Here is a 72,089-nt window from a genome sequence, read left to right as displayed (position 1 = left end):
TGTGACTGAGATTGAATTTCTCACCACTGTGGAGAGTTATTGAACTTAGATTTATTTGAGTTAGAAAAATGAAGTGAAATGGAATTCTTGCTCCTAAGCGTGGTGGTGTTTTTTTTTTATAAATTTATTTATTTAATTCATTTATTTTGGGCTGCGTTGGGTCTTCGTTGCTGTGCGCGGACTTTCTCTAGTTGTGGCGAGTGGGGGCTACTCTCCATTGCGGTGCGCGGGCTTCTCATTGCAGTGGCTTCCCTTGTTGTGGAGCACGGGCTGTAGGCACATGGGCCCAGTAGTTGTGGCTCACAGGCTCTAGAGTGCAGGCTCAGTAGTTGTGGTACACGGACTTAGTTGCTCTGCAGCATGTGGGATCTTCCCAGACCAAGGCTTGAACCCGTGTCCCCTGCTTTGGCAGGCGGATTCTTAACCACTGGGCCACGAGGGAAGCCCCTAAGTGTGGTGTTTTAAAGACCAGCTTTAAGAGTAGGATATCACAATCACAGGGTTAGGGAGCACCCGCCCCCCCCCCCCCCCCGCAATATTGCTTGAGGACAATGTTTCTAGCTTAAGAAAATAAAATGGACATTGATCTAAGAGTGCATAGGTAGTGTTCCACTGCGCAGTGCATATTACATATTCACTCACTTACTCAATCATTTTTTCAACCAGTGCACATTTATTGAGCATCACTGTTTGCTTGACATTGTTCTAGAATCTAGATAAGGGCTGGGAATACTGAAGTGATTTAGACAAAGCTCCTGTCCTAAGAAGCGCTCAGAGTGTTGGGGGAGATAGAGATATATGGAGTCACTTTTGTAAGACTGTTGATGGGTACACAGAGTGTCATGGGGGCTGTGTACAGTGGGTAATAGCATGGGTATTATGGAAGCATCCAGAGTTGCTCCTAACACACTCCAAATAGTTGCTTAGGTTGAGTCTTAAAGTGTGAGTAGGACTTAGCCAGAGATGAAGTTGAGAAAAGACTGTTGTGGGAAGAGAAGCACGGAAAAAGGGAGAAAACAGCATAGTATATGTATAGAGGTCCTTGTTCCCAGAGCATTGGGTGTGAGGCAGAGAGTGGCATGTACTCCATAAATAAGCTTTTTTTGTGGTTAATTTTTTTATGATGGTTAATTTTATGCATCCACTTTACTGTGTCACGGGATGCCCAGATATCTTTTTAAACATTGTTTCTGGGTGTGTCTGTGAGGGTGTTTCAGGAAGAGATTAGCATTTGAATTTGGTGGACTGGGTAAAGCAGTTTGCCCTCCCCAAAGTGGATGGTCATCATCCAACCTGTTCAAGGCCCTTATAGGACAAAAAGATGGAGAAAGGTTGAATTTTCTCTTTCTGACTGACTGCTGAGCTAAGATGTCAGTCTTCTCCTGCCCTTGAACTAAGACTTAGAACATCCGTGCTCCTGGTTCTTAGGCCTTTAAACTCAGAGTGGAATTTCCTGGGTCTCCAGGTTGCAGATGACAGATCATGGAACTTCTCAGCCTCCATAACTGTGTGAACCAATTCCTTATAATAAATTTCATCCTATTCTGTTTCTCTGGAGAATCCTGACATACAGTTTATGTTCAGAATCTTACTTGATGTTCTCCCTCACCCTATCTTGAACTCATTGTGTTTTTTTTTCACTTCCATTTTAGGATCTTTCTTTCCCTGCTCAAATGGCAATTAGAAAAGTTAGTTTCTTCTTTGAAGGAATAGTGTCCCATGTAGAATCAGAATAGAAGCAGCAGCACATTCCTGGTCTCACTTTCAAAGTTCTTAGCTTAAGAAGAGTTTTCAAGCATTGTGTGAGCACATTTCCAACCCTTCAGATTGGATATAACTTCTTCCATGGCTTTGGGGAGAACAGCTGGAGTAGAAATGCCAGGAACAGACCTGGGGAGTTTATCTTTTACAGCTCAGTTTCTCTGTTCCCGGAGTCCTGAGGGAGCCAGTTTTCATGAGCAAGTCTAGTTGCCTACTGAGTCAGGCCAGTGAAGAGGGCCCATCAGTGGCAGTTGGCTGAGGGATTCCTCTCTGTTCCCCCAAACTTGTCTCAGCTCTCCACCAATTCACATGGATGCCCCACTTTCCATGGCCCAGAATACTAGTAGGCCCATCATATAATAGGTGCTGGGGCTGTAGATACCCAGGAGTGAGGTGGTATGGAAGTGAGAACTCCTGAACCTGGGCAAGATGGGAGGAGAAAGAACTGGCAGACATTATCCTGAAGTTGAAAGAAGTAGACTTGCTTCTTTAATGACAGCTATCAATCAATCAATGTCTAATACATAGGAGGGTGCTGAGTGTTTCACAAGTGTTCAGGAGGAGGTGGCAAGAGAGAAAGGAAGCTGTGCCTTTGAGCATGGGAGTTTAGCAGGTTGGAGAACATAGATCATCCAAGTATCAGATGTGGTTATGTCAAATTGACTCCTTAGGTTCTGTATCAGTTAGGAATTGAGTATATCTATGTACTAGTTATCTATTGCTGTGTAACAAATTTAGTATCTTAAAACAATAGCAAACATTTGTTATCTCATAGTTATGTGGGTCAGAAATTCAGGAGCAGCTTATGTTGTGGTTCTGGCTTGAGATCTCCATGGTGATTGCAGTCAGGATGTCAACTGGGGCTTCAGGCTTCTGAAGACTTGTTGAGGTAGAGAATCTGCTTCTAAGAGTTCATTCACATGGCTGCAAGTTGATGCTGGCTGTTGGTGGGGGGTCTCAGTTCTTTGCCACATGGACTTCTCCATAGGGCTGTTTGAATGCCCTCAACACATAGCTGTTGACTTCCCAAAGAGTGAATGATCTAGGAGAAAGTAAGGCAGAATCCACCATGTCTTTTAGGACCTAGCCTCAGAGGTCACACACCATCATTTCCTCAATATCCTGTTGGTTACACAGGTCAGCTCTATCCAGTGTGGGAAAGGACTAGACAAAAACACTAATACCAGGAGGTGAGGATCATTGGGAGCCAACTTGGAAGCTGGCTACCACACTGTCATAGTAACAGAGGCCTGAAATAACAAGTGATAGGGTTTTATTTTTCTCCCACATAAAGTAAGCCTGTAGGTGGACATCATCATCCCAGACATCTTTTATCTTTCTGTACTCTCATTCTCAGGTTTGCCGCATGGTCCCAAGAGGGTCTCTGAAGCTCCTGTCATCATGTCTGAGTTCCAGTTAGTGAGAAGGAAGGTGGAAATGCCAAAGGGCATTTCCCAGTTGAGTCAGCTGCTCTTTCAAGGAGTTTCCCCAAATGTCTCATTCAGTAACTTATGTCTATATACCATTGGCCAGAGTTTAGTTATGTGGTCATCCTTATCTGCAGGGTAGGCTGGGAAACAGTTTTTTATTTGGGCACATTGCCACCCACCACAAAATCAGTCTAATAGGAAGAAAGTTAGATTGGAAGTGAGGAAAGCTTCCATTCTGCTGTCATACTACTCCCACCCCTTGCCTAGGGTTTATGACCTCATGGGTCCTCTCCTGTTGCCCTCCCTCCCCACCCTTAGGGTCCCTTCTACAGATTTGTAGTCCAGCACACTTATTCAGCTCCTTAAGTTCATTAGGCTGACTTTGGTTTGGTTGTCATTTGGCAGGGAGGTTGGCTTGGCAGCTAAACTGTAGAACCTGGGGTCCAGAAGTTACCTCACTTAATCCTCATGACATCGCCATGATGTGGGTACCTTATCTTTATTCTCAAAATAAGGAGAGAAACCCACAGCTGCGTGAGCATGAGGCAGGGCTTGAAGCTGGTCCTTTCCTCCTCCAGAACGAGTGCTCTTTCCATGACAGCAAGTCCAAGGACATTGGTCATTTCAAGTGGGGTCCGTGGCAGTAACAGGGAGGCACTAACAAGCAGTTTGTAAAGGGTTTGGTTTCCTTGGCTGGAGTGGAGTAAATGTATTAAGTAGATTTTACAATAGTCTATTTTCTTAGGATATAACATTTATCCTGAGCTGTTGCTAAAGATTTTCTCTTGTGCTTTCATTAAGGGAAATCTGCTGGTCAGACCTGATTGTGCCATAGGCTTATAGAAAAAGGCAGAGACTCATGAAATGGACTGAACGCTGACCATGATGACACAGTCATGATGATGTGATTGATGGATTTGGGAGGCAGCCTTGCTCTTGTTGGGCAGTGGCTTCTGGGCAAGAGCCAGCACTGCTTTATTTACTAAGATGTGGAATTTGCTGTGTGTGTTGTGTGCATTGGATGTGGAGGAAAAGGTGTTAGGATGGGAGAGAAATGAAGTTGTATTTCTGAAATAAGTGAATGCAAAATTAATGTCTTTTATTTAACTAAAATAAATGAATTATATCTAATTAGAAGTGATTCTAGGCCTCAAGGCATTCACAGTGACCCCTTTCCCACCTCCTGGAGTTCTCTCTAGTAGACCAGGCCCCTGTCTCATTGCTTTCTAGCTCCTGAGGGGTGTATATCAGAATATTCTCTGCTGAAGGATATTTTTCAAAATTTTTTCAGGACCCCCTCCCACCCCACCCTAGTCTGATGCTCTTTGGAGCTCACTGCCATTTGCTGTGTTATGAAAAATTTCCTCAGGTAGGATTGTGACACCAATTCCAATGTGTGGGGATTTTTCCCCTTGCACCAAGCAATTCTCTGACACCAGCTGGGTGTCTTACACTTTAACTCAATTCTGACACTATCTACCTGGAGATAACATCAGATCCCACAGTTTAAGGGCTCAGTTCCACAAGACTGCCCCCACCAGTTTCAGATGCCAATCATGAGTCCAGGTTGTCACTTGTGATTCTGACTAATAGGCAGTAGATCTGAGGTTCTCATGACCCCACCTAAGGTTTGATTGATTTGCTAGAGAGACTCACAAAAATCAGGGAAACATTTTACTTATTAGATTACCAGTTTATGATAAAAGGGTATAATTCGGGAACAGCCAAATGGAAGAGATGCATCGGGCAATGTATGAGGAAAGGGCACAGAGCTTCCATGCTGTCTGAGCTCGCCACTCTCCCCAAATCTCCACGTGTTCACTAACCTTGAGGCTCTCAGAACCAGGTCCTTTTGGGTTTTTGCGGAGGCTTCATTACATAGGCCTGATTGATTAAATAAGTCAATGGCCATTGGCAGCTGAACTCATCTACAGCCCCTCGTCCCTCCCTGAAGGTCAGGGGTGGGACTGAAAGTTCTAATCCTCTTATCACATGGCTGATTCTCCAGGCAACTAGCCCCCATCCTTAGGTGCTTTCCAAAAGGCACCTCATAAACTCAGGTGTGGTTGAAAAGGGTTTGTTATAAATATCATTACACCTTTATTGCTCTTATCACTTAGGAAATTCCACGGGTTTTTGGAACTCTGTGCCACTTTATTATAAATTACAGTATCACACCAGGGTATTCTGCTATGCACCTCTTCATACATCATTTTTAGCCCCACCAAAATCTCTGTTTATTTTACCCCTTTCCTCAAAGAATCCATCCTCTTTGTTTCTGAAGTTTTCTCACTAAGGCACTTTTGGCATTTCCCAGCCATGCATCACTATCCTGTGTATCTGAAAGGTGGAAAGGAAAGTGCTTGATATTATTGAACGAGATTCAGATTAATGCTTTAGAAACATGAGTTATGGAGGTGGGCTTGGGACCAGTTCCCAGGGTGCATTGTATCCTCCATCATGGCTGAGCTCAGGGAGGCCTCGCCTGGCAAGGACACTCCTATGAAATAGAGATGGCTTTGCCTGTGGTCTTTAACCTCTTTTTTCCTCAGAGAGCCTCAGCCTCTATAAAATCTCTTTCTCATGACTTTGCGGTTAATGAAGCATACATGTGTGGGTTTTGCTCCAGGGCTCACAGAGTTCTGTCTGTCAGAGCCTGCCTTTTCCTCTGGCTCCTGTGTCCTTGTCAGGCCAAATGAGCTCTCCCCCTGGGAAGCCCTCTTGATGGCAGCTGGACCTTCTGGTAACTTTCTACATGTTCTCTGCCTGTCCTAACTATCCACCCGGTGCCCAATATGCCATTCTTTCCTTAATGTGATTGATTTCTTAATGTGAAATCCCAGTTGGGTTCTCTCATAGTCATTATTGCTGTCAGATCCACAGTTACAACCATGTTAACAGCCCTAAAAATGACAATTGTGGAAACAGCTGTTATTAGCCCATACTTCCTCACAGTGTTAGAAGCCACAGCCATATTTCCACAGTAGTAATAGGAGTTGCCATTTATAGAGAGCTTATGATGCGTTAGGCACTAACATTTTATATTCTTTTAATCTTCATGTTAAGTATATGAGGTACGAGCTACTATTTTCAGATGGAGAGATGAGGCACAGAGAGGTTAAACAAACTATTGAGTGTCACACAGTTGATAAATGGCAGGGCAGAGAGTGACTGACTATGTGGCCAGTATTCCCCTCCCACTGCCGGGGCCATGATGCTACATAATTTCCACTGCTGCTGTCTGTGACCAGATTCCCTCTTCTGGGCAGATGGGGGAATGCCCTAGACACTTTATATCCAGCATGGCTGTGTGTGGGAGCTGTGAGCCCAGTTAAGATCAGGGAATGTTTAGATTCCTCCTCATAGCACGCAGAGCACCATCCTGACTGGAGCACCTTTTCTCATTGCCATCTTTCTCCTCCCTGTGTTGGCCACTGGGAGAAAGAAAGGCAGGGAAGAAGCAATGACTAGGGCCTACTTGTGAATGAAAGTTGGTCATTCTGCCACCCTTGGCATATTGCTGAAGTTTTTCAACTCCTCCTGGAAGCAAAATTGTGTTGTATATGGTGGTGTGGGAGAGAGAGGGAAAGCAGTTTGGTTCTCATGATTTCTTGAAGGGATGGGAGGGGATGTCTGTCTCAGCCTCAGAAGCAGCTACCATCTCTCTTGCTTTCCTATCCATCTGGCTTTGTAGCCAGACTGTGGCTAAGGATGGTGCTTAGGCATTTGAGAACAAAGCCTGTCAAAATAAGATATGGGCCAACCAGAAGGCATTACTCCAAGAAAAAGTTGCCCGTATTTTATAATTTAATATAAATGGTAGTCCTACCAACTGTTCTTCTGTCTTTACTAGAGGGAAGAAGAAGGAAGGTTTGTCAAACTTTCCCAAGATATAAATTACAGCATGGAATTCTGTTGACCTGTGTTCAGTTCTCTTTTGAAAATTCTAGGCTGTCAAGAGCAGGCAGCTTTTCCAACACAGCTGCATTATTCACAACAGCAGGACCACAATAACTCCCACTGCCCTGACTATATTGCTTGGGGAATTTTGTGTGTGTGCATGTCTTTTATTCTATTTTTCCATCTGGTGACTTTTGTTTTCTTCTAAATGGTGCTGTTTAAATGCTTTCCATAAATGCATTCTTGAAAATAAACACATTGAATGGATAAGAACAAAAGAAGATCCATTCTCAATGCTGATCACTGCTGAGAGGTTCCCTCAGCTGCAGGAAGATGGGGGCTGAGTGGATGAGTCGATCGTCAGAGTGAAACACAACCCAAAGGTGCTTCTGGGTTTGGGATCCAGTCAGAGCACATGAATAGTGTCCTGACACCCATTTGTACTAAAGGCCTCACCAACTGGGCACTCATGCTCAACTGTGGGCCTTGAAAACTTTGGAGGCTCATCTCCCAGTTGGCAATTCCCAAAAGCCTTGGTTTCATGCCTCTAGCACTTCCCAATACAGAGAAGACTGTAGCTAGATTGTCATTTCATCCCTTAGGAACTTCCCTGTTCACCACCTTTCCTACATTCCCCAACGACTGTCCTATGATCACTGCCTTAATTTGGGCTCCCCCAAAAGCAGATGCTGAGGCAAAGATTTGAGCACAGGTAATTGATTTGGGAGGGGTCAAAAACCCCAGTAGGAAAGTGATACAGGGAAGGAAAGCAGTCAAGGAAGGGCCCATTAATACCACAGCTATCACAGCAGGCAAACAGAGTTCAGTCCTGGGGGGAGCTCTGGAAAAGAGTGTCAGACACATCCCTCAGAATGCTTCCACCAAGGGTGAGAGAGCTGGGGCATTGATGTACCAAATTCAAGGAGCATGGGTTGAGGGCTGCTTCCTGAGTGTGTTAATTCCCAGCAATTCTGGGACTTCTTGCATGTGAGCTGAGGGCCTTTCCACAGTTCTGGAAAAAAGGCTCAGGGACAGGAGTACAGAGACTGGCAGTGTGAGGTTGGCTGAAAAGAACTGACAGATCTGGGGGATGTGTCTGGGGTGCTGACAGTGTCTGCTCTCATCTCACACATGGCTTAAGGCAAGCGACCCCCTCAGAGTCAGAGTGATAGAGCCACATCTGAAGGGTATGGGGTAATTTGATGGTGGTAAACAAAATTGCTGTGAAGGGGAGAAAACCCTTCATGGTATTTTTTGTTTACCACCATCAAGTTACCCCACATCAGAACTACTCTCCTTTTCCCCACTGGGTATACCTTCTTGATAATTGCAAAGAACTGATTCCTTACCTTTCTCGATGAAGGTGTTAAGCCTTCCGGTTCAAAGGCTCACAGCAGAAATGGCCACAGGGCCCTGGGCCCCAGCTGCTCTGTGAGAAGCAGCTGTTTGCTGATGGCAGGACCTCAGTTGTCATTGGTGGTGACTTTAGCCCTTGCTTCCTCCCCAGGAGTATGTAGCCCACCAGAGAAGTGGGAGATTAAAGGACCGGTATCAGTTACACTGCCTTCAGCAGCAGTAACAGAAAACCCCAGTTCAAACTGGTTCAACCAGAAAACTTATTTTATTTCACTGAATAGGGAGTTTGAGGTAGAGTGCTCCAGGCTAAATTCAGTGGTTCCGGTTCTTTACATCTCCCTGCTGTGCCATCTTTGGTGTGCTGATCTTGTTTTGGGGTATCTCCCTTCCTTATAAGTTGGCTGCTGTAGGTCTAGGTCTTATGTACAAACATACACGCCATTGTAACCTGCCACCAAGATGTGGAAGCCCAAACCATGCCATAGAGACACACCATAGGGAGAGGCCCTGTGGAGATGTTCTGGCCAACACCCAGCCATCAACCAGCACCAATAGCCAGAATGTGAGTAAGGACACCTCCAGATGATTCCAGTCCCCCTTGTTGAGTTCCCAGCCAACGCTCTAGACACGGTGGGGCAGAGACAAGCCACCCCCTTGTTACCTTGTCTGAGTTATTGACCCACAGAATCCAAGAGCATAATATTGTTTTATGTCACTAAGTTTTGGGGTGGTTTTCAATGCAGTAATAAGAACTGGAACATTGTTCCTGGTGGTGTTTGCGTCAATCGTGAGGGAAATCTAAGGGGAATGAGAGGAGCTTGCACTGCTTATTATCTGATGCCCTCCATATCTTAGAGAGGGGCCCGGAATACACAGGGGAGAGGAAAGGCTGGCACAGTGCCCTGGCACTTGGAAAAGGCCAGGAAGCTTTCTTTCCAAGGGTGATAGGATCTATTATCTTGGCGACACCAAGAGAGGGCTTTCCAAGAAGGGTTTTTGGGATTGGGCCTCATTAGAAGATCCTTAAAGGATGGTCTCAAAGGTTTCTTAAGACTCCCAGGTCTCTCTGGCTTTACGCTTAAAATGTTTCCAGAATCTGACCACCTCTCACCATGTCCAGTGACCAGTCTGTTCCAATCGTTTCTTATCTGAACTACTACAGTTGGCTCCCTGCTTCTCCTCTGCCCCGCTACAATTCATCATCCATGAAGTGGTTCTTTGCAAATATGTCAGGTCATGTAACTGGTCTGCTCAGAACCTTCCCCATCTCCCTGAGTATAAAAGGCTCTATTTAATCTACACCTCCTATCACTCTCCAGCTTCGTCTTTGACATGCTTGTCCTCTGTGCACTCTGGTACAGCCACATGGCCTCCTGTTTTTCCTCAAATATGCAAAGTACCCTCTTACCACAGGGCCTTTGCACTGCTTTTCCCTTCATCTAGAATGTTCTTCCCCCAGATAGCTGCATGGCTTACTACCTCACCTAACTTCAGGTTTTACACAAATGCCCTCTGACTACTTCTCTGACCACAGTAAGTATATTTGCATCACCACCCCCACCCCCCATCCCTAATTCTCCAAATCCTTTTTCTCTTCTTTGATTTACCCTATAAAATTTATGCGTATCTAACATTACTATGTATTTCACTTATGTCTAGTATCTAATTGCCCCCACTGGAATTTTAGCTGTATGAGCATAGTGATTTTTGCCTGTTTTAGTCAGCCTGAAACAGCACCTGACATAACAGACCCACAGTAAATACTTGTTGAATGGATAAATCATCTGACCTCTCCTTAGCATCAGTCCTACATTTTCAACTTCTGGCTGGACAGTACCACCTGGAGGTCCTGCCAGAACCTCAGACCCACCATTCTAGATGCACATCCTCGCAGCCTAGGTCTAAGATCAGGCCCTCCCAGGGTGATCTATGTACAGTGGGGGTGAGTGTCTTAGCGCAGGTCTAAATACCAGCTTTACTTCACTTTCCAACAGAAAGGGCAGATAACCGTTCCCACCTCATGAGGTTGTCTTGAAGGGAGAAAATGCTAAGCCCTAGGGATTATGTTGGGCAGAAAGCAAATGCCAGCCATTATTATCCCCATCCTGAGCTACTCTTTCCTCTTAAAAGAATACCTTAATTCACCTTTGTTCATGTGGTTAAGAATTGTAAAATATTTACTTTTGCTTTGATAAAACAAAAACTTGACCTGCTTTTAGACTGGGTTATATTTCACCTAGTGAAGGTTACAATCCTCTCTTATGTCAAGGGGAAACAACAGTAATAAATAGTGCTCCATTGATCAAAAAACCCAAGAGTCACAAGCATTTCCTCACTGCATCCTCCATCAGGAGCTGCAGGGTCTCCCACTGATGATAACAATAAAATAGCTGCCATTTATCACATGCTAAGGGCAGAGATGGTGCTAAGAGTTCAACATATATCACCTTATTAAATTTTCACATCCTTCTCCCCACTAGAAAGTTAGGTACTTTGGTATTATCCACATTTTAAAGAGGAAGAAATGCAACTTGGGGAATTATAACTCATCAAGAGAAATGGTCAGAGAAAGGAATTAAACCCCAATCCTTCAAGATCTAGTGTTAATATCTCTGGCTTAGAATTTTTTTTTTTTTCCTTTTTGCAGGCCCCTGGGCCACTACGCAGACTGAGAGGGTGCCCACAGCCCTGGCTTTGCTAGAATCCCTCTCTACTCATTAATTGCTTTCTGGCTGGCCAGAGTTCCTTCCAAGGTCCAGCCAGCCTTTGCTGTCCTTGCTAATCCTGGGCAGGAAGCAGAGTACAGGCCAAACCTGGGAATCTGGCCTCATGCCTGCACCATGAGGGCCACCTGGGCTCCTGCCAGCAGATTTCAGTAGAGCAAAGACTAGACCTTCCTCAGGAAACCCCAGGGCCACAGATCTGAACATGTCTTCTTCCCATGTGTTAGGGGATTAAAAAAAAAGTAAAATCATTCTCATGCAAAGATAAAGTGAACACTTGTCAAAGATTTTCTTAACTCACTAATTGAATGAGGGCACTGGTAAGATGATGTAACTGTTTCAAAGGAGAAGTCAAAAGACCACAAGTTTGTATGGGGTAAAGGAATGTTGAAGTAACTTTGTGTATGGATTTGAAACTGGCTTTTAAATTATTTTTAGGGGGTTTCAGAATTTATTTGCATGTCTTTAGACAAGAATTCTTTGTATTGCCATCCCTTATTTACAATTTTCAGAGTTGTAAAATAGCTCAAAGGCCGTGAAAGGCACGGAGCCCTCAGAGAATCAGAGAAGACTCCAGCATCCCACTGAAAGGCTATCCAGTAATCTCCTTTGCTTATTCCAAAGTCTAACATGTTTCCTCGCACTTGAATGATTTTCTTGGTCATCTTCTCTATTTCCTGGTTTCTGGGAGAGAGTTTTCCCTCTTTGTCAGGAAGCCTTAGATTGTGGGCTCTGGAACCAGGCAAACCTGGGGTTCAGATCTCAATTCTGCATTTACTAGGCATGTGGCCTCATTGAAATCACTTCTTCTGAGGCTACCTCTTTAGGTGGATGTGAGGATTAAAGTGCCTGGTACACAGATAGAACAGAACCAAACCCTTACATGCTGCTTGCACTGTGCGGGACATGGATCCAAATCTAATGTAGTCAAACCTACCACCACCCCTATTTTAGAGATGTGGAAACTGAGGCACCAGGTGTTTAAGGCACTGACCCAGGGTCATGCTGTTGGGCTATGCAGTGGAGCTGGAATTCAAACTCAGGCCATCTGGTTCTGCTGCCATACTTAGCCTGCACTCAGGAAATGAAGGTGCCACAGCACTGCTTCATTTCTTTAATCCAACCATGTCTTGACATGAGTGAGTTGGCTGACTACCCTAAGAAGCCAGCTACTGAACTGGTGGTCACACTTCACTCCCTGGTCACTCTCTACCCCTGTTTGGCATTGGGGTGGGTGCTATATGGTGCACTGCTCTCTGGAACCTGCTGTGTCAAGACCCCTGGATCTGCTTGTTTTCTTGTTTTTACTTTTTATTGAAATTTAATATAAAACTTGTAGAAAAATGCACAGCTCAATGAATTTTCACAGAGTGTATATGCATGTAAGCAGCAGATCAAGAAACAACATGGCTGGCCCCCAGAAACCAGCTGGTTGCCTCTGCCAGTCAGTACCCCAAGGGTGACCACCACCCTAACTGCTAACACCATAGTGCCACCTGCCTTTGATCCTTATGTAAAGGCAACCATATTGTCTGCATTTTTTTGTGTCTACCTTCTTTCATTCAACATTCTATTTATGATATTCATCCATGTTGATTGTAGTTATAGTTTGTTTATTCTCATTCCTGTATGAAAATACAATTTATTTTCCATTCTGTGATTGATAAACCTTTCGGTAGTTTCCAATTTATTGTTCCAGCATATATCTTTTGGCACACAGAGGTACACTTTTTGTGGAGTCTGCTCAGTATTTAAAAGAAAAGTTTTGAGTTGTTTGGCCAAGACACTTTCTTAACAGCTGGATCAGCCTGCTTCTCCATTGCCACAATCAGCAAGTTTTCTTTTTTCCTTTTCTTCCTGATTCAGGTCAAGTGTGCTGGCCCATCTGCAGTCCTCTTTCATGTGTGCTGAGCACTGCAGTATTTTAACACATGTGTTGACCAGCTCCTTACATCCATCCTGGTTCAAGGAAGTGTGTGAACATCAGGACTGGAGGCTGGCTGACAATCACAGGGGGACCTGAGATCAGCTGAGCAACCAGTGACCCTGGGAATTTCTCCCTTCAGGTGCTTGGTTAAGTTTCTCCACTCCAGGGCAGTGGTTTCTGCTCCCTGCTCTTCTTTATCCCTTGATGGGAAACCTATTGCTAGTTGTCTTCCCCCTCAACCCCCCACCCCTGAAATGGATACAAAGCATTTCTCCCCTAACCTGTGCCTCCACCACCTCCCCTCCTTTTTCTTCTTGGCCTGCATTGGGGGGTGTCCTGGGCAGGGTCTTTATTTTCACCCACATTTCTCTTTCTCCCCCAGAGCACCAATTGTCTTTCTCAGACCTGTTTTGAATACTATTTCTGCTTCATTCCCCTTCCCCTCAGGCCGTGTTAGTCACTTCCTTACCTGTAAATTCCCCCCCGCCCCCACCCCGGGCTGTAGCCCTCCTTTCCCCAAAGTGCTCCAGTCTCAGACTAGTGCTTCCTGTCAGCAAGGTGGTAACCCATAGCTGTGGACGAGCAGGGCAGGTCAAAGATTTATACAGTGACTTAATAAACTATAAATATCCGTAGAATATGAGAACCAACCAAAAAAGAAGAACAGAAATCTGCTGGCCATAAGGGACCAAAGAGCAGCCAACCTGGGACTTCAGATTTGGTGCTGACATAACAAGGACAGCAAAAGAAACCAGAGATTATAGAGTTACTATTATTAAGATAATAGATAAAAGATAAAAATAGATAAAACATGAAAGATAATAATGGTGATATTTATGAAGAACTATCATATTCATTATTCTGTCTCCTAAACACCTGGCTCAGGGCCTTATACATAGTAGGTGTTCAGTAAATATTTGCTTAAGGGGGATACATTAATAAAGTAAAATCACTGTCAACTGCTAGCTAATACATAGTGAATACTTACTATGGGATAAGCAAATGATAATCTGTGCCCCTCAACAACCCCACAGGTGGGCACTGTGATTCCCTTCACTTTCACATGAGGAAACCAAGTATGAGAATAACTTCCCGAAGTCATAACTCTTCTACCTCCCTGGCAATGATTTAAACTCAAGTGCCGTGTCTGGAGCCAGCCGAGTTCAGCACTAAGGAATCTGAAATGATAAAGCAAATGAGCATCTGTGAGTATTTTCATTTTACTAGACAGTAAAACCAATCATACTGGCTTTTTACTACCAGTCCCTGGCTGGAAACCAAGGCAGGCTGCCCTCCCCTCTGCTGGCAGTGGCCAGACTACACAGCTGATAAACCTCCATGTGTGTTGCCTAGCAGGGAGGATAGCAGGGCTTTCTCCCAGCTTGTTGCAAGAGCATCTTCAAGGAGAGTTAAGTGAGGCCCGGGCCCACTGCTTGGCCCATCTGCCAGTTGAGAGGGTGGTGTACTACCCAAACCTCAGACTGGGACCTGTGCTCTGACAAATCGAAATGTCTTAACAAAGACTGTTTAAATTGGTTGCCGTCCTGGCAAATCTATTCTGTGTGGTCACTTGGCATAGGGTGGAGGCAGCGTAGAGGAACTAGACCTGTTTGAAAAGCACTAGAAGAAAAGTCAGGAGACTTGGGTTCTAGTTCCAGGAGGGCCACCTACCAGAACAGCAAATACCCTCTCTGGATCTCTTTCCTCATTTGCAAAATGAGGTATTAGACTATATGACTCTAATGTTCCTTCAGTCCTAACGCTCCACCTGTAAGTCCTTTAAAGACTTCCCCTCATCAGGTCTCTTCTTCCAATCTCAGGTTCTCACTCCAAACCTTGTCCCTCCCCCGTCCCCCCCCCCCCCCCCCCCCCCCCATTTACCATCTCTGAGCTGCTGACCTGCATCACCCTGTGGCGGGACAACTTGTTCTGCACCAGGTGCAACCTATTCCTCCTGATCCTGAACACAGCCTCAGAACCTTTGTATGAAGTCTCCAGGCTCACAGGAACTGAGACTGGGAATCTTATGGTTCAGAAAGTAAACTGGGCTGTACTTCTTGGCATTCAGGCCAGCTTGCCTCACAGCCCCTGGGAGACCTGACTCAGGATGTAGAAAGAGAGAAGCAGAAACCAAGAGCTTATATGGGGTTTTGTTGGGCACTGAAGATGGAGTCAGATGTAGTAACAAACCTTTGCACAATGTGGTAGTTTACCAAGCATCCTGTCAGTCATATGGCCACAGTATGGTAGGTGCTTAGTTAAGATGTAAAAGACATTAAATTAGTATAAGATATTTTAAGAGAGAGAGGGAAAAGCAGACCATATTCACATAACTCTTATTATAGTATATTATTATGATTGTTCTATTTTATTATTGTTGTTATCTCTTACTGTGCCTAATTTATAAATTAATCTTTACCACACGTATGTATACCTAGGAAAAAAGCATTGCACATATAGGGTTCAGTACTGTCTGAGTTTTCAGGCATCCACTAGGGGTGGTGGATTGTTTCCCCAGGATAAGGGGGGAAGTAGTGTAGTGCACTGTAATTACAACTCCATGGTGACGATGTTTCAGGGGAGTTGTAAAGTCATGCAGGGTTGTGGCTTTGTTCACTTAGTCACCTGGGAAACATTTGAAAAGAATTGTTGATGCCCTGATGGGGTTGATTTTTGTCAAAGAGGAAGTTTCCACACATCCCTTGTGTGTCCTGGACACAGTTGCCCGGCGTTCCCGTCTCTTCCTCCCAGAAGTGATAGCCCCTTGGGCTACACTGAATCACACTCCTACTCAGCTCAGCATTCTGTCTGGCAGGATCACTGAAATTACATGCAGCAAAGACATTTCACACAAATGCGACTGCTCCGTGGTGAGGGATTTGAGGCTGCAGCATAGGATGGAGCAGCACTGGCCCCGGCATCCGTAGATGAGCCTCAGACAGGAACCTTCCTCAGCACAGCATTAGGGGCACCTATTTCTTCATCATAAAGCACCAAATTCACAGATACCAGCCAAGTTTTAAAAGACTAACCACAATAGAGATATAATCTAGGTGCGACATCCAGCACCCTGGGAGGAAGTAATCAGCCTCCTGAAGGATGGAAGACCAGGTAGCTAGTGAGAACCCTTGGTCTTGATAGACATTAATAAATGTTTTCATTATATTGTCTAATAACTTGAGGTATAGGGAAATAATTCAAATGGAATCTTCTAGAAGAGCATAAACTGACTATAATTTTAGGATCACCCTCAAGCTATGTCAATTCATGCAAAAGCAAGAAATTCTCTGGAAAATTATGGGGAGCAAATAATTGGAAAAATATATACTTTTTTCAAAATCTGTCTAAGACCTCTGAGGATAACATGGTTCCCAAATAATTTCATTTGCTGTTTTATGCTCAGGCAGTCTCTATCAGGATGGACAGGGTCAGGGTTGGAATGTCCAAGTGGGCTGAGCCCACCCTCTGCTCCTGGATGCTGGGTCAATAAATTCTTCACCTTCTCATTCCTGATTCTCTGGTCAGTGAATTTCAATTCATTTTAAGGCAGCCTCTGGTCATATTTCTAGGCACTTCTTGGCACTTCCAATGCTAATACCCGTATCCAACTTTTTTATTCCTTGTTCTTAATTAAGAGGTTTAGAAGCATAATAGCTCAGGAAACACCCTCTAGCTGCAATATACAAGTTGTTTTCTAAAGGAAAGCCTCAACCTAAACAGTGATATGTCTAATAATATGTCCGGTGTAGGTGTTTCTCATACTGTGTATAACTTTGATTGGAATTATAGCACCATTTAAAAAATAATTTGTAAGGGCAACATCTAGAAAATAGTTCAAAGAGATGTGGCTGTAGTCTGAAATTTATGCCATTTAAAAGAATACAGGCTTTCATAAAGTAGAAACATTTATGTTTGAATCCAAAGATAGTCTACTTGGGTGTCCATTATAATACTGTATTTATGGCAAAGAGTGAACCTTCCCCAGGAGGCCCTGGGGCACAAATCTGAACCTGTCCTCTTCTCTGTGTTAGAGGATTAAAAAAGAGTAAAATCATGATTCTCATGCAAACATAAAGTTGAACACTTGTCAGAGATTTTATTTAACTCACTGATTGAGTAAGGGCACTGAGAAGACATTGTAACTGGTTCAGAGGAGAAGTCGAAAGACCACAAATTAGTGTGGGGTAAAGGAATGTTGAAGTAACTTTTTATATGGATTTGAAACTTGCTTTTTAATTATTTTTAGGGGGTTCTAGAATTTATTTGCATGTCTTTAGACAAAAATTCTTTGTATTGCCATCCCTTATTTACAATTTTCAGAGTTGTAAAATAGCTCAAAGGCAATGAAAGTCATAGGGCCCTCACAGAATCAGAGAAGACACCAGCATCCCATTGAAAGGCTATCCAGTAATCTCCTTTGCTTATTCCAAAGTCTAACATGTTTCCTCGCACTTAAATGATTTTCTTGGTCATCTTCTCTATTTCCTGATTTCTGGGAGAGAGTTTTCCCTCTTTTTGTCAGTAAGCCTTAGATTGCGGGCTCTGGAACCAGGCATACCTGGGGTTCAGATCTTAATTCTGCATTACTAGGTATGTGGCCTCATTGAAATCACTTTCTTCCCTGAGTCTACCTCTTTCGGTGGATGTGAGGATTAAAGTGCCTGGTACACAGATAGAACAGAACCAAACCCTTACTTGCTATTTATACTGTGTGGGACATGGATCCAAATCTAATGTAGTCAAACCTACCACCACCCCTATTTTAGAGATGTGGAAACTGAGGCACCAGGTGTTTAAGGCACTGACCCAGGGTCATGCTGTTGGGCCATGCAGTGGAGCTGGAATTCAAACTCAGGCCATCTGGTTCTGCTGCCACACTCAGCCTGCACTCAGGAAATGAAGGTGCCACAGCACTGCTTCGTTTCTTTGATCCAACCAAATCTTGACATGAGTGAGTTGGCTGACTACCCTAGGAAGCCAGCTATGGAGTTGGTGGTTACACTTCACTCCCTGGTCACTCTCTACCCCTGTTTGGCATTGGGGTGGGTGCCATATGGTGCACTGCTCTCTCTGGAACTTGCTGTGTCAAGACCCCTGAATCTGCTTGTTTGTTTGTTTTTATTGTTTTTGAAATCTAATATAAAACTTGTAGAAAAATGCACAGCTCAATGAATTTTCACGAAGTGAACATATATGCATGTAAGCAGCAGATTAAGAAACAGAACATGATGGGTACCCACAGAAAACCCCAGAACTTTTTCATTATATCCTCTCGTAACTTGAGATTTAGGGAAATAATTCAGATGGAATCTTCTAGGAAAGCATTAACTGACAATATAATTTTAGGGTCACCCTCAGGCTATGTCAAACCAGGCAGAAGTAAGAGAATCACTTGAAAATTATGTGGAGCAAATAGTTGGAAAAATATATACATTTTAAAGTCTGCCCAGGGTTCTGAGGATAACTGGGTTCCCAAATAATTCCTTTTACTGTTATATACTCGGACAGTCCTGTGGTTTATGGTTTAACTTTCCTGTGCTTGGCCATTTCGTGCAGAAGTTGGGTCAGCACCAGGTCTCAGCACACTCTGCTTCTGAGGGTCCGGGATAACCACCTTCAGCCAGCACCTCCTGGTCCTTCCTCTTTCCCATCCCATGACCCACCCTGGTCCTCTCACCAGCCTCCCCGTACTCAGTGTGTTCTCTAGGTTCTTCATCCCACACTCTCCATCTTCATAGGCTACTTCCTCACCGTGGTCCTTTAACATCTTCTGCCCTGAGGCAAGTATTTAAATCAGACAGGTAAAGCCCTTACTAAGGAAGAAAAGCTGATGTTTGTGTTGGTTTTTCTTGAACTCTGTAGACCAGATACCAGCATTGAGAGAATTCCCCACCTGAGTCCCTTCTCTAGAAGACCAAGTCTCTGAGCAGAGGCAGAAGAAGGAATACAATAGAAGATTATGGATTAAAAGTGGGGTTTCAACCGCCTCAGCTAATTACAATGGCTACTATTAAAAAATGGAAATTAACAAGTGTTGATGAGGACGTGTAGAAATTGGAAACTGGTGCACTGCTGGTGGGAATGTAAAATAGTGCAGCCACTATGGAAAACAGTATGGTTGTCCCTCCAAAAATTAAAAATAGAATTACCATATAATCCAGCTATTCCTCTTCTGGTACATAACCAAAAAAGCATATTCACACTACTCAAAATGTGGAAGCAGCCCAAGTGCCTATGAATAGATGAATAGATAAACAAAATGTGGTATATACATACAGTGGAATATTATTCAGCCTTAAAATGAAGAAAATCCTGACACATGCTACAACTTGAATGAACTTTGAGGATATTATGCTAAGTGAAATAAGCCAGTTGTCGAAGGGCAAATACTGTATGACTCCACTTATATGAGATACCCAGAGTAGTTAAATTCATAGAGTCAGAAAGTAGAATAATGATTGCCAAGGGCTGGAGGGTGGAGGGATTGGGAAGTTATTGTTAAATGGGTATAGAGTTTCAGTTCTGTAAGATGAAAAGTGTTCTGGAGATGTATGTTGGTGATGGTCGTACAACTATGGGAATGTACGTAATATCACTGAACTGTATACTTGAAGATGGTTAAAGTGGTAAATTTTATGTTATGTGTATTTTACCAGAATAAAAAAATTTTATAAAAGAGAAAGGTAAAAAAAGTGAGTTTTCAGTTCACATCTCCCACCTGAGCATCTCATGCCTGTGTTGTTACCATGAGCTTGATGCCAGTCCTTAGAAATGCAAGGATGACCTGAATACTTTATATGTCTATTCATTTCCTCCAATTTCCCCTGTAATCAGTAGGACCAAGGTTCATGGGCACAAGAAAAGCAATTTGAATATGGGCCAAGTAGACCAAGTCTGGCCCACATCCAGATTTTTTTGGAGTGAAGTGTTGAAGCAGTCAGCTGCATTCATCAATGGGCAGAATGTCTTTTGCCATTTCTGCCTCACTTAGCACAGGCTTTCTGAGACACTGCCTTGCTTTATGCTTTGGAAAGGGAGGGCCAGGGTCCGGTCAGGAACAGAGGACAGCCATGTGAGTCCAGGAGGTCAATGCAGTGCTGAAGTGAAATTTCAACCCCATCCCTGGGCTGGTAGTACCACCATCGAGGCAGCGAACAGCCTGACCTACGGGGCTGGGTGTAGCCTGAGCTTTCTGGAGGGGTAAATGAGAGTTGAGTGAGCATGCACTGGCCGAGAAACAGAAGACTGAGTTTCTTCTTTGTTTTGGTGTTCATGAGAGCTGTGTGGCCTTAGGCAGAATTCTTAACATTCTAACCTTCAGGGTTTGTAGATGGTAGACCTTTTTGCTCCAGCAATAACGTTCCATAAATCTATGAAAAGAGTAAAAAACCTGTAAAGAATTTCTCCTGAACCCCTAAGATATGACTAATTCCTAATGAGAAAATATGCAATTGTTTCATCCTAATGAACTTAAGTTACTTTTATTTCCATGGTCTTTAGTTGCAAGGTCTTTTGAAAGGGGTGGGTTGATTAACTTCTCTCTTTTGTTTTCTTGTGATTAAAAAATGAGAGCTTATTTGATTGCCTTTATGGCCACCTTTAAATTACTGGCATTCGTATCATAAACAACTAGAAGCTTTGAGAAAGTATCAGCATTGAGGGTGCATCTTCTTGAGACTGAGTATAAAGCAGGTTGTTTCATAAGAGCTGTTTCTCCCCATGCTGTTGTTAAATGTGTTCCAAGTGGCCTGACAGGAAACATGCTAATAAAGGCCTCAGAGAGTGCTGATCAGAATGCATATCATTGGAAACATGAGTAGCCAACAGGAAAACCGAAAATGACTTGACAGGTTGTGATGAAGGGAATGTAAAAGCTGTGGCAGCATTGGACTCAGAAAGATTAAGATGATCTTGCTTGTAGGTACCTGCATCCAGCAATTCTTTTGGAAATGTCCCATCTCTGGTCATGTAGACCAAGTCACAGATGATTCATCCAAGGAGGCAAACGAGGCCAAGAGGAGCAGGGCAAGGGCTGATCTGTACAAACGAAGCAGCCAAAGTTCAGTCTTAGTGCTCTCCAGGGTAGGAGTAAACAATGTTAATCCTAAATTACAAATTTTTTTTTTAGTTTACAGTTTGCAAACGTTTCCTGCCATTGTTATTTATTGTTGCTCTTACCTGCAGTTAAGAATGGCAGGACAGATTTCTGCATTCATTGTCTCTCAGCCTTTCCATGTAGCAGAAACAACACTGGATAAGGAGCCAGTGTCCCTTGTGCTCTTCCCCTACCCATCTGTCTATCATGGGGAAGCCATTAAGCTTCTTTAGGCCTCAGTTTCCACATTGAATAGAGTTGGTGGTGGAGACAAGGGCTGAGCCATATGCTCTTAAAGGCCCTGACTCTCCGAGGGGCTTTGAGGCTCCGATTTGAGGGTCTCAAACGTAAAGCCTGACCCTAATGGTAATTTTGGGTGCAGAGGAGAGCTGGTCTCTGATTGAAGGTTTAGGAAATTGGGCACCTGAGCAAAAGATTAAAGGAGCAGAGATTCTGTAGGCTCGGGAGGGGACTACTAAGGGCAGTCCTGAGTTGTGACAGTAAAATGATCACTGGACTTTGGGTCATAATATCTGTATTCAAGCCTCTCTTCTTGGGTCCTCTGGCTTCCACTCTCATCCCCCAGGAACCGTTCTCCACACAGCAGCCAGAGTGATTATTTCAAAATATAAATTAGGTCAACTCGTCATCCTGCTTAAACCTTCCGGAGACATCTGATTGAACTTAAATTGCACATGCCGTATTAGTGTGCTGGTAAATATTTGACAATTGGTTCTCTTGGAAGGGGCTTCTGGGAGGAGAGAGAAGAGACTTGATTAGTAGTATTTGCCTATTTCCATGGTGTAAATACTCCCATTATGGATAACTTCTAGCTGCCAAGTTGACAGTTAACAACTCACAAAATTCCTGAAACCTGAACAATTGACTTGTGTGAGCTGCGAAGAGGTGGACTCAGTATAACCCTCTTAAAAGCCAGCTTCTTACTGTGGCCCTTGTGGCCCAGCATGGTCTGCTGTCTTAGGTCAATCTGTCACAACCAAATACTACAGCCTAGGTAGCTTAAACACAAATTAATTTTCTTACAGTTATGGAGACTAGAAGTCTCAGATAAAGGTCTGGCCAGTTCAGATCTTGGTGAGGAATCTCTTCTTGGTTTACAGATGGCTGTCTTCCAACTGTGTTCTCATGTGATTAAAGTACTCTCTAGTATCTCTTCTTGAAAGGACACTAATCCTGTTAGGTCCTACTCTTCCCAAACTTATGGGAAGACTCACTTAACCTTAATTACTTCTGTAAAGATCCTGTCTCCAAATATAGTCACATTGGCGTTTAGGGCTTCAACACATGAATTTAGGAGGAACACAATTCAGTCCATAACATCTTCATTCCTCATCGTTTTCACCTTGTTTCATGCTTCCTTCTGATCATGACACTGCAGCTAGATCACCTGTGAGTCCAGGAATACTTCAAGCTTCATCAAACCCAAGACCTTCTTACTTGCTGTTCCTCTATCTAGAAAATTTTATCTCCAGATGTTAAATTAATCTGTCAATCTGGTGTTATATTCAGTATCTCAGAGTTGCCTTACCTGACCATCTAACATTAAAATAGAGCCTCTAACCCCATCATATCTCATCGCCAGTTTAATTCCTTCACAGCCCTTACCACTATCTGAAATGATATTGCTGATTATCTGTTAGCTTATTTTCTGTTTCAACATATAAGCTGCAAGGGAACAGGCACTTAGAACAGGGCCTGGCTACATAGATGTGCTAATATATGTCTCTTGAAGAAATAAGTAATAGGGCAAGAATGCATTATTTTTGTTGCAAGATGGAAGTTGCTTAAGCATTGGGAAAAGCAATTCAATTCTGGACATCTATAAAATTCGCATCAGAGGTTTTTATTTGACATAGTTTTATTTAGATGTGGAAATGAGTATGGATAAAGTGCTTAAGACAAGTTTAGGACTCGTCTTTTCTTCAAAATGAACTATCTGAAAGACCACTGAGCCTGGAAGAGAGAGGTGGAGGAAGAAAAAGGAAAGATGCAAAACCGGGCAATCCATTTTCCTAAGGGCCACGGGAAGAAAGGACCAAAGGGAGAGCAAAGAAAGAACATGTACACTCTCTGAGCCCCTTCGCTGCCCCTTCCATGTGTGGTTCTATCCAGTACTCCAGTCTCTGTCTAATCAAAGGATCCTGGGAGGCATATGTTATACCCACTTTTTCAAATGGGTTAAACTAGGCTCTGGGAAGTTAAGCCACTTGGCCCCTGACACATAGCTGGTAAATAGCAGATCTAGGATTATATTCTAGGTTCAACTAGGTTCAGCCTTTGCCTGACTGTGCACGTCCAGTGGGGGGAGCAGGCAGGCCGTAAAGGCAGTAGGCTCTTTTTCAGGGAAAACTCCCTGAGCAAAGAAACTGCAGAAGTGATGATGGAAGATGCCTGAGAGAAGATTTTTTGTTGTGGGTTCCTTTTTCTTAATATATTGGGAGGCATGAAGGGACATATCTGCATTGTTTGACTGCTTGTAAGAGTTTGTTGTGAGCATCAGAAGGGTGGAGAAAGCACATGGAATTGATCCCTATATCAGGAAGAAATTCCAGGATTCCCAGGAGAGTTTTGTAGCACTTTGTATGAGAAGGACAAGATGCCCTCTGGTAGCTTCTGTGAGCTTCACAAGTGCTGTGGCTCTTTGGAATCATACAGTGTGGTATTCACAGTCTTGGGGCAAGTGGCTGCTTGCCTTGGGTCTCAAGATGGGCTGTTGCTGCAGTGGAACTGAGTACAAGGGAGGATGGGGTGCATTTCTTCCAGGGCCTTCCCCTCAGGGTCCCAAGGGAATTACAGCCACGCAGGGAATTGAAGACCTGACCAAACAGGGATAAAGATTCATAAGCACAGGTGCAGAGTATGGTGGGTGGGGTCTTGGGTGTGAAGTAGGAATGTGAAAACTTCTCTGATGAGTGTTTTTAGAACTTTAACTTGCAACCAGATTGCTTGGGGATCATGTTGCAATGCAGATTTGGACTCGGCAGGTCTGGGTTGGTCCTGAGAGTCTCCATCCTAACAGGCTCCCAGGTGCTGCTCCTGCTGCTGTATGGACCTTACTGTTAAAGTCTTTGCTCACCTTGGACCACCTAGGTCTGCATCAGCATGACCTGGGAGCCTGATAGAGATACAGTATCTCAGGCTCCACACACTCCTACTGAGTTAGTTACAAAACCCCCAGGTGACTCAGATGTTCAAGTTTAGCAAACATTGCTCTAGAAAGTGAGAACTGCCAGCCATGTCCTGGGAGGGGGTATGGTGGGGAAGTGTAAATAATGATTCCACCCCCCCCCAAATATGTCCACATCCAAATCCCTAGAACCTGTGAATGTGACCTTATTTTGGAAAAAGAATCTTTGCAGATGTAATTAAGGATCTTGATATGAGATCGTTCTGGATTACCTGGCTGAGCCCCAGTCAAATGATGAGTGTGCTTAGGAGAGAAAGGCAGAGAGAGATTTGAGACAAACCCAAAGTGGAGGAGGCGACGTGACCACAGATGCTGAGATTAGAGTGATGTGGCCACAAGCTCAGTAGGCCAAGAAGAAGCTGGTGAGGTAGGAAGGATTATCCCATGGAGACTCCCAGGAATAGCAGCCCTGCCTACGTCCTGATTTCAGACTCTGGCCTCCAGAACTGTGAGAGAACACATTTCTGATATTTTAAGCCTCCCAGTTTTTGGTAGTTTGTTAGGGATGGTCTAGGAAATTGATTCAGGGAGGAAAAGCCACACCTCATGTAGGCAAGAGCTTGTTGTGGTAAAAGGGGGTTGGGTGCCTCAGTTTCACAGCTCACAATAAAAGGCCCATGAAACAAGTGAACCGGTGACCCCTGCCCAGAGCAATTCAGGAAGGTGGCTGGGGTGTAAGAGAAAGAAAAAGGAGATAACAGAGGTTCAGGAAGATGAGTGAAATGTGGGAGGTGGATTTTCAGTGGAAGAAGAAAGAGAAAGACAGAAAGCAAATACAAACACAGGGCATGTCTGAGGGGAGAGGACAGCAGGCCTGGGACCAGCAGCCAGGGCAGGGGATCCCTGACCTGAGACAGGCTGAGGGGCACTACAGAAGGCAGGGGCTACCAAGAGAACCCCTATGGAAGTAGCCATGAAAGATCTACCAGGAGTAGGAGCACAGGTTACTGAAGAGAATAGAATGAGATCTAAGACAGAGAACCAGCAATAATTGCATTGAAATATGACAAACTGTGTTCTTTTGGTTGACTTGCAAATGAGTTATACTTACAAATACACATAGTGTTACCTCTCCTGGTAACCAGTGTGATCAAATATGATCGTTGTGCACAAAATACCACATACTTGGGATCCTTGTGGTCAGGACTGATGATGAAGCTAAGAGAGGTTCTTCTGGAAGATGGCCTCTTGAGACTGTATATTCCACAGGACCAGTTCTTTGGCTTCCTTTAGAAAATGTTCAAGTGCTGACCACTTTGTTTTAGAACTGGTACCAACTCACAGACTTGTGGAATCTCAGTGGCAGAGGAGGTCCTATAAGGTTCATGTAGTGTAACTCCCTAATGAGCAGGAACCCCTTCCCTATTAGCCCTGCTGGAGAGGTATCCAGCTCCCCCTGCTTGGCCATGTTTCTCTAGTTTTAAGTGTGTAGCCAGATCTTGTTCACTGTCCATGTCAGGCTGGTTCATTGGCATTTAGTGGCCTTAAATGCAAAGACACAGTTTAGAATATGTACATGTGACACCAATTATTTTTGTGAATCTACTAGAACTTGCATTTCTTGTTGGCTCAAAGATTCTTTCCTCATTCATCCACCAAAAATGTACTGAGTTCAGGCTTTGTGTCTGATAGTGAGATGAATAATACATAAGTGACTAGAGAAAACATTTCAGTTAATTTCCTTTGATTCCTTAATATAGACAAATTGATATAACTGGTTTGACCCACCCTTGGCTGGTGGTTGGAGAGACAGACCAGAGTCCCAGGTCATTGTTGTTGGGCTCATTCCCATGGTGAAGTGGCTAATCAGAGCTAAAGTTGGAGCAAAAATTTATCACTTTCTCAATACCTGAATTTCTGCCTACTCATACCACAATTTTAACATCTCTACCAATGAAAAATTACAGGCATATATATTTATACTGTATTTGATTTTACAAAGGACCAAATCCCACTTTCAGTTGTTGTAGCTTTCAGGAAAGATCATAGCCTTTGCATAAGTCAGGGATTCAACTTTCTAGCTAAGAGATATGGGCAAGTTACTCTTTGAGAATCAGTTTTGTCATTTGTAAAATGTGGGATAATTTCCACCTTGCATGACTCTTGTGAGGTTTAAATGAGATAACCTGGTCCATGGTAAGCACTTGGAGATGGAGAGCTATTAGTTTTGGCTCATTAACAATTTATAACAATTCTTTCATCTTCCACTTGCCTCAAGGACAACACACAAAGAAGTGTCATCCACACCTGCTATATCACAGGCAGGGATCTCTCCAAAGTGACAACTGATTTCTCTTTTCCAATTTTTCGTTGTTTCTAAATCACAATGAGTAGTAAAAGCAGCAAGCTGCATTTGGGGAAGGTGGTAATCTTGACTGAGAGAAAGTTTCGGTGGCCAGGCAACGGGTTAATTTCCCCTGGGAAGAGAGGTACTAGTGAGCCTGATCCAGCTCATGGATGACTTCGGTTTGTCTGACACTGAATTTTAGAACACTGAACCTACGTTCAGTGCCTATAGGTGAAGACATGCTCCTTTTCTCCCACAAGCTCTGCTTACAGTTGGCCTGATCATAGGTGTCTCACTCCTCTAGACATTCTGATTGGGGAACCCTTACTAGCTAGACACCACTCCATAGGTAGGACCAGCTTTATGTGTAGGTAAAGTAGTGCTATTATTTTAGGGGTATCTGGAAGGCAGCACCTCCTTTCTTCCCTCCTCTCCTTCCACACGCCCTGCTTCCTGGTGCTTAAAATTCTTTCAGGCAATGCCTTGGAAAAACAAAAACCTATGTTGGAAGGGAGGAAAACATTTTGAATATTAGCTATGCTTTATAACATGGGTAGATAAGTTTAGCAGATCAAGAAAAAAATCGGGGTGGGGGCAGGTTTTGATAAGAGAACTTGAGACACCAAGCCTGTGTGTTGGGGTTTGTGTGGGTAGGTTTGATAAACTCTGTGAAGCAGGTAGCAAAGGAATATAAATGGATGGAAGGGCAGAATTTATCTGTAAAATGGGGGTGTACCTGCCTCACAGTATTGTTGAGAGAATTAAGTGAAATGATTATGTAAAGGACTTAATATAATAAGAAAGTAAGTACAGTTACTATTGTTTTTCTTGGTCTGAAAGAATGAACACATGTCACAATAAACTGGAATGGGAAAGAGGCAGAAAAGTGAAGTGTTCTCACCTCCTCATCCATCCAAGCTGCACTAGGCTAGAAGAGGAAGCCTCCGTGCCTGTGTCTGGCTGGGTCTCCTCCATGCCAAACACCTGGCCATTTGGAAATAACCAGATGAGTGACTGTTTCATTCATAGCTAACATCCTTGCCAAAGGAAGAGATTGCCTAACAGCTGTCTCCATCACAATGGGCTTCTTAGAACTTGCCAGTTTGGCCTAAATGGAGAGAATTTTATGGCCATCATGAGGTCTGGTTTGCCTCCTGTGTGTTTATAGTAAATTACTACTTTTTTCTCCACTGTCTAATTTTTTCATGCAGTACCACATCTGACATGAATTGAAATTGTGCAAAACTAGAAGTGTTCCTAGTGGTTAGGTAATAGCTTAATGGAATCTGATAATTTCCAGTTGAGGCAGCTGATGGAATCCACACGTTAATACTACCACCTTACACTAAGTGAAGTTTTACAGCGCTTTCCCATGCACTACCTCTCTTGAGAAAGAGCCTCCAAACATGCATGGAAGTGGGTAAGGCAGGTAGAATCATCCAGATTTTCTGGACGAAGTAACGAAAGTACTTCCTGACTTAGATTCCTTGGGTAATGAGGCAGGGAATGAGCAAGGCTTGAAAGGGGTTTACCCAACACCACCTGGGGGAGAGCCAGGAACCTGGGACTACACTCCTCAGCCTTCCAGCAGTGAGTCCTGCTGCAAAGAGGTGGCATGATGGAGGGGCCAAGACTTTGGGATGAGAAATGGACTAGAATCCAGCTCCTTTACTGGCTGGGTCCTTGAGGGCAAGTCTCCCCAAATCCCTGGGCCTCTGTCTTGTCATCAACAATGTGGGGCTTCCTGGGGCAATCATACTAATGTGAGAGTTGTCATGAAGCTTAAAATGGGATCGTAATGTTGAAGCATCTGGCACATCTTCTTCCCCCTCCACTGCATGAAAAGAGGTTTCAGGGTGTCATGATCAGCCTAATTACTGAGCATCATCATTTTCAGGCCCAAGACTTACTGAGAGGTTTCCCTATACCAGACACTGCTGAGAGCTCACATAAATTTATCCCTTGTAATCGCCACGTCAACCTTATGAGGAATTTATTATCCCCATTGGATTGATGAGAAAAGTGAGGTATAAAAGACTAAACAGTTTGACCAAAGCATACATTTAAGAAATGGCTGAGCCCAGATTCAAGGCATCATTGCCTCCTTTTTTACAGATTCGTAGAGCTGATAGGAACTTTAAAAATCACCTGGGCCACAGGCTGAACTTCCATGTCTCATAACTTAGAACTTAAGACTTTGACATGTCCAGCTGAAAGTACACAAATTCCATTCGACTTGTCAGTTTGAAAAAGTTTAATTTATCCCAACTTTCTACAATTACCGGTGAGAGTTTCAGTCCCAGAGACCAAATAATACAGGAGATTGAGGAGGGTCCAGGTACCATTCTTTCCGTGAGCCAATGCCACACACTATTGTGGAATATTAGCACCATGAATGGTGAGCCATGAATGGGGAGCCATTCATTAGCCATGAATGGCTGCTGCTTAGAAATAAAAAGTGACAACTCCCAGCTGGCATTTCTGAATACGTGGAACCTTTCTGAATGAGATGATTTTCCATTTGGGGGAGGTAAGAGTAAGATGTCAATGAAGGCAGAGGCAGGTGTCTGGAACATCCAAAGACAGGAGACTACAGTTTTCCTCACATTTTGAAAATGATAGAAATCTTATATGCATGCATTTCACTAATAGTCTATACATCCCAGTTTGTTTTTTTTTAACATCTTTACTGGAGTATAATTGCTTTACAATGTTGTGTTAGTTACTGCTGTATAACAAAGTGAATCAGCTATATGTATACACATATCCCCATATCTCCTCCCTCTTGCGTCTCCCTCTCACCCTCCCTATCCCACCCCTCTAGGTGGACACAAATCACCGAGGTGATCTTCCTGTGCTATGTGGCTGCTTCCCACTAGCTATCTATTTTACACTTGGTAGTGTATATATGTCCATGCCACTCTCTCACTTCATCCCAGCTTACCCTTCCCCATCTCCGGGTCCTCAAGTCGATTCTCTACGTTTGCATCTTTATTCCTGTCCTGCCCCTATGTTCTTAAGACCTTTTTTTTTTTTTAGATTCCATATATATGTGTTAGCATATGGTATTTGTTTTTCTCTTTTGGACTTACTTCACTCTGTATGACAGATCCTAGGTCCATCCACTTTACTACAAATAATTTCTTTTCTTTTTATGGCTGAGTAGTATTCCACTGTATATATGTGCCACATCTTTTTTTTTTAATTGAAGTATATTCTTTATTTTTTTTACATCTTTATTGGAGTATAATTGCTTTACAATGGTGTGTTACTTTCTGCTTTATAACAAAGTGAATCAGTTATACATATACATATGTTCCCATATCTCTTCCCTCTTGCGTCTCCCTCCCTTCCACCCTCCCTATCCCACCCCTCCAGGCGGTCACAGAGCATGGAGCTGATCTCCCTGTGCTATGCGGCTGCTTCCCACTAGCTATCTACGTTATGTTTGGTAGTGTATATATGTCCATGCCTCTCTCTCGCTTTGTCACAGCTTACCCTTCACCCTCCCCATATCCTCAAGTCCATTCTCTAGTAGGTCTGTGTCTTTATTCCTGTCTTACCCCTAGGTTCTTCATGACATTTTTTCCTTAAATTCCATATATATGTGTTAGCATATGGTATTTTTCTTTCTCTTTCTGACTTACTTCACTCTGTATGACAGACGCTAGGTCTATCCACCTCATTACAAATAGCTCAATTTCGTTTCTTTTTATGGCTGAGTAATATTCTATTGTATATATGTGCCACATCTTCTTTATCCATTCATCTGATGATGGGCACTTAGGTTGTTACCATCTCTGGGCTATTGTAAATAGAGAGGCAATGAACATTTTGGTACATGACTCTTTTTGAATTATGGTTTTCTCAGGGTATATGCCCAGTAGTGGGATTGCTGGGTCATCTGGTAGTTCTATTTGTAGTTTTTTAAGGAACCTCCATACTGTTCTCCACAGTGGCTGTATCAATTTACATTCCCACCCACAGTGCAAGGGGGTTCCCTTTTCTCCACACCCTCTCCAGCATTTATTGTTTGTAGACTTTTTGATGATGGCCATTCTGACCAGTGTGAGGTGATACCTCATTGTAGTTTTGATTTGCATTTCTCTAAAGATTAGTGATGTTAATCATCCTTTCATATGTTTGTTGGCAATCTGTATATCGTCGTTGGAGAAATGTCTATGTAGGTCTTCTGCCCATTTTTGGATTGGGTTGTTTATTTTTTTGATATTGAGCTGCATGAGCTGCTTGTATATTTTGGAGTTTAATCCTTTGTTGTTTCATTTGCAAATATTTTCTGCCATTCTGAGGGTTGTCTTTTCGTCTTGTTTATGGTTTCCTTTGCTGTGCAAAGCTTTTAAGTTTCATTAGGTCCCATTTATTTATTTTTAATTCCATTTCTCTAGGAGGTGGGTAAAAAGGATCTTTCTGTGATTTATGTCATAGAGTGCTCTGCCTGTGTTTTCCTCTAAGAGTTTTATACTGTCTGGCCTTACCTTTAGGTTGTTAATCCATTTTGAGTTGATTTTTGTGTATGGTGTTAGGGAGTGTCCTAATTTCATTCTTTTACATGTAGCTGTCCAGTTTTCCCTGCACCATTTATTGAAGAGGCTGTCTTTTCTCCATTGTATATTCTTGCCTCCTTTACCCAAGATAAGGTGACTGTATGTGCATGTGTTTATCTATGAGCTTTCTATCCTGTTCCATTGATCTATATTTCTGTTTTTGTGCCAGTACCAGACTGCCTTGATTACTGTAGCTTTGTAGAATAGTCTGAAATCCAGGAGCTTGATTCCTCCAGCTCTGTTTTTCTTTCTCAATATTGCTTTGGCTATTCAGAGCCTTTGTGTTTCCATACAAATTATGAAATTTTTTGTGCTAGTTCTGTGAAAAATTCCACTGGTAATTTGATAGGGATGGCATTTAATCTCTAGATTGCTTTGGGTAGTATAGTCATTTTCACAATGTTGATTCTTCCAATCCAAGAACATGGTATATCTCTCCATCTGTTTGTATTGTGTTTAATTTCTTTCATCAGTGTCTTATAGTTTTCTGCATACAAATCTTCTGTGTCCTTAGGTAGCTTTATTCCTAGGTATTTTATTCTTTCTGTTGCAGTGGTAAATTGGAATGTTTCCTTAATTTCTCTTTCAGATTTTTCATCATTAGTGTATAGGCATGCAAGAGATTTCTGTGCATTAATTTTGTATCCTGCTACTTTACCAAATTCATTGATTAGCTCTAGTAGTTTTCTGGTAGCATATTTAGGATTCTCTTTGTATAGTATCATGTCATCTGCATACAGTGGCAGTTTTACTTCTTCTTCTCTGATTTGGATTCCTTTTATTTCTTTTTCTTCTCTGCTGAAGCTAAAACTTCCAAAATTATGTTGAATAATAGTGGTGAGAGTGGGCAACCTTGTCTTGTTCCTGATCTTAGTGGAAATGGTTTCAGTTTTTCATCATTGACAACGATGTTGGCTGTGGGTTTGTTATATATGGCCTTTATTATGTTGAGGTAAGTTTCCTCTATGCCTACTTTCTGGAGGGTTTTTATCATAAATGGGTATTGAATTTTGTCGAAAGATTTTTCTGCATCTCTTGAGATCATCATATGGTTTTCTCCTTCAATTTGTTAATATAGTGTATCACATTGATTGATTTGCATATATTGAAGAATCCTTGCGTTCCTGGGCTAAACCCTACTTGATCACCTTTTAATGTTCTGTTGTATTCTGTTTGCTAGTATTGTGTTGTGGATTTTTGCATCTATGTTTATCAGTGATAGTGGCCTGTAGTTTTCTTTTTTTGTGACATCTTTGTCTAGTTTTGGTATCAGGGTGATGGTGGCTTTGTAGAATGAGGTTGGGAGTGTTCCTCCCTCTGCTATATTTTGGAAGAGTTTGAGAAGGTTAGGTGTTAGCTCTTCTCTAAATGTTTGATAGGATTCACCTGTGAATCCATATGATCCTGGGCTTTTGTTTGCTGGAAGGTTTCTAATCACAGTTTCAGTTTCAGTGCTTGTCATTGGTCTGTTCACATTTTCTATTTCTTCCTGATTCAGTCTAGGAAGGTTGTGCTTTTCTAAGAATTTTTCTGTTTCTTCCAGGTTGTTCATTTTATTGGCATATAGTTGCTTGCAATAATCCCTCATGATCCTTTGTATTTCTGCAGTGTCAGTTGTTACTTCTCCTTTTCCATTTCTAATTCTATTGATTTGAGTCTTCTCCCTTTTTTTCTTGATGAGTCTTGCTAATGGATTATCAATTTTATCTTCTCACAGAACCAGGTTTTAGTTTTATTGATCTTTGTGATCATTTCCTTCATTTCTTTTTCATTTATTTCTGATCTGATCTTTATGATTTCTTTCCTTCTGCTAACTTTGGGGTTTTTTGTTCTTCTGTCTCCAATTGCTTTAGGTGTAAGGTTAGGTTGTTTATTCGAGATGTTTCTTGTTTCTTCAGGTAGGATTGTATTGCTATAAACTTCACTGTTTGAACTGCTTTTGCTGCATCCCATAGGTGTTTTTTTTTTTTTTTTTTGCGGTACACGGGCCTCTCACTCTTATGGCCTCTCCTCTTGCGGAGCACAGGCTCTGGACGCACAGGCTCAGTGGCCATGGCTCATGGGCCCAGCCGCTTTGTGGCATGTGGGATCTTCCCAGACTGGGGCACGAACCCCTGTCCCCTGCATCAGCGGGCCGACTCTCAACCACTGTGCCACCAGGGAAGCCCATCCCATAGGTTTTGAGTCATCATGGGTTTTTTTGTTGTTGTTTTTTGACATTGAATAACCAAATTTTTTCTTTGAATTTTAGAATTTTATTTATTATTTTTTACAGCAGGTTCTTATTAGTTACCCATTTTATACATATTAGTATATATATGTCAATCCCAATCTCACAATTCATCACACCACCACCATCCCCCCTCCACTTTTCCCCGTTGGTGTCCATACATTTGTTCTCTACATCTGTGTCTGTATTTCTGCCCTGCAAACCGGTTCATCTGTACCATTTTCTAGGTTTCATATATATGAGTTAATATACGATATTTGTTTTTCTCTTTCTGACTTATTACACTCTGTATGACAGTCTCTAGATTCATCCACGTCTCTACAGATGACCCAAGTTTGTTCCTTTTTATGGCAGAGTAATATTCTATTGTATACATGTACCACATCTTTTTTATCCATTTGTCTGTTGATGGGCAATTAGGTTGCTTCCATGACCTGGGTATTGTAAATAGTGGTGCAATGAATATTGGGGTGCATGTGCCTTTTTGAATTACGGTTTTCTCTGGGTATATGCCCAGTAGTGGGATTGCTGGGTCATACGGGAATTCTATTTTTAGTTTTTTAAGGAACCTCCATACTGTTCTCCATAGCGGTTGTATCAATTTACATTCCCACCAATAGTGCAAGAGGGTTCCCTTTTCTCCACACCCTCTCCAGCATTTGTTGTTTATAGATTTTCTGATGATGCCCATTCTAACTGGTGTGAGGTGATACCTCATTGTAGTTTGGATTTGCATTTCTCTAATCATTTGTGATGTTGAGCATCTTTTCATGTGCTTCTTAGCGAACTGTATGTGTTCTTTGAAGAAATGTCTATTTAGGTCTTCTACCCATTTTTGGATTGGGTTGTTTGTTTGTTTTAATATTGAGCTGCATGGGCCGTGTATATATTTTGGAGATTAATCCTTTGACCGATGATTCATTTGCAAATATTTTCTCCAATTCCGAGGGTTGTCTTTTCATCTTGTTTGTGGTTTCCTTTGCTGCGCAAAAGCTTTCAGTCTCATTAGGTCCCATTTGTTTATTTCTATTTGTATTTCCATTACTTTAGGAGGTGGATCAAAAAATATTTTGCTTTGATTTATGTCAAAGAGTGTTCTTCCTATGTTTTGATCTAAGAGTTTTATAATGTCCAGTGTTACATTTAGGTCTCTGATCCATTTTGAGTTTATTTCTGTGTATGGTGTTAGGGAGTGTTCTAATTTCATTCTTTTACATGTAGTTGTCCAGTTGTCCCAGCACCACTTATTGAAGAGACTGTCTTTTCTCCATTGTATATCCTTGCCTCCTTTATCATAGATTAGTTGACCATGGGTGCATGGGTTTATCTCTGGGCTTTCTATCTTGTCCCATTGATCTACGTTTCTGTTTTTGTGCCAGTACCATATTGTCTTGATTACTGTAGCTGTGTAGTATAGTCTGAAGTCAGGGAGCCTGATTCCTCCAGCTCCGTTTTTTCCCTCAAGACTGCTTTGGCCATTTGGGGTCTTTTATGTCTCCATACAAATTTTAAGATTTTTTTGTTCTAGTTCCGTAAGAAATGCCATTGGTAATTTGAGAGGGATTGCATTGAATCTGTAGATTGCTTTGGGTAGTATAGTCATTTTCACAATATTGTTTCTTCCAATCCAAGAACACAGTATATGTCTCCATCTGTTGGTATCATCTTTAACTTCTTTCATCAGTGTCTTATAGTTTTCTTCCTACAGGTCTTTTGACTCACTAGGTAGGTTTATTCCTAGGTATTTTATTCTTTTTGTTGCAGTGGTAAATGGGAGTGTTTCCTTAATTTCTCTTTCAGATTTTTCATCATAAGTGTATAGGAATATAAGAGATTTCTGTGCATTAAGTTTGTATCCTGCAACTGTATGAAATTCATTGGTTAGCCCTAGTAGTTTTATGGTGGCATCTTTAGGATTCTCTATGTATAGTATCATGTCATCTGCAAACTGACAGTTTTACTTCTTCTTTTCCAATTTGTATTTCTTTTTCTTCTCTGATTTCCATGGCTGGGACTTCCAAAACTATGTTGGATAATAGTGGTGAGAGTGGACATCCTGTCTTGTTCCTGATCTTAGAAGAAATGCTTTCAGTTTTTCACCATTGAGAATGATGTTTGCTGTGGGTTTGTCATATATTGTGTTTATTATGTTGAGGTAGGTGCCCTCTATGCCCACTTTCTGGCGAGTTTTTATCATAAATGGGTGTTGAGTTTTGTACAAGGCTTTTTCTGCATCTATTGAGATGATCATATGGTTTTTATTCTTCATTTTGTTAATATGGTGTATCACCTTGATTGATTTGCGTATATTGAACAATCCTTGCATCCCTGGGATAAATCCCACTTGATTATGGTGTATGATCCTTTTAATGTGCTGTTGGATTTTGTTTGCTAGTATTTTGTTGAGGATTTTTGCATCTATGTTCATCAGTGATATTGGTCTGTAATTTTCTTTTTTTATAGTATCTTTGTCTGGTTCTGGTATCAGGGTGATGGTGGCCTCATAGAATGGGTTTGGGAGTGTTCCTTCCTCTGCAATTTTTTGGAAGAGTTTGAGAAGGATGAGTGTTAGCTCTTCTCTAAATGTTTGATAGAATTCATCTGTGAAGCCATCTGGTCCTGGACTTTTGTTTGTTGGAAGATTTTTAATCACAGTTTCAATTTCATTACTTGTGATTGGTCTGTTCATATTTTCCATTGCTTCCTCGTCCAGTCTTGGAAGGTTATACCTTTCTAAGCATTTGTCCATTTCTTCCAGGTTGTCCATTTTATTGGCATAGAGTTGCTTGTAGTAGTCTCTTAGGATGCTTTGTATTTCTGCGGTGTCTGTTGTAACTTCTCCTTTTTCATTTCTAATTTTATTGGTTTGAGTCCTCTCCCTCTTTTTCTTGGTGAGTCTGGCTAATGGTTTATCAATTTTGTTTATCTTCTCAAGGAACCAGCTTTTAGTTTTATTCATCTTTGCTATTGTTTTCTTTGTTTCTATTTCATTTATTTCTGCTTTGATCTTTATGATTTCTTTCCTTCTGATAACTTTGGGTTTTGTTTGTTCGTCTTTCTCTAGTTCCTTTAGCTGTAAGGTTAGATTGTTTACTTGAGATTTTTTTGTTTCTTGAGGTAGTCTTGTATTGCTATAAACTTCCCTCTTACAACTGCTTTTGCTGCATCCCATAGGTTTTGGATGGTCCTTTTATCGTTGTGACTTACGTCTAGGTATTTTTTGATTTCCTCTTTGACTTCTTAAGTGATCTCCTGGTTATTAAGTACTAGTTATTTATTGTTTAGCCTCCATGTGTCTGTATTTTTCACAGATTTTTTCCTGTAATTGATATCTAGTCTCATAGCATTGTGGTCAGAAAAGATATTTGATATGATTTCAATTTTCTTAAATTTACCAAGGCTTGATTTGTGACCCCAAGAAATGATCTATCCTAGAGATTGTTCGTTCCATGAGCACTTGAGAAGAAAGTGTATTCTATCGTTTTTGGATGGAATGTCCTATAAATATCAATTAAGTCCATCTTGTGTAATGTGTCATTTAAAGCTTGTGTTTTCTTATTTATTTTCATTTTGGTACATCCCAGTTTTCTGAGAGTTAGTAAAAACAGAATCCACAACACATTCAGAGTGCTCTAAGTACTTAATAATGAGGTAAAATTCTGAAGAGAAAACAGGATTTTCAAATGTATGCCCATCAGGCCAGTGAAGAGTCAATGACACTCCAAATTCTTAGACCAAGCCTGTACAGACATACGGGGTTTGTCAATACCGGACAAAGAGAATTTCAAGTTGAGTAATTACTCAGATAATTTGATTCTGGGAGAGTTTGCTTTCATCATGCAAACCAGCAGTTCCCCTCTTCCTGTCCTCCTCTGGTCTCCACCTCCTAGTCCTGTTTTCCCCTAGCATATTTTTTATCTGCATTATCTATAGACAACTATATCCACCTCCATCTCACTTTGACTGTATAGGTGATGGCCTTGGCTATGTATATGTACACATTAAATACAGTAGATGTTCAAGGGAATTGGATGGCTGAAGTGCAGTGGTCCAAAATCTGTTTTCCTCTACTGTACAGCTCTAGTCACAGTAAACTGTGTGTTTACAATCATCGAGTGAGTTAATGTGAATTAAGGAATTTAGATATTGTCTAAAATCCTGGACTGTTTTTTGTAGATCTGGATTATTTGGATGCTTGTCTAGACTTGACTACAGACATATCCAGGTGCACAGGCCTATTTCAACATACATTTAGGCCATGTAGATGATCCAGATAATTCCAAGTTCAAGTATTTCCTACTTTTTTAAACTGAAGTATAGTTGATTTACAACACTGTGTTAGATTCAAGTGTACAGCAAAGTGCAAATATTTCCTGCTTTACTAATGCCCATCCCGGACCTCTTTGAATACCTCTCCATTTTACCTGGATTCTGGGTCAATTAGAATGTCTCTGAGCAGGAGTGTTGATTCAGTACTGATCTTGAGAGTAAGAATGGAGGACAGTAGGAAGCTGTGTGTCACCAGGAATGGCCAAAAAAAAAAAAAAAAAGAATGGGGGACCAGCATGGATTCCAAAAGAAAAGAGCTCTGCCAAATAGCAGGATGAGAAGAATATTCAGGTTGACTCAATGGCCAAGATTTACAAGTGTATAAATGAGTTTAATTTTTCAGTTTTTAAGTGGCCTTCAGTGTACACATCCATATTGGTGATATAACAGAAAGAAACTGGTATTTGGAAAATTCACTCATCTATTTTATTCTCTCTCAAGAGCTAATTCCGAAGTTTGCCTTTTACCCCTGGCTACATGTAATGATTAGATAAACTAGATAACTGTTAAATCTCTAAGGTAATTGTTAAATCTGAGCTAGGATAAAATGTGATTGTAGGGGATCTGCCCTGGCCATGTTCTCTACTGATCTGTTGCTCTTTTCTTTGGGGCCATGGAAAGTAAGATGGGGAGAAATGTTGAGGGAGAAGGATAATGGTATATGAGGAGCACTCCTTAGAAGTCTGAACTCACTGGGTTGTAGATTTAGATATAGATTCAGAGATTTCCCCTCCCCCAAATCATGGACCTGTGATAAGAGTTAATAGGTGCTACTGCCTAGGGTATTCTCCTTCTTAGGGCACTCATGGAGCTAAACAACAATGCAGACATGAAAAAAGGAATTTTATTTTAATTTCAAACCCATTGTATGAATTTCTTTCCTAGAAGACATATATAATCTGGTTGAGGCATAAATTGAGAGACTGGGAAACGACAGTCTTCCATTGAACTTTTGCCACAGTTAAATCACATGAGGTTAAACAAGAGTTAATTTAACATAATTCACAGGAAAAGGCAAATGCTGAATTTGTAAGCATTTCTCCAAAGGTGTGAATATTGCAGTACCCAACCCACCAAAAACAAAATCAAAAGCCCTTTATTCATACTAATGGGTGTGTTTAGCTCTAGGTACCCAGTGTCGGCCTGGCCTTTGTAATGGAACTGAATGCTTCTGCCCCAGTCATTACAAAGCTCCCATCTCAGTGCAGGACAGTGAGGAGTCGGGCGTGAGTCTTGCTGATGGCTTGTCTTTCCCAAAGCATGTTTTGTGGAACAGGCCTTTAGGGCTGCAGTTTCCTGCACAAATCTTGGCCTCCGTATTTTCTCCTGCAGTCTGGTTTCTGGTTTGGATGCGCTCAGATGACCGGCGTCTCCCGGCTCGCTAACACCCCACAGGAGGTAAGTGTATAAAAGGCCAGAGGCCACGGTTGTTCATGGGAGGAGGACTACCTGGCAAAGGTGGGTGGTTTCCATGTGGAATACTGTTGAGAAGTGCTCCAGGGCAGGGACTGACCAAACTTTTTTAGTGGTTGAGGCACTTGTCTGAATTTCTTGGGATGAAAATCATTCCTAGCAGGTCGCTGGTCTCATCTGGGTGCAAAGATAAGTCATTTTTCTTCTGCATCTTTTCAACACATCGACCTTGCAATGTCTGCACGTGGAAGCGTCTCAGAAGTGTGACCAGGGTGACCTTCATCATCACCATGGCAATGTATTTTCCCGCACAGGCCCGGGGCCCAAAGCCAAATGGCTGAAAGTACCTGTAAGGAACCTAGGAAAATGATCAGACAATTAGCCCGAGAAGTAAAGGCTAGAGTCATGCATATCTGTTTGATTCACCCTGAAAACACTGTGAGTCAGAATGCTCGGTTTCGGCGACTTGGCCATACTGCTCCTTCACGGAGAGGAATGACTGTAACTCAGATAAGCCTCTTTCTCCCTCCAGTTTGATTCACCCTTTGTGATACGGACACAACTTCAAACAATCCCCTGTTTTGCTTTTCATGTAGACACTCAACTAGCTCTGTGGGAAGACCATGGCTTTACTGCTGTTCTGCCAGTCATCGAGGCAAAGATTGTTTTTGTGCCAGGGCATATAACATGATGACAAGGACAAGTTTAGGCAAAGGTGTGGATTCCCTGTATATTAGTGCCAAGGATCTAAATATATTTAGTTATACAAATATTTAATGGGACACCTCTGCCTGTCTTGTCCCCATTTGGACTCACATAGTGCCTGACACTTAATACACGCTCAGTAAGTTATTTTTGATCAATTGCCAACATGGCGTGGGTTGCTTATATAGAAATGGAATGAATTAGACAGCTGGTTTAACTAAGATCATATTTCCATATGCAAATGGAAAAAGGGGACACAGAGGGAACTATCAGGATAATTCAGGTTAAAAAAATCATTGCCTAGAATTGACATAATGGAGGCAGAATCTCCAGTACACCTCAGTTACAGAAAAAGAAGCAGCTGAGGCTCTTTTAAGTACAAAGTCTTATATAGAATGAGGCCTAGTGCTTGTGGGGCCATTTGATAAACCAAAGGCCCACTGCAAAAACCAAATCTTTTCTTCTCACTTGATTTCCATCTGAAGCAGAAGTGGATTTCCTTGACTTAGATGATGCTACGGCTGAATCTACGTGGTGACAAGGTGATGTTTAAATGGAAAAGTTAAGTTTAAATGGGTTGGTTAAAGAAAATTTGCCTCATTTTAAGCAAATTAAGGGCCTGAATTATTCATCTTTTGACCTATTGTGTGGCCTCCATGAAGACATTTCTGAGAGCTGGAGAGCCAGCCTCCTTGGCTTGAGGACAGACATGGTGGTCGTGTTCCAAGCTAGGGGAAATGTGTTTTCCTGGTGAGGTGTGAAGAGAATGAGTAAATAGAATGAAATATACATGGTGCAAACACAGAAACAGAGAGCATTTAAGAGGTGACATTTTCAAGAGTGGCACACTCAGTTTTAAGGAAGGGCTCTTACATTCCTGGCAAAGTTTTCAAGAGTAAATTCATTGGGCTTGGGGAAAAACTCGAGTCTATGCATTCTTCCAATATTCAGGATAATGTTAGTCCCCTTTTTCACTGGGTAGCCATCGATGACATCATCCTCTAAGGCTTTGCGCATGACCAGGTCCACGACAGGCTGGTACCGCATGCTCTCATAAATAAAGTTTTCTACCACTTTTAGTTTCTGCATATCATCAATCCTTATGTCTCTTTCACCTGTGGGATCAGATAAAAAGGACAAAGTAGGTCATGTTAGTTTCAACGTGTGATGGGCATAAAACTCATAGTTTCAGAACTGTAAATTTATAGGTCAGTTCGGTCTTGGTTGAAAAAATTTATATATATAATTGTAAAATATTTTATGTTTGGTCCACAGAGTGTCTTATGAAAATTCAGATTTGAAGTTAATTATCTTAACATCTGAGAGATTTCATACAAATGTCTGGATTTGTATAGAAATTAAAAAACAGGTTACATTGGACTCACATCCCCACATGACAATAGTTAGCTGAGGGTGGGTGGCTGATGAGCCCTTTAGAGGAACTTCCTCTCTGCAGCATCATGTAGACCTACCTAATCTGCTTCAAACATTTATTGCCACCTGTGTGGTTCTTGAGTTTTATCCCCTACTCTGAATTCTAGAAGACATTCATTCCTCCTCTAGTCAAGGGAGATGGTGAGATTAATGATCTTCACAGAAATTTTCTCTTCTGGTATCCAATGCAGTCATCTGTCAGAAAATATCACTGATAGCTACCCACCACCAGTCTCTCCCATCAGGAAACTTGCACAAGCCTCTTAGATAGCCTCATCCACCACAGGGCAGACAGCAGAAGCAAGAAGACCTACAATCCTGCAGCCTGTGGAACAAAAACCACATTCACAGAAAGATAGACAAGATGAAAAGGCAGAGGGCTATGTACCAGATGAAGGAACAAGGTAAAACCCCAGAAAAACAACTAAATGAAGTGGAGATAGGCAACCTTCCAGAAAAAGAATTCAGAATAATGATAGTGAAGATGATCCAGGACCTTGGAAAAAGAATGGAGGCAAAGATCAAGAAGATGCAAGAAATATTTAACAAAGATCTAGAAGAATTAAAGAACAAACAAACAGAGATGAACAATACAATAACTGAAATGAAAAGTACACTAGAAGGAATCAATAGCAGAATAACTGAGGCAGAAGAACGGATAAGTGACCTGGAAGACAAAATGGTGGAATTCACTGCTGCAGAACAGAATAAAGAAAATGAATGAAAAGAAATGAAGACAGCCTAAGAGACCTCTGGGACAACATTAAACACAACAACATTTGCATTATAGGGGTCCCAGAAGGAGAAGAGAGAGAGAAAGGACCCGAGAAAATATTTGAAGAGACTATAGTTGAAAACTTCCCTAACATGGGAAAGGAAATAGCCACCGAAGTCCAGTAAGTGCAGAGAGTCCCATACAGGATGCACCCAAGGAGAAGCACGCTGAGTCATATAGTAATCAAACTGGCAAAAATTAAAGGCAAAGAAAAATTATTGAAAGCAGCAAGGGAAAATTGACAAATAAGCTACAAGGGAACCCCCATAAGGTTAACAGCTGATTTCTCAGCAGAAACTGTACAAGCCAGAAGGGAGTGGCATGATATACTTAAAGTGATGAGAGGGAAGAACCTACAACCAACATTACTCGACCCACAAAGGATCTCATTCAGATTCGATGGAGAAATCAAAAGCTTCACAGACAAACAAAAGCTAAGGGAATTCAGCACCACCAAACCAGCTCTAGAAAAAATGCTGAAGGAACTTCTCTAAGTGGGAAACACAAGAGAAGAAAAACGTACAAAAACAAACCCAAAACAATTAAGAAAATAGTCATAGGAACATACATATCAATAATTACCTTAAACGTGAATGGATTAAATGCTCCACCCGAAACAAACAGGGTTGCTGAATGGATAGAAAAGCAAGCCGCATATATGTGCTGTCTAAAAAGTCCCATTTCAGACCTAGGGACACAGTCAGACTGAAAGTGAGGGGATGGAAAAAGATATTCCATGCAAATGGAAATGAAATAAAGCTGCAGCAGCAATACTCATATCAGATAAAATACACTTTAAAATAAAGAATGTTACAAGAGACAAGGAAGGACACTACATAATTATCTAGGAAACAATCCAAGAAAAAGTATGACAATTATAAATATGTATGCACCCAACATAAGAGCATCTCAATACATAAGGCAACTGCTTACAGTTCTAAAAGAGGAAATCGACAGTAACACAGTAAGAGTGGGGGACTTTAACACCTCACTTACACCAGTTGAAAGATCATCCAAACAGAAAATTATTAAGGAAACACAAGCTTTAAATGACACAATAAGCCAGATAGATTTAATTGATATTTATAGGACATTCCATCCAAAAACAGCAGATTACACTTCCTTCTCAAGTGCGCATGGAACATTCTCCAGGGTAGATCACATCTTGGGTCACAAATCAGGCCTCAGTAAATTTAAGAAAATTGAAATCATATCAAGCATCTTTTGTGACCACAACGCAATGAGATTAGAAATCAATTACAGGGGAAAAAAATGTAAAAAACACAAACACATGGAGGCTAAACAATATGTTACTAAATAATCAAGACATCACTGAAGAAGTCAAAGAGGAAATCAAAAAATACCTAGAGACAAATGACAATGAAAACATGATGATCCAAAACCTACGGGATGCAACAAAAGCAGATCTAAGAGGGAAGTTTATAGCTATACAAGTCTACCTCAAGAAACAAGAAAAATCTCAAACAATATAACCTTACATCTAAAGGAACTAGAGAAAGAAGAACAAACAAAACCCAAAGTTAGCAGAAAGAAAGAAATCATAAAGATCAGAGCAGAAATAAATGAAATAGAAACAGAGAAAACAATATCAAAGACCAATAAAACTAAAAGGTGGTTCTTTGAGAAGATAAGCAAAATAGGAAACAATCCAAGAAGAAGGTATGACAATTATAAATATGTATGCACCCAACATAGGAGCATCTCAATACATAAGGCAACTGCTAACAGCTATAAAATAGGAAATCGACATTAACACAATAAGAGTGGGGGACTTTAACACCTCACTTACACCAGTGGACAGATCATCCAGACAAACAATTAATAAGGAAACACAAGTGTTAATTGACATAATAGACCAGATAGATTTAATTGATATTTATAGGACATTCCATCCAAAAACATCAGATTACACTTTCTCCTCAAGTGCACACAGAACATTCTCCAGGATAGGTCACATCTTGGGTCACAAATCAAGCCTCAGCAAATTTAAGAAAATTGAAATCACATCAGGCATCTTTTCTGACCACAACGCTATGTGATTAGAAATCAATTACAGGGAAAAAAAGGTAAAAAACAGAAACACATGGAGGCTAAACAGTACGTTACTAAATAACCAAGAGATCACTGAAGAAATCAAACAGGAAATCAAAAAATACCTAGAGACAAATGAAAATGAAAACAGGATGATCCAAAACCTATGGGATGCAGCAAAGCAGTTTTAGAGGAAAGTTTATAGCAATATAAGCCTATGTCAAGAAACAAGAAAAATCTCAAGTAAACAATCTAACCTTACAGCTAAAGGAACTAGAGAAAGAAGAACAAACAAAACCCAAAGTTATCAGAAGGAAAGAAATCATAAAGATCAAAGCAGAAATAAGTGAAATAGAAACAAAGAAAACAATAGCAAAGATGAATAAAACTAAAAGCTGGTTCCTTGAGAGGATAAACAAAATTGATAAACCATTAGCCAGACTCACCAAGAAAAGGAGGGAGAGGACTCAAACCAATAAAATTAGAAATGAAAAAGGAGAAGTTACAACAGACACCGCAGAAATACAAAGCATCCTAAGAGACTACTACAAGCAACTGTATGCCAATAAAATGGACAACCTGGAAGAAATGGGCAAATGCTTAGAAAGGTATAACCTTCCAAGACTGGACGAGGAAGCAATAGAAAATATGAACAGACCAATCACAAGTAATGAAATTGAAACTGTGATTAAAAATCTTCCAACAAACAAAAGTCCAGGACCAGATGGCTTCACAGATGAATTCTATTAAACATTTAGAGAAGAGCTAACACTCATCCTTCTCAAACTCTTCCAAAAAATTGCAGAGGAAGGAACACTCCCAAACTCATTCTATGAGGGCACCATCACCCTGATACCAAAACCAGACAAAGATACTACAAAAAAATTATAGACCAATATCAATTGGTCAATATGGTACTGGCACAGAAACTGAAATATAGATCAGTGGAAGAAGATAGAAAGCCCAGAGGTAAACCCACACACCTATGGTCAAGTAATCTATGACAAAGGAGGCTAGGATATACAATGGAGAAAAGACAGTCTCTTCAATAAGTGGTGCTGGGACAACTGGACAGTTACATGTAAATGAATGAAATTAGAACAATCCTTAACACCATACAAAAAAATAAACTCAAAATATATTAAAGACCTAAATGTGAGACCGGACATTATAAAACTCCTAGAGGAAAACATAGGAAGAACACTGTTTGACATAAATCACAGCAAGATCTTTTTTGATTCACCTCCTTGGGTAATGGAAATAAAAACAGAAATAAACAAATGGGACCTAACGAAACTTAAAAGCTTTTGCACAGCAAAGGAAGCCGTAATCAAGACAAAAAGGCAACCCTCAGAATGGGAGAAAATATTTGCAAATGAATCAACGGACAAAGAATTAATCTCCAAAATATATAAACAGTTGATGCAGCTCAATATTAAAAAAACAAAGAACCTAATCCAAAAATGGGCAGAAGACCTAAACAGACATTTCTCCAAAGAAGACATACAGATAGCTAAGAAGCACATGAAAAGCTGCTCAACATCACTGATTATTAGAGAAATGCAAATCAAAACTACAATGAGGTATCACCTCACACCAGTTAGAATGGGCATCAGCAGAGAATCTGCAAACATCGAATGCTGGAGAGAGTTTGGAGAAAATGGAACCCTCTTCCACTATTGGTGGGAATGTAAATTGATACAGCCACTATGGAGAAACAGTATGGAGGTTCCTTAAAAAACTATAAGCAGAATTACCATATGACCCAGCAATCCCACTACTGGGCATATACCCAGAGAAAACCATAATTCAAATAGGCACATGCACCCCAATGTTCATTGCAGCACTCTTTACAATAGCCAGGTCATGGAAGCAACCTAAATGCCCATCGACAGACGAATGGATAAAGAAGATGTGGTACATATATACAATGGAATATATCTCAGCCATGAAAAGGAACGAAATTGGGTCATTTGTAGAGATGTGGATGGATCTAGAGACTGTCATACAGAGTGAAGTAAGTCAAAAAGAGAAAAACCAATGTCGTATATTAACACATATATTTGGAACCTAGAAAAATGCTACAGATGAACTGGTTTGTAGGGCAGAAATTGAGACACAGATGTAGAGAAGAAATGTATGGACACCAAGGGGGGAAAGCAGTGGGGGGTGCGGGTCGTGGTGTGATGGATTGGGAGATTGGGATTGACATGTATACACTGATGTGTATGAAATGGATGACTAATAAAAACCTTCTGTATAAAAAAGTAAAGAAAATTTTTAAAAAAAGATAAAAATATCACTGTTAGTCTCTCCTCCTCATCTCATCAAGGACAACCTGGGTGGTAAAGTGGCAAGAACGCCCTCTCTCCACCACAACAAATGGGGTGCCTCATCAGCTCCAGGTGAGCTGGGGCTTGATGGACACCTCCATGTCTCAGCTTGGCTCGACACTGGTCAGAGAGGCTTGGATTACTCTCAGAATTGGCAAAACTTCAAAGCATCCTGAAATGGGCTACTGTTTTTGCAGAATGAAAGTCAACCCAGGGTCCTGAGGCAGCTCTGTCTCCTGTACAGTTAGGTTATTCAGGAGTGGTCTCACTTGGTTAGAGAACTTTAGCAACATAGCCCCTCACATACTGCTTTTCGAACACAGTAAGAGTCTAATGGGTGTATTTATCTGTGGTGGGGAGTTAGAGGGCAGATGATGGAGAAGGTAACAAAAGGCATACTTTTAGAAGTAAATACCAGTCCTGTGGGTCTAGGGGGAACAAGTATACATGTACTAGTGGTTGTCCCAGTTCTATCTTTCAAGAGGACTGTCGTGTCAGGGGGATATCAAGGGGCACAAGAACTTTTCACGTCTCAAGGAAATTGTATTAAAGGTTTATGATCTCAAGAGCAGTTTCCCCTGTGTTGCCTGTACCCCCATCATTCTGTGACTCTCTCTCACTCCACTGAGCTTGTTTCTTGAATTCTCTTTTTCTCACGAGACTGAGAGCCCAGGTCTGCAGGGATGGCACTGGCTTGTTCACCGCAGTGCCCTTGCACCTGGCACAGAACCCATAACCTGAAAAGGGTGCTTGAGAAAACATTCCAGAATTTGAAACCCGGATGTCATTCTGGCTCCTTGCTATCTACCTTCCCAGGCAGTGGCCCTCCTATGGCAACGCATCTGCAGAACCCTTTCACATATTTAGTCCGTGTATGAAATTTCCCCTTGTCATCTGTTTCAAGCAGCACTCAAATGGTTTTAAAGATAAATAAGATAAAAAGCTTAAAAAATACATGGTGCCTTTTAACAACAAAATAGGTTGTTTCACAGAGACCTGTAAAGTCAAGAAAAAAAAATCTATATCATTACTGATACCTCTTCGCATATGTCTGAAATGTGTTCCTAAAGAGATTACTTATGTGAAGCATACTCCAAATAAGGCATTCTGTTTTCTCCAGAAAGCAATTCTGACTTCTTCTGAACGTGGCAGTGTCTCCAGGGAAGGGTGGGGATATCCGAAGCAGTGGCAGAGTGATGCTGAAGCAATGGCAGAGCAGGGAGGGGACAGAGAGGGGAAGAGCTGAGCAGGGACCTGGAGGCTCTCCTGCAGAGGAGGAGGAGAGGGTGGGGGAGGGAACTGATCGCTCCCCTGCCTCTGCTATCATCACCCTTTCCTCCTCCCTCTGCCACCACCTGGAAGAACGGGCTGCTTGAAACCCAGAAACACTGCAGAAAATGATAGCCATTTCCCTGGGTGGACCCTCAAAATCAAAAGCCTTTTGTCACTGATAAGGTAGCAAATCCTTGTGGATGATCCCATGTTTTTTTACACACAGACAAATAGAACCGCATATATGTGTTTATGTGCCCATCAAAAAAGACCTTGAAGAATACACATCAAAATATTAACAGTGATTCCCCCTGGGGAATGGGAAGGAGAGTGGAAGGGATCCGGAAATAATACTTTCTGCTTTATACATCTCTCTATTATTTGGATTTTTTTTCCAGCCAGCATGTATATTTTTTTATATTAGAAAAACACAGAAACCTGTTTGGCATAATGAAAATACGACACATTGACTTGCTCTGTTGTTCTCTGGGTGGATTGTAATACAGATTTTGACATAAGATTCTTAGGACCTAGAAGCTGATATTCAGAAGGAATTGTTTTCTAATCTCTATTATTTGCTTGATAAATTCTTACCAACAACAGTCTGGATTTCCTTCATTATTGCCTCTTCAACTAGGGGGTGCTTTGCAATGAGAAACAGCATGAAAAACACAGAGACGGACATGGTGTCCGGTGCTGCGATCAGCATTTCCAATACGCACTGGTTCACATTCTCTCTTGTCAGGTCACCACGTTTCTGAACAGTTGAAAGCGGGGAGAAACATTGGCAACGTGAATGAACGGTTCAGAACAGGAGGGGAGGTGGCACTCAAGGATTAATAACCTCAACAAAATGAAATCATAGAAATTATGTGTCTCTGGGTCTGATGATGGACATTTGCATTAACGATCTTCATCTCAAAGCTGAAGGACTGAACGAAATATCTATGTGTTTAGTGTCTTTGGATTCCCCAGTTTTCCTATTTTTATTGTGCAGAAACACAGAAGTTTCAGTCTTAAAGTTCAAACTTACCTGACTGTCTAATAGGGGGCTATTGGATTGGGCATTATAGAAATACTGGAGCATATAGTCAAAGCAGAAACATGCAACAATTAACAGGAGAGAATTTTTAGACACTGATACAGTCATATATGTATGTTGTGTGGGAATTAGGGTCAGTTCAGGTCTGTACCTCAGCCAAAATCAACTCAGTGGTGAAATCCAGTGAGTCTTCCAGTTTCTCTGCTACGGAAATCCTGTGTCTTTTTTTTTCTACCAGAATTTCCATTTCTTCTTTCAGCTCCTCGCTGGAAAAAACAGTGTAAATATTATCTACTTGTACACAGATATGATATCTAGATAAATGGATTTGTTTGCCATGTTTAAAAATAAAATGATCTGCTTTAGTGGAAGCCATTAGTGCTCATGAATAACTGAATTTATACTTAATTCTTCACAAATATTCTTAAATTACATACACATTATATCATGTTAAGGAACCAGAGTTAGCCCATGTATCTCGGCAGTGGTAGCAAAATCAAGGCTGTAACTGTAGTTAAGGGTTGAAAACTGGTACCAAATGGCTAAATCCAATTATGTTTTCTGCTATTTGATTGGGCCAGCACAGTGCTTAAGTTAAACATCAAAAACCAAAGCCAGTGAATGCCTTTAGTGGGAGCATGCACTCTCCAGTCTCCCACGGGCACCTCCATTTCCTGTGTCTTACATCCACCCAGCCCACTTTTATCTGCATAGTCTCGAAGACAATTGAGTTTGAGGTTCCTCTTCTACACAGGCAGGAAGTATTTTTCCTGATATTTATCTCATACCTTGCAGTTTCTGCCTCATAGTAACACTAAGTAAATATTTGTTGAACGAATGACTGTCTGCATCAATATACATACGCCTTTTGACAGTGTGCAGGAGGGAAAAACACCTTCGACAAAGGGTCAGGTTCTGGTCCAGGTTGTTGTCGTTCCACGTAACCTAGTTTAAGTCTCTGAGTCTTATGTCTCTTTTAAAGTGAAGGGATCACGCTAGATGAACAATAAGGCCACCTTGAGATCTCAATTCTGTTATCTTTGACTTTGTCTTTAAGTGTATGCATTCACATATAATTGTATTGTTCCCCAATCTCAGGGAACAGCATCCTGTATTATGTTAAATGTACAGTAAATCTTTCTTTCAAATTCTTGTTGACACAGTTGCCTACACGCTTAAATACTCTGTTGACCTAAATAGCCTCTATGTTTACTTCAGTTCAACAGGAAAAGTAACAGAGGATTCTTTAAGATACCTCCTATCTTCAGAAGTTTTTTGGGGGGGCATCTCAAGGAAGATATTTAAACATTCTGAGAGATATTCTTCAGGGTAGTATTTTCATTGTGTCATTCTAAATAAGGATGCCTACAATTGTTTATCTCTGTAAGTATGCTTTATAGGTGCGCGCACAAACATACACACACACTCACCATTCCAGACATACAGCAGGGATATATTCACGTTTATTCATTTACCTACCCATCCATTTGTTCAGCAAATATTTGTTGAGTATCTCCTACATTTATTCAATAGTGGGCTGGAATGCTCATAGCATTCCTACCTAAGCAGTGGCTCCCAAATGGCCTGGGATGTATTGAAATGCCCCTAGACTTTGAATTCCTAGAGAATTTCTTGATGGAGCTGCATCCACTTCTAAGCATCTCCTTCCTCCCTGGGCCAGAGTCAAGGGCCTGTGAATATCCACTGGGATATCTCCTATTCAGGTTAAAATTTGCTTCTGCTTAAATGTATGTATTTGAATTTGTATGTCATTAAAAACTAGGAGAATTGAGTTAAATGTCAGTTTACAGGAAATAAGTCTCTGACTTACAAATTATATTGCAAGAATTCCTCTGTTTGTACGAAAATAATGGTGGCTAGGTTCCTAGTCCAGGCCACAAACACTTATGTATTCTGAGACTGAAAAGCCTACATTTGACAAAACAAAAAGTAGAAAACAGTACTGTGCTAATATTGGGAATTCAAAGAGGGAAAAATATAAAATTGAATAAATAGGGATGGAAGTAGATGTCCCAGAAACCTTTACATAAATATATTTTTTTAAATATTGGTATGAAAGACAAATTCTATATGATCTCTCTTATATGTGGGATCTTAAAAAAACAATAACAAAAGGAGAAATCCCAACCTCAGTTTTACAGGAAGAGATTGGTGATTGCCATGAGTGCTAGGGGTAGGTTGGGTGTGAAATGGGTGAAGGGGGTCAAAGGTACAAACTTCCTTCCAGTTATATGATCAATAAATCATGGGGATGTAATGTACAGCATGATGACTACAGTTAATATACAGTATTGCATATTTAAAAGTTGCTAAGAGAGTAGATCTTAAAAGTTCTCATCACAAGGAAAAAGTTTTGTAACTATGTATGGTAAAAGGTGTTAACTAGATTAATTGTGATGAACATTTCTCAATATATTCAAATATTGAATCAGGCTGTACACCTGAAACTAACATAATGTTATATGTCAGTTATGCCTCAAAAAAAGTATCGGCATTATTGCAAAGGAATGCAGGGGAAGGAGATTAAAAGATTTCTTTAGGTTTTTACTGCTCTAGATCAGAGGAGATAGTACATAGTGAACTAACCATTGGCAAATTTATATAGAGAGGGGATGTTGTTGAGATAATTTTAAAGAAGCCAAAGAGAAACTGTTATACAGTCTCATGCAGTAAGTTTCTATGGGCCTGCTGACCATACTGAAGCTAAACTAATGACCAAGTTTAACTGCGGACCAATAAGACTCTTGAGACGACCACAAATTCTGACAGCAGTGAAGACATGAACCATTTATCTTATTGATTCAAGTCACAATAAGAAATGTTTAAAGGACCAGGTGTCCAAATCATCCACCTAATACTCATCATCTGCTTGAAATACATAAAGCAACATCAAGCTGACGTCCTGGAGACTAATATTACTGAATTTCAAAACACGCAAACAGGATGAAGTTAGCTCTTCAAACAACTTTGGGAAATTGTAGGGATGGAGAATTTAAGATAGTCAGGGACATCTGGGAAAGATATGAACAGAGGGGTGGGGAAAACTAACATGTTTATTGCCTACTATGTGTCATGCTTTGTGCTGATTGCCCTTCACAGAGGATCTCATTAACCTGTATTGCCACCACGGAGGGTATGTTATATTTTACTTTGAAGAACTTCCCAAGGACATTTGGTTACTAAGTGGTAGAGATAGGATACAAACCAGGTCTGTCTACCTCTAGATCCCCTGTGCTTTCCACTGGTGGTTAGAGGTGGCATGTATACTGGCTGGCTACTTACACTCTGAAAACCATTGATTATCCAGTAGGTCATTGGGCATTTGTCTAGTCTTCTGCTAGACTAGTCTGAGATAAAAGCAAAGCCATTTAATGACAGTTTTAGGATCCCCCAAGATATAAGATGCATAACTAAACAAACAACACATTTTATAAAAGTTAATCATGAAAAAATTCTCTTGTAACTACTGTCAATTCTGACAAATTGAATTAAGTTAAATTCATTCAGAAGCAACACAACAATAAAATGATTTATTTTTCCAGACATGCAAAGAGAATTTTGACTAATGATAAGGATAGGTTCCGCCAACCCTTCTCTTCAACTCAAAACACACAGCAGTGTCTTAGTTACAGAGATGGAGCTCTCAGCCTCAAAACTGCCCTGGGCCAAAGTCTTCCTTTCCTCTGTGGTCTGGCCACATGCTGCCGAATTGCTGTTAAGAAGTGCTTCACCGGCAACTTAACAGCTCCCTTGCGGTCTGGAGAGGAGAAAGCTTGCTGAAGAGGCCAGCAGTAACTAAGACACAACACAGATCAATCCAATCTCAGCAATAAATATTCCAAAATATGTTACTTACACAGACTTTTCATACTTTCTGCGTAGCCAAGAAATCTTAAAGAAGATGTCTGGTTTGAGAAGGAGAGCTTGCCATGCATCAAAATAACCCTGGATTTTAACCACGATGGCCCTTTCTGGAAAAACAGAAAAAGATCAGAACAGATGAGCAAAAATGTGAGCCCAAGAATGGTACACTGCTCAGAGAAGATCCCCTGTAGACTCTCCTACCATCTGGGACTCTAAGCAGATCAAGGTTCCACCTTCACTGGGTGTTTCAGCCAGGGGAATGCCACTAAACAAATCAACATTAATTTATTCTGCTTGGCATCTAAATTGGCCACGTTAACCAGAGATTTGCCAGTTTTCATGTTTGTACTAGAGACACAGCCTAGAATCTCACACGCTTCTCCATGGCTGAGCCTCCAACTCCCTTCTGTTTACCTGACTGTTTGAAATGAGAAGTAATTAATGCTGTTATGGCCTCAATTCTGGTGCCTGGAAAGGCAAAAAGCCTCCCCACTCTGTTGTTTATATTTCGGTTCAGAGGGTGGAATCCATCTTGGAATCTTCAGTGCCTTGTCCTGAGTCTTGTGCACAGTCAGATCTTAACGGATGTTCTTGAATTAAATTGAATACTAGAAAAAAGAAAACCCCTGTTTTTTTCAAATTATACACAAGAGAAGGGAAGAGACATGAAGATGCAGAAACTGCAGTTCATAGAAATGAAGAAGCTTGCCCAACATCATACAGCCAGAGTGGCAGGAAGTCCCTAGGCTGGAGCTCGATTCTGTCTGACCTCAGGGCCATGTCCTTTCCTCTTCGGTGCACTGAGTCCCTCAGGCCAAATGAGAGTTTAACAAGAACCCGGTGAGCAGAGGGAAATACACATAAGTCTGTATGGGTTATGAAGGTTCTTAGACTGCAATCTGCATCCATAAGTTAACAGAGAGCTGTACAATTCCCTTTACTTGATCCCTCCTAAGAATCAAAGCTAGTGGGGAACCAAAGAGCAGGGACTTCTGAGATAGGTACCTGTCATATCTTAGGAGAGATGTACGTGGAACAGGCCAACAGGACTTTCAGAGTCCCTGTGTGAAAGGGGATAAGGCAAGAGGCTGTGACTTTCAGAGTGAATGGGGCTCCCATCCTAATGTCAATCAGATGGGGTTCCTATGACTCTGGTAAGGAATCATTAAAGAGCCGGGGAGATGAGGCGAGGAGAGTGGAGCAGAGAAAGGGAGGGCCTATTGCTTGTCTGCTTGTCCAAATGTGGTCAATCAGGGAGCAGGTGTGATAGCTCAGCTGGTTTGGGCAAGTGTGAAACTCGTTCCTTGTTCTTGTGCCTGTGATGTTCTTCCTTCAGATCTGCACGTGGCTCATCGTCACACTTCATCTGGGCTATTTTCAGACATCCTCTCCACAGAGGCCTTCCTGACCACCCTTTCTCTCCACAAGAGCTTCAGCCTCCCACTGACCTCCCCCTTCACTTTCTAGCCCTTAGCTCTGCCTTTTTTTTTTTTTTTTTTTTTTTTTTTTTTTTTGCGGTACGCGGGGCTCTCACTGCTGTGGCCTCTGCCATTGCGGAGCACAGGCTCCAGACGCGCAGGCTCAGCACCCATGGCTCACGGGCCCAGCCACTCCGTGGAATGTGGGATCCTCCCGGACCGGGGCACAAACACGTGTCCCGTGCATCAGCAGGCGGACTCTCAACTACTGCGCCACTCGGGAAGCCCTGTTTTTTTAAGGCACTTATTATAGCGTAATATATTACTAGATAGTTAGTTGTTTACTGTCCATATACCCACTAGGATGTAAACTCTTTGAAGGCAAGGACTTCGTCTTGTCCAACTGGTCTATCCCCAGAACCTAAGTCTGGCATAAAATAGGCAATCAATAAATATTAGTTGAATGAATGTATGAATCAATGAGCATTGCTAGAAATCAAGTCAGGAGAAATTACGTTAAGCTGACAGCAGCAGAATGGAATGAATCCACGTGATTAATGTTTGGTCTTTTGTTGGCGATAGAGTTGCATGTATGTGTTTAATATTTGTTTCTGTAATATAGTGAGGAAAGCAGTTTCTTAAGTGAGACATCTTGCCAGGATTGTTATAAATGCTAAGTGACAAAGTTTATGTGAAGCAAGTTTTTATACTGCTTGGCACATAGTAGATACTAAATTTATGTTAGTTATCATCATCATTTCCAGCAGCTTCAGTACCCTTATCATCATATAGAATCAAAATTTTCATACTTAGTGGCTTTGAGGGAGAGGTGTGCATGTACATTTATGTGTGTGTGTAGATATATGGAATGTGTCTATATGTTTGTGTGTGTATATATATAACTATACATACATATATACACATAATATATGTCTATATCATGCCCAAAAGAATGGTTGGTAATGGTTAAATACATAGGTTTGGTGGTAGGATATATTTATGACCAAATCAAATGATCACATCTGTTAAGTTTCAGCTGTGGGTAGAATCCTATTTTCTAGAGCAATGAAGAGAGATACAAAAGAAATAGAAGATGGCCCCTGCTGTGGATATTTATGACCTTATAAGTGAACAAGGCAGACATACCAGGAAAAATATTTGGGAATACTTAGAAGGGTTTAAAGAAGAGCAGTATGCAAAAGAACATATCTTTGCTTGAGTCCGTTATCCTTCTTCTCATGCCCTGTTTAATACAGGGCTGAATGTCAAGTCATAAGAATGAAAATTTCAGGGCTTCCCTGGTGGCGCAATGGTTGGGAGTCCGCCTGCCAGTGCAGGGGATGCGGGTTTGAGCCCTGGTCCGGGAGGATCCCACATGTCGCGGAGCAGCTGGGCAGGTGTGCCGCAGCTGCTGAGCCTGCGCTCTGGACTCCACGTGCCACAACTGCTGAAGGCCGCCTGCCACGGCTGCTGAGGCTTCCGTGCCTGGGGTCCGTGCTCTGCAGCAGGAGAGGCCACAACAATGGGAAGCCCATACACCACAATGAAGAGTGGCCCCTGCTTGCCACGGCTAGAGGAAGCCCGCGCACAGCAACGAAGACCCAACACAGCCAAAAAAAAAAAAAAAGTAAATATATTTTTTAAAGAAGTGAAAATTTCAGTACCGTCCAAGGGGATCCCCAGGAAGAGCTTGTTAGAGGTGTCCAGCATGATGCACTGCACGAGGGTCAACACATCCACATAGCCCGACTCGTTGCGGACCTCCTCCAGCCTGTCCAGATGCTTGGCGATGGAATCAGCACAGACGGTCACCGTGCGCACCAGGCCGGGGCCAGACAAAGCTGAAGGGTACACGTCAGAGTGAGCCGCCTCTAACTCTAGGGCACACAAACTATCAGGCAATTTTGGCTTTTTATGTTTGGAGCTTAACTGATGACAAATTTTTATTCAATAAATGGGTGGAAATTTTCATATTCTTTTCATTTTTCTATATTCTACTATTGTCTACTAGAAAGTATCACTTTTATGATTAAAAATGAATGAATGAATGAATGACAAATCTTTTTAAAACAAATGATTCACAATTAAACTTTTATTCTACCTATGACAAATCATTTGTGAGATTGCAAATGAAACATTTAGTATTTGTGATCATAAATTACAAATCAGTAATTTTCTATATTATGTACATTTCTCTCTAAAGAAGGTTTGGATTTCACTTGGGTGATATTTTATGTTTCAATGAGTGGCAGAATATTGCTACAGAAGTATTCAAATTGGATCTTACTTTTTAGATCTAAGGTGCTTCCTGTTTAATTGTAGTTCATATGTGTAAAGTCCTAGTCTTATAAATTACCAAATGTACCCTTAATTTTGGTTTCTCTTCAAACTACATCCAGATTAATTGTACTCAATCAATGTCATAACAACAAAACAAAACTTTGTTGGTTGAACAGTCTTCTTCACAGGACTGGGAACACTGGGGACAGTGATAACCTATTAGCATTGTACTTCAAGTCCATAGTACAGGGTGGCCCTCGATACATATTTGTCAAAAGGAAGAATGAATGAATGAATAGATGAATGAATGAATGAAACCAGGTAGAGTGAACTGGCTCTGATCTCTCTCTTTCTTGGCTCCTGACCATCTGAGCATCTAGTGGTCCTAATGGTAGGTGGTCTAACATGAGTTTAACTCTTAAAGTCCTCCTTTCTCTGTTTGTTCAAGGTTGCTCTAAGCTTTCTTTAGGAGTAGTCTCTCTTTTTTACGTCTTTTTTATTCAGACTTGCTGTTAAAGTCAGAGCCCTCAAACAAAGTAAATCAGCTGTGCTGCAGAAGCCCCTGAAGGCACACTTTGCAAATAAGAAAGGAAACTTGGTGAGTGGTCCTAGAGTCTAAGCATTTCCACCCATGTATAAAAAGGAGGTTTGGGTTGGCAGCATACGTTCTGACTTTAGGAGGGACCTGGAGGTATGAAAGGCCAGGATGCTGTTTCCTGGGTGACTGTCACAATCACAAGTGAGATAAATGATTCCTCAATGAATCAGTCCTTTGCATGGAAGGGTTGGCTTTGTTTATCACTCCCAGACTGATGTATGATTTGCCTCTACGTTCAAGAGCTTGAAACCACATTTCAAATGTATAAAAGGAGTGGGGAGCCTTTAGAACTTGGAAAAGGCAAGGAAACACTTTCTCCCTAGAGGCTCCAGAAAGGAACACAGCCTTGCCAGTGCCTTGATTTTAGCCCCGTGAGACCCATGTCAGACTTTTGACCCATAAAACTGTAAGATAATGAATGGAAGCCAAAGGCTTCCATTCCAGCAGCATATATAGTAAAGGGGGAAACCACCAGATAAGGAGGTTTGTAATCCAGTCTCTGCTCCTCCATACCTGGCTATGTTGCCTGGAGGAAAAATCACAAGCTCTCTAGAAATGTACTCCTTAAGTATAAAACTCAGAGTCTGGATGAAATGACATATACAACTCTTCTCAATTCTAAAATTCTGTAATTTATTTGCAAATTGCTATTTTAAGATATCTGGGATGTCAGCCAATGATTCAGCAAACATGTTGGTTACGCTAAATCAACTATATGGCTGACATACTAAATTCTTAACTGAAGTGATCTTAAGTATATAGGGTGCCAATTCTCCTTCACATTCATGAAATTGTTTGTGGGTCAACAAGAAGGACAGAGTTTGTGTTGGGTGAATATGTAGGCTCTGGAATTGTATCCTGTGCTACCATTTGCTGTTGGTGGAAACTTGGGCAAGCTATTTAAACTCTTTATGCCTCAGTTTTCTCAGTTGTAAAATGGAGGTGATAAGGGTATTTAACACATGGGGTTGCTGTGGGATTAAAGTTATCAAGGGCTTAAACAGTGCCTACTACATAATACATGTATAATGAATGATAGCTCTTACTGCTTCAAAACTGTGAAGCAGCAGAAGTTAAAAATGATTTCAAGAAGGCATATTCATAGACAAAAGAGCAGAATATAGCCAGACATCTGAATACCTTTCATAAAGTAAGTTCTAACAGCTTTCCAGAGGACTGGATTATTATTAAATATGACGCCTTTCTCATGCATGCCAATGCTCTGCAACCCAAGTTTGCTGCCGAATCGGGCTGTGTAGTGACTGTGCTTCATTACGTGGAACACGCTTGAGGACCTGCAGAGAAAGCAAACCTTGGGGTTACTTGTTGAGGGTCAGGAGAACTCAGTGTGATGAGTTTGCCTACCAGGTGGCTCTCATACCAAATGCCTGGTGATCTAAATGCAATGCATAATTTCTAGTATTCAGATTAAATAAGCACTTGTGTTAGCACAAGAACTTCCTTCTCCAGTTGAAACATTTCTACTGCTAGCTCTCTGTTTGAGCATCACTAAAGATCAACACACACACACACACACACACACACACACACAGAGTTATTCGTTATTTCCCCTTATCTAACTCCAAGTCACTAAAATACTCCCCATTACTGTTGTCAGAGCTACAAGGCTGTAAGAAACTGAACCCTCCACACCACCATATTCCTGAGAGCCTCCAGCCTCCAAGCAGTCCCTCTCTAGACAGTGCTCCCCATGCAGAAGTGAGCCTCATAATCGGAAGTTGCTGGAATACCTGAAGTCTTATCTCTTTAGTTTGGAAGCAGCAGTTCTGCCTTGTACCACCCGTCCCCCAGAGGCCCTAATCAGGCCTGGCCCCTCCAGGGGAGTATCATTATAGGACTGAAGGACATCTCCTGGGCACCTCTGGCCCTGGGCTTGGCTGGCTGGGCTGGCCTGGAAGGCTCTCTGTGGTGGTGACAGCAGCTGTCTTGGGGCTCTGCGTCCATCATGATTCATCAAGGTCTCCAGGGTCACAGAGTTCTCCCAGGACATAGGACACGCTGAGCCATTAGATAGCCCTTGCTGTGGCAACCCTGGGACCTTGCCAGGAACCCAGGCTTCCTTGAACTTCCTGGTTCCTTTTCCACTGCTCTGCCCTCTATTCCCACCCCCAGGCCTGGCTCTTAAGGCCTGAGCTGGGTCTTCAGAGCAACTAGGAAGGAGCAGGCAGTCCCTCCCCACCCATGTCCTCCTTCAGGTCTTGCTTCCTGCCCCAAATCCTACTCTGATTGGGGCACGATAAGGCAATGAGCATTATAACATGTTGTAAAATCCTAGCTGAAGACGTCATGGGGCCTCCATGTGTGAGGAGAATATTGTCTTCTTAGGACAGTGGTACAGAATTCTTCTGCAGAGAGACTCACTTTGTTGAGAAGATGTTTTATTAAGATTGATTATAAATTAGGCTATGGCATTGGAAGTATAAATTGATCATTTAAATAACATTTGAGAGCATAAAGGATAAATGGATAGTTAGTCTCTTCAGGATAAAAGGTGGGGTGGCTTTATGTCTTCTCTTGTATTTTCAATACGCAAATCCAGATACTTCAGTTTGTATTCCAGGGAATTAATTTGACTGATACATAGATAAAATTTTGTCCTGTATATGACATCATGCTATAGAAGGGACTGAAATTCTTATTAACTAATAGACTTCAGAATTCTAGCTATTCGTACCATCCCCTAAATCACTCTATAATCAAAGCAGCAAGTAATTTGTATACTCTTTTCTCACAAACTCAGATCTACAAATTTTAAGTGATTAGTTGACAAACAGAATACTATTTTTCTGCTCTGACCTTTAGAGCTTTTGGGTATATCATAAAACACATTGGTCTGTCCATATGTTTTGAGGAATTACTGGCCAATTAAAAACTTCAACCCAAATGTTAGTTAATAAAGAGCGAACGATTAAGTCAGTTGTCCTTTAGGGGGCGCCAACATCTCAGTTATCCTGAGACAGAGGCTCTGACTTGGCAAAAAACAAAGTAGGGAAGACAGAAGTGATACACACAGCAAGCAAAGTGTCACCAAGGATGAGCAGTTTAAAATAAGGTCACTTATCAAAAGTAGGCTGGCTTTATCTAACTGGAGTAAATCAGGAAAATGAAGAAGGGAAGGTTGGTGATGAACTAGGGATGCCAGCCCAGAGCTCCCCTGATATTCAGGAGAACACTAGAGATCTCCTTCCCACAATGCAGGCTGGCCTGTAACACCAGGTGAGGGAGATGTTACATTGACTGACTGACTGACTGACTGGCTGGGAGAGTGAGGACTTCTTACCACTGAGGAGAGACAGTGTGGGTCCCCAACCTCAGAAGGGACAGTGGGTAGTATAAGATGCCTGATCCCTGGGGTAATTATTCTTCTTGAAACATGACTGAAGTCAAAAGACATCCCCAAAGATGGCAAACCTAACGTCTCTTCAAAATGAAAAGTAGCCATGAAGTAAGCCCTTAGGTAGTAAAGAAAAAGCCACCCTCCTGTTCTGAGGTTAAAGAACTCACACACCTGTGGTCAGGTTCAAGATTGATGAGTACTAGAAATAGGGGGGAGACAATCAATGGAATATTTGGTACCAAACATTTAAAAACACGTGCCTTGTGTAGACCTGTTCTGTGCCTGTGACTTGTACTCCATCAATCCTACCACATTTTCCCTGTCCTTTGGCCTCTAATATCCTTACCCAGGTTTGATACTGAGGTCACTGCAAGAGAAAAAGAATCTTTGTAACAGAGAGGTCTGAGTGTAACCACCCTAAGCTGACCAAATTTAGTATCTCTAATATGGGAACACCTTCCCTGGTCTCTTGATGTGATGCAATGTGAACTGCGTAGGACTAACAGGAACGTATTATTACACAACAATTAACCTGAATCGAATAGAGCCTATAGACCTAGTGTTCAGTTTATAAGCAATACTGGGAATAGAAGAATATGTTCAATGACACCATAATGAGATACTGAGAGAGATTTGGAATGTGGGACATCCTGTAAGACAACTGATGTGGTCTTTTCAGAAGGTCAAGGTCTTGGGGAAAAAGTGGGGAGGACTGCTCTTCTAACTTTCCTGTTCATTTGAACTTTTCTTACTAGAAAGTTGGAAAACTATTTTCTTGTCGATCATTAGAGTCTCTCCCTTCCATGCATCCTCAAGTCCCTTGACCCTCTGCTTACTTTGTCCTAGTTGCCTGGTAAAACCTCAACCCTGGCTAAATCCGACTCTCAGTTTAGCTTACTCTGTGCTTGCACCTGGCAGTTGAATGGGGCCAGGGAAAAAACCATACATGCACATGGACACGCACACACACACACACACACTGGCAGGTCTCAGTTCAATTCAAGTGAGCCCTTAGTGCAGCTGGCAATTCTACTACATTTCCCAAGTCCAGTCACTCTCTCGCTTTCCTGGATGACTGTTATATCCTGTCTCCTCTGTCCCCCAGTGTTGTACTTCTCACCTTTATTTCAACTACAGACTTCATTTCCTATTTTGTTGAGAAAACAGAAGCAACTGGAACCTCTGCAAGTCCAACCACCAGGATCAGTGCCCATATATTCAGCCTTCCCTCCTGTTACTGTGGATGAACTTGCGTGTCCCTTTTCAAGGCCACGTCCACTTGTTACCTGGGCCCCCTTGTCATCTCACCTGGCACACTCCTTTTGTGTGCTGCATCAACACTTTCGTCTGTAACTCATCATTTCCATCAAAACACACATGTCATAATATCTTGTATCTTAACAAATAAAAGCTCCTTGGACCAAACATCCCTTTCAGCTCTGTTCTATTTCTCTGCCTCCTTTATGGCAAACTCTTGGAAAGAGTGTCTGTACCTGCTGCCTCCAATTCTTCTCTCCCCATTCTCTACAGTGGTCAGACTTTTGCTCCCAGCACTCCATAGAAACTGCCCTTATCAAGGTCACTCATGACCTCCCTGGTGCTAAATGCAATGCTCACATCTCTGTCCAGTCATGTGGCACTATCTGGAGAGTTGACAATTCCATCCTCCCTGACATGCATTCTCGCCTGGCTTTCAGACCTCCACACTCTCCTGGTTTTCCCTTCTCTATGTGGTTGTCCTTCTCAGCTTCCTTTGCTAGTTTCTGACTACAGTTGAAGGTCTGAATGGTTAGAACTTCCTTCTTAATATCCTATTCAGCAGTACTAGGCAAGCCAAGTCAAAATATCTGAAATGGAATCCTGATTTCTCCCCATCCCGAAGTTGCTCCACCCACCTCATCTTCTATATAGCCCATATCTACCTGATAATGGTGTGGACAACCATCCTGGGTGTCCCAGCTTAAAAATCCCACAACGTGGGAAATCCTCTGGTTCCAAGTAAACCAAGACAGTTGTTCACCCTACTGATAATACTATGTTTTAGCCTTTTATTGTTGGTATATTAATACTGCAACAATATATTCCTCTACAAGGGTAGGGATTTGGGAGTGATTTGTTCATGATACCTGTTGTACATAATAAGTTCTCAATAAATATTTATTTAATGAATGAATGGAGAGCCAATAATTTCTATGATAGTTTAGGGTCATCCAGTGCTTAGTATAGAGTAAATTCTAATAAATAAATGTACGTTTACAGAACAAAAGAATGAATTTCCTATAAATTCAGAAATGACTAAAACAGGTATACAAATTCTGTAACCTTAATTGTTTGTTAATTGCTAACATATGGCCAAATATCATCCTAACTATCATGTTAAATGTCAGTTCCTCTTTATGGATGCTATTCACATTCTATTTTTGATATTGATGGCAAACACTAACATATACACATGACATATAGTGTCATGCATAACTTCTGTAGAACCTCAATAATTTAGCGCATCTCTGCCTGGGGAATCATGCATACTTTATCTACAGGTGATCAGATGGATCTCTCCCCATAGCCCCCAGTTGCTCAGGCAGAGTCGTGGCAGCACTGGTGCCTGACTCCCCACCCCATCGTGCTCCAAAGTTCTGCAGCCCCCCACTTCAGAACTAAGCTGCTAGGAAAAGTTGGCCCATAATCTCTACACAGGTGTAATAACTACAGACGTCAAAATTTTCAGAAGAGAAAATACCTGGCATATTATTCAAAGAAAAAGAGCTTTCTGACATCCAGTGGGGTCTTTTTAAGAGGTATGGGTAGTTCTGGAAGGACCTGAAGAGCAGGCAAGGGAAGATGGGGACAAACATGTCCTATTCCTGTGGGGAGCTCATCCCTTAAGAAAATTGAGCGGCTGGGAGGCAATTAAGGAGAACACAGAGACTCCAACCAGAGAAAAGCCTGTGAGGACAGGAAAGGGAAAGAACTGGGAAAACTGGGGGAAGGGCAGAGTGAGTTTTGTCATGTTCTCAGCATGAATCAGCACCTGACCCTGTCAGGGTCGCTAAGGTCACTTTCCTAATTAAGACAGCAGTTGCCAGATGCTACCTGTACTGTAACAAGGATCCTATTTCAGCAACTGGTCAGGATTCCTGGGAATTTATCTGGTGATCTAAGTACCTAGTGTCTAAGAGCAATTTCTGTCCTGGTCCTCTGGTCCTTTCTCATGTGCTTCATTCTTCCCTCCATGTCTAGTCTTTCACTCCCAGCACCTGAACTACACTTAAGGGTAAGAAAATTAGACAGAACCCCTCCAACCTGCGTAGGTGTTTCCCCAGGGAAAGCCCCTCTACTCTGGAAGCTTCTTACCTTTTTTCCTCCTCAAGCTCTGTAGCACGTTGCAATCATTTGGGGGCCTCTAAACACTACGGATGCCCAGGTCCCTCCTTCCCAGGAGACTGTAAAAGTTGGGTTTGTGGCCTGGGCAGTGGGGTTTTGAACAGCTCCTAGGTTACTTTAATATGCAGCCAGGGTGAGAAGCACTGTCCTAGATCCTGAGCTGCAGGCATCATCCTTCATTTAAAAAGTAGTAAAAACACATCTTTAGCAACAGACATCAAGGTATCGAAATAAGTTTGTTTAGTTTTTAATATGAAAATTCCAGCCTTGATTTTTAAATATGTCCCCGATTATTAACAGACTTACTTGCTAATAATGAGGGTTTCCTCTCCGTATATCCAGACTCTCACGAATTCACCATACGTCTTGTTGTAGTAATTGCAGGCACTGCCATTCCCCATCCAGAGGAACCTGCAGTAGGAAATGAGGGGTCCAATTCCCAGAAAGTAGCCAGGACCTAGGAAAGTCATCAGATCACAGTCAGTATTTCTGCAACACCAAAAAGAGCAATTGCTTTAAATTAACTGCTATTCTTGTTCTTTTGATCTGGATGTCCTTTTGTATCTTCTGATGTATATAGGTGAATCACACAGACAAAATGATTAAAACAACAACACAAATTAACATGATGCTCTTCACAGCTCCATGAGTAAAAAGTAGTCCAGAGTCTACACCACTCCCGTTCCATTTGGTCTCAAGCATTTCAGTCTGAACGGACTGAAATAGGTGTCTACTCTATTCTTGCTGTGTTAAATGGTGTCAATGAGTTTTAAATATAAGTCAATCAGTCCCTCTCGTAACAGGCACGAAAATCAGGACAAGTGACAAGCTGACAGGTCTGTCTGGCTGCCTAGTTTTGTCTGAAAACTTTGGGTTTGAAAGCACCAGTCAACGGAATGGGTGGGTTTGGATTAGTCTGTGGTTTGGGTGTCATCTTTTTAACTGTGAGAAACACGGTCTGCAAAGACAATGCCCCAACAAAGAGCATGCATTTCTTTTTTATTTCCTTCAAAAAGGATTTGGTTTAAGAAGAGAATCTTAAGCTAAATCTCATTAGCCGAAATAAAGCTAAGCACTGAGGAATGAGGCAGTGTGTCTGATCTGTGTCTAGACCAGAGTCTGAGTCCAGTGATGTGGTTTTAGTGAAGAGCCATGGCCCTTACACCTTTGCTGACGTAGGCAATGACAGAATTGTGAGGAGTGTGAATCTGGTGAGCAGCCAGGGGAGTTGCTGTTGCTTGTATCAGAGAACAAACTTGGTAGCTTGATTTTAGTGGTGGTGGTGAAAAGTTCGTCAAAAGCTTGTTGGAGTGGTTTTACGAGTTTTATTGTAAAGTTATACCATTTCTGTATCTTACTCCTGTAATTCCATTCTGTCAGTGAAATAGTCCTGGAGCCAAAACTCACACAACTGTCTGAGACAGTACAGTGCTGATAATTTAGATAATCTAAGTTTTGGGGTGAATCATTTAAATTGGATGTTTAAACCCAAATCTGGCAAACAAGGTTTATTCCTTAACTTTGAAGTAGCTGGGTTAATGTGGAAAGGATTATCAGGGTATTCTTTTTGCCCTTAGTGGAAAGTCTTTGTTAATGTCTATATAACCAAAACAAATTTGAGAGTCTTGGGGTCAAGGGGTCTTAATCTTAGGATTGTTCTAATAACATTATATGTACATGATTGACTTACAGAATTTTTTATGGGACTGGGGACACATGCCTGCCGTGAGGAATTTTCCAAGAAACTACAAAGCCGTCTGATATTTCTGGAAGTTCTGAGTTAATCTGATAGTGTAGAGTGGTGTTGTTTCTACTGGGATTATCTGGATAATTATATTATACTCTGCTTTTGATTGATCCACAGAGCTTGTGGAAGATTTTTTTTAGATTTTCAAGGGAACTATAGTGATCCCCATTTTTCATCCACTGTCCAGGTCCCATCTACCCCTTGTGGTGGCACCAACATCACCACCATGCCCAAAAATAAAAAAAAATAAAGAATGGGATAAAGAGAAGGAATAGGTTCAAGAAAGGGAGAGGGCAGAGGACATGGATGAGGCAAAGTGGGAGGGAGACAGAAAGGAGTACAGAAAGCATTCCAGAGACATTTTCACCTTTAGACCAAAATTGGAATGAATTTAAATTAAAAAAATCCAAAACCTGGAATATTACCTTGTTCCACCCCATCTTAAATTTACTTTAAAGGATACTTTTGCCAAGTCTATTTTACCGAAACAAAATGCAGACTGGAAGGGATTATCTAAGATTTTTTTAATGCTTTCATTTAACGTATGCAGATAATTGGTAGAAAAATGTTCACCTGAATTCATTTGCTAATATGCCTTGGGCTTCAGCCATCTCCTCAGGTTTACTCTTCGCTGTTTTGCAAATTTCCTTTACCCTCATGGTCAAAAAGCCCAAGGAAACACTCTCCTTAGATACAGAACTAAATGACTGTGTTACCTGGTATTGAGGATGTGTTTTTATTATTCCAAACCAAGAGAAGAAAGCCAGTGAGCAGCAGGATTGCAATGCTGGCAACAGGCGCAACTTCGGTCACCATGCTGGTGATGTTATAATGCACTGAGTTCAGCACTTCCAAAACCATCTTGTGTTGCTTGATCTCAGGGGAAGCAATTTAAAGTCCTGTGGAAATCAGAGTGGCAGAAAAATTAGAGAATGCCCAAAGGTACATCTAGGACTCCTGTTGCTTCAGAGGATGCTGTACTGTAGAGATGGGTGCTTTGTTTTATAATATGATTGGACATTTAGACAAGACAGATTTGTAGTTACAAGTCAAAACAAGCAAGCTCAAGAGAGATCTTTTGGCTTGAAGTGCAGCATTTTTGACCTTGGTAGAGTCTCAGTTTTGTTTAGACACTTGGTCTGATAGAACCTTATCATCTTGTCCTTGAATAGGTAGAGTGACTGAATTCTCAACTGAGAGCCAAATTTCTTACCAAAATACATGAAAATGAAGCTCATTCCAGAGTTGGAGTCATTCTGTGACTTCATCAGCACCTGGTTTAGGCAATCTTTTCGTCTGGAGGCCAAATCAATTTTTTTTTTTTTTTAAAAAGCAATCCCTCACCCCCTTCCTGTTCAAAATTACTTCCCCCAAAGAGTAAGGTTTTCCAGTAAGAAGGAAAACTTCTAACTTCTCACTGTCTTCATCCATTCTTCTTCTGACTTTTTGACCATCTCTATGACCATAACCTTAAACTCTTTATCATGTAGGTTGCTTATCTCCACTTCACTTAGTTCTTCTTTTGGGGTTTTATCTTATTCCTTCATTTGGAACGTATTTCTCTGGTGCCTCATTTTGCCTAATTCACCATTTTTATTCCTGTATATTTGGTAGGTTGGTTTTGTTTTCAATCTTGGAAAAGTGGCCTTATGAGCAAATGTCCTATGGGGCCCATCAGTGCACTCCCCTCTGGTCACCCAAGCAATAAGCTTTAGTGGTGCCCTCGGTGTGAACTGTGTGGGTCTGTCTGTTGTGGCAGGCTGACTACTGTAGGCGTGGTGGTTGGTGTAGCTGCACCTGTGTCAGGTGGGTTGCCAGGCCCTGCCTTGGGCATAGGCTACCCCCTGTAGGTGGGCAGGGCTGTGTCATGAAATGATTGGCTACAGAGCCCTGGGAAAGGGGGTTCTTGGGCTAATGCTGGTCTAGTGGTGGGCAAAGCTTCGTCTCAGGGTGGCCAGCAGTAGGTTCAGGGCTTCCAGAGTTGGATCAGCCTGTTGATGGGGGAGGGGGGCCATGGCTTAGGGGTATCTGGGCCTGGTGTACGCCCACTGGTGGGCAGAGCCAATTCCTGACTTGTGTGGCCGTGGGCTCCGGGCTGACCCAGAGCTAGTGATAGCCCACTGGTGAGTGCACCAGACCCCGACACAACTGGCTGTAGTGCCATGGTTTTCCCAGGGCTATTGTCCACCCAGTGATGGGTGAGGACAGTCCCAGGCCTAGGGGTGACTCACTGGTGGGTGGCTCTGTGTCTGGCTTCAAGGTCCTGAGTTTCTGTTGTAGATGTTAGCTGGCTGGTGGGCAGTGGCAGGGCTGAGGAGGGGCCTCAGGGCTAGTGCTGACCCTCTGGTGGGCAGAGCTGGGTCCCAGGGTCTCTGGCTGCAGTGCCCTGGGTTTCAGGAGTGGGCGTCAACCTGAGGGTGGTTGGGACCAGTGCTGGGGCCTACCTATGGTTGGTGAGGCTGGATTTAGGGCTAATGTAGGCCTTCTGGTGTGTGGGCCTGGGTCTGATGGCTAGTGTCAGGGTCGTGGAGGTCCTGGGGCTTTACTGGCCTATTGGTGGGTAGGGCCAGTCCTGGAGCTACTGGGTACGCAGGGTGTCCTTCAGCAGCAGGCCTGTTGGTGAGTGGGGCAGTATCCCTGCCCAACTAATTGCCTGGACTGGGGCTTCCCGGGACTGAGGCAGACTCGCAAGTGGACAAGGGCAAGTCACTGCACTGCACTAATAATCTAGACAGAGAATTCCACAATGGTGATTACCAGCACCAGTGTTCTCTTAGTGGGATGTGCTCTCATTAGTGACTGCTGCCAGTATCTAAGTTCTTAGGCTGAGTTTCAGTTGCCTCTTGCCTCTCTGGGAGGCTCTCTAAGATCAACAAGTGGGTTTGACCCAGGCTTCTTTCAGATTACTTCTTCTGCCCTTGGACTTAGAGCATGTGAAATTTTATATGCACCTTTTAGGACTGGATTTTCTATTCTCCACAGACCTCTGGCTCTCCCAGAAGTAGCCCTACTGGCCTTAAAGCCAAATGTTCTGCAGGATAGAGAGCCCAGAAATAAAGTGCATTGACAGTGCACTTGTGGCCAATTAATCTACAACAAAGGAAGCAAGAAAATACAATTGAGAAAAGACAGTCTCTTCCAAAAGTGGTGCTGGGAAAACTGGACAGCTACATGTGAAAGAATGAAATTAGAACATTCTCTAACACCATATACAAAAATAAACTAAAAATGGATTAAAGACCTAAATGTAAGATCGGATACTGTAAAACTCCTATAGGGAAACATAGGCAGAACACTCTTTGACATAAATCGCAGCAATATCGTTTTGGATCTGTCTCCTAGAGTAATGAAAATACAAACAAAAATAAACAAATGGAACCTAACTTAACTTAAAAGCTTTTGCACAGGAAAGGAAACGATAAACGAAGCAAAAAGCCCACTTAAGGAATGGGAAAAAATATTTGCAAACGACGTGACCCACGAGGGATTAATTTCCATAATATACAAACAGCTCATGCAGCTCAATATAAAAAAAACCAAACAACCCAATCAAAAAAATGGGCAGAAGATCTAAATAGACATTTCTCCAGAGAAGACATACAGATGGCCAACAGACATGAAAAGATGCCCAATATCACTAATTATTAGAGAAATGCAAATCAAAACTATAGTAAGGTATCACTTCACATGGGTCAGAATAGCCATCATGAAAAAGTCTACAAATAATAAATGCTAAAGAGGTTGTGGGTAAAAAGGAACCCTCCTACACCACTGTTGGGAGTGTAAATTGGTGCAGCCACTATGGAAAACAGTATGGAGGTTCCTTAAAAAACTAAAAATAGAGCTAACATATGATCCAGCAATCCCACTTCTGGGCATATGTCCAGAGAAAACTGTAATTCGGAAAGATACATGTACCCCAGTGTTCATAGCAGCACTATTTATTACAATAACCAAGACATGGAAGCATCCTAAGTGTCCGTTGACAGATGAATGGATAAAGAAGATGTGGTATATGGAATATACTACATGGAATATACCAATGGAATCTTACTCAGCTGTAAAAAAAAAAAAAAAAAAAAAAAATAATGTCATTTGCAGCAACATGGACGGACCTAGAAATTAACATACTAAGTGAAGTTAGTATCAAAGACAAATATCATATGATATTGCTTTCATATGTGGACTCTAAGAAAAAGATACAAATGAACTTATTTACAAAACAGGAACAGACTGACAGACATAGAAAACAAGCTTATGGTTACCAAAGCGGCTAGGTTGGGGGAGGGATCAATCCCAAAGGGGAGTTTGGGATTAAAATATATACACTACTATATATAAAATAGATAGCCAACAAGGACCTACTGTATAGCCCAGGGAACTATACTCAATATCATGTAATAACCGCTAATGGAAAAGAATCTAAGAAAGTATATACATATAAATCAACTATATTTCAATAAAAACTAAAGAAAAAAATAAATAAATTTGATTTTAGCCATTACAAAAACACAGAAGTTCTGGGGGGTGCTCATCTTCTTGGTGTAGAACATCCAGCTGGGGAGCCCAATGTGGGGTTCATATGCCTGACTCATTGGGGAAGACATCTGCAGTCATAATTATCCTCTCATTAGTGAGTTGCCCACCCAGGGTGTAGGGATCTTAACCATGTCTCTCGTCCCTCCTACCTGTCTCGTTGTGGTTCCTTCCTTATATCTTTAGTTGTAGAAGATCCTTTCTGCTAGTCTTCAGACCTTTCTCATCGGTAGTTGCTCTGTAAATAGTTGTAATTTTGGTGTGACCCTGGGAGGAAAGGAGTTCAGGATCTTCTTGGCCACACCCTCCTTCCTATGAGATTGAAGGAATGTGTGAGGATTCTGTAGGCATTCCTTCTGTTAATTTCAATGTGGCCTCTGTGGCTGGCAGCCCTAAGCAGCCTGAGGGCCACTGGGAAGAAGGTAAGAATGTGCAGGATGGGGGAGAATTTGGGGGCTGGTTGGGCCAGGCTTGGTCTTGGAAGCAGAGATGATTGGGCCCCAGGAAGAAAGGGGTGCAGGCCAGCCACAGGCAGGAGGGAAGAAGGAGCAGGGGCCCAGGGTTGGCTAGGGAAGAGGAGGGGAGGAAGGTCCCTTGGGGAGCTGATTTGGGGAGCAGACTGAGGCCAAAATTATTCCAATGCCTAAGAATGAACAGAAGGTCTAGGAGAGTCCTACTGCTGTCATATGTTTCTGAAGTATGTTGTACTTAAATCCTCAAGTGCTTTTGTTCTTTATAAAAATTTTAAATTATGAAATATGCGTGCACACACACACACACACACACACAGAGTATTTTGCCAACCATGGACACCCCTCCTATTTGCCACATTGGCTTTAGAACCCCTGCCCGTCGCTTTAGAGAACTAGAACTGTACAACTAAGTCCAAGCCCTCACCCCCTCTTTTCTCTGCAGAAGTGCCTATGCTCCAGAACTCAGTCCTCCATCCTCGTGTGCATGTTTTTTTGTTTTGTTTTTCTGCGGTACGCGGGCCTCTCACTGCTGTGGCCTCTCCCGTTGCGGAGCACAGGCTCTGGACGCGCAGGTTCAGCGGCCATGGCTCACAGGCCCAGCTGCTCCGCGGCACGTGGGATCTTCCCAGACTGGGGCACAAACCCATGTTCCCTCCGTCGGCAGGCGGACTCCCAACCACTGCGCCACCAGGGAAGCCCGTGTGCATGGTTTTAAATGTGCCCCCATCCCCTGCAGGAACTCTGATGAGAGTGTCTGTAATCAGAGTCCATGGCACTGCAGAGAGAGCCAAGGCTGGATACACAGGTTCAGAGACAGGTGTTTCTGGGTAGGAGAGTTTGCTCAGGACATGGAAGCCTTGGGGAACTCCAAGTGTCTGAGGACATGTGGAAGCAAGGAACCTTGAGGGCTGGCACTTGGGAGACCAGGGCTGTGGAAAACCTGTAGGTGGTGGGTCTGCCAGGGTGGATTTCCCCAGTGAATTGCAGAGAGATTGTGGTGTAAACCCTCCCAGTGACCTCATGTGTGACCCCTTTCTGTGACCCATAGGCCATGGGAAACATGACAAAGATAATGAAATGCCCAGAAACCAGTGAAGGCTCTGCAGTGTGCATATGCTGGTTGGTGTGTGTGGTGCAGGAGGTGGGGAAGGGTACCGTGGGCTTCTGCTTACTCCCCCAATGCTGCTCTCAGCACAGGGAGGGATGCATCTGGGCCTCTTGCCCTGCTTTTCTGTTTTTCTCAAATGCTGGGACTGAAATGTAGAGGGCAGAGACTTGCACATGTGTGGAATAATTAGTGACCCAATTATCCCATTTTATTGAACCAAAGACATTCACCAGCACTGTGTCAGGCACTGAGGAGTGTACAGAGGTGACCAATTTAAAGTTTCTTGCCCCAGGAGGTTCACAGTGTCTGGGGACAAAGGCCTGGGTCCCAGCCCCAGGGAGAGGCTGCCACGGGAGAGAGATCCAGGCCAGTGTGAAGGACCACAAATGTGTACGAGGTTCCTGCTGATGGGGTGAGAAGAGCTTCCCCAAGGAGAGGCGCTGAGACAGGAGAAGACTTCTTTGG

The 72,089-nt window shown here is 42.0% G+C and overlaps 1 protein-coding gene across 1 annotated transcript; it reads right to left on the bottom strand.

Annotated features, from left to right (window-relative positions):
* Positions 1–39,333: 39,333 nt before the first annotated feature.
* LOC116749147 (aromatase-like) lies at positions 39,334–66,368 on the bottom strand. The gene is made up of 9 exons (XM_032623196.1): positions 66,224–66,368; positions 64,067–64,217; positions 58,159–58,313; positions 55,805–55,981; positions 52,715–52,829; positions 48,989–49,103; positions 48,390–48,552; positions 40,803–41,044; positions 39,334–39,582 (listed from the first exon to the last, which is right to left on the bottom strand). Exons 1-9 carry the CDS (start codon positions 66,366–66,368, stop codon positions 39,334–39,336), a joined length of 1,512 nt encoding a protein of 503 aa, XP_032479087.1.
* Positions 66,369–72,089: the final 5,721 nt, after the last annotated feature.

Source organism: Phocoena sinus, chromosome 2 (assembly GCF_008692025.1).
Source record: "Phocoena sinus isolate mPhoSin1 chromosome 2, mPhoSin1.pri, whole genome shotgun sequence".
NCBI classification, from domain to species: domain Eukaryota; kingdom Metazoa; phylum Chordata; class Mammalia; order Artiodactyla; family Phocoenidae; genus Phocoena; species Phocoena sinus.
This window is presented reverse-complemented; position numbering and strand designations above follow the sequence as displayed.

What these genes read in the sequence shown, in the direction of transcription:
- LOC116749147 (XM_032623196.1), bottom strand. Translation starts at nt 66,368, where the DNA reads ATGGTTTTGGAAGTGCTGAACTCAGTGCATTATAACATCACCAGCATG. An exon ending in AAACACATCCTCAATACCAG is followed by an intron (nt 64,218 to 66,223) that starts GTAACACAGTCA and finishes TGACTTTCCTAG; the next exon opens with GTCCTGGCTACTTTCTGGGA. An exon ending in CCTGGGGATCCCCTTGGACG is followed by an intron (nt 52,830 to 55,804) that starts GTACTGAAATTT and finishes CTGTTTTTCCAG; the next exon opens with AAAGGGCCATCGTGGTTAAA.